Raw genomic sequence first — 72,089 nt, forward strand, 5'->3', positions numbered from 1 at the left:
AGAATGCAGAGTCAATGCTTCTAGTCAGTTCTACACCTTCTTCAGTAGCCTGGCCCCTTGTGATAACCAGATGGATTCTAGAAAATGGCATTAGACTATCGCAAACTCAACCAAGGTATAGCCCTAATTGCAGCCACCATGCCATGTGTAACATCTTATCTTGAGCGTATTAAAACAGCCCCAGGTACACAGAATACAGCCATTGATTCATCAAACGTATTCTTTCCCATAACTATCAGATTAGGGGATCAGAAATAGTTGAATTCAGACAACGGTAAGGCAACAGTATATATTTAGAGTTTAGTCTAACTTCTTGCAAAATACCATGCTGAATCACTATCTGTATCAATGAATGCATGCTAGTGAGAGTGAGAAGTGGCTAACATGTCAGAGCTCTTGTTAAGACCCCTGTGCTCCAGAGGATGAGAGATAAACCCTAAGGACTCAGGGATAGGTCACACTGGTAAAACTGTAGTGGCCACGGGCATTCTAGGGCATTCCGTGCCAAGTAAAAGATAAATTATTGCCTCTTGCACATCCCAGTACAAAGAAAGAGGTAGAATGACATATAGGCTTCTTCAGATTCTAAAGGAATCAACAACTAGGAACGCTGTATTGACGTGTACACCAAGTGACATGGAGGCTCTGAGTGGGACCCAAATAGGAAAAGCTGTGTAGGGAGACCAGGCTATGATGGAAATAGCCTTGCTATTTGAAACAAACCAGGCATACCCTGTGGCCTTACCAGCTGTGGGAAAAGATAGCATTTGGAGTGTATGCCAACCACCAATGGGACATCAACAACACAGAATCATGGAGCAAGGTCATACCATCTGCAGAGGCTTTAATAGTTTCTGAAAAACAACTCCCCATGTGCCTTTGCAGAAATGAACTACCTAACCACCGGGTACCAAGTGACCACACAGCCTCAAGGGTGCATTATTGGCTCAGTTCTCTCAGATTCTCTAAGTCATAAAGTCAAGTGGGCCCTGCAACAATCCTTTTTAAGATAAAAATGCTCTATCAAGATTCAAGTCGGTTGTTACACAAGTAGCACGTAGTCATAGTCCACCACCGTTACCTGGGGCCTCTCCCTCCGGCGCTTGCCTGCCGCATCTCAGGAAACCATGCAAAGTGGTTTCCCCACAACACCCTCCCCCTGACCCAAAGGCCAGAGCCACAACAGCAGCTGTCCTGTGAGCCTCCGCAGAGAGAGAAGGACAAGGCTTCGTCCCAGTGTAGGTCAAGGGCAGTAACATCTGCAACCTGGTCACGGCAAAGACAGCGCAGGCTGGGAGTCCATCACCTTCTAGGCAAACCCCAGGATATTGGCTATGGCATCACAGGCTTAGCTCTAGCAGGTCAAATGCTTTAGCAGTATAACAGCTCAGCACAGGGTTACAGTATTCTCAGGGCAGTTTTTCCTCCCAGCAGCTGCGAGGTGTCAGGAATTCTCCCAGGAGGCCGCCTGCTGCCGGAACCTCCCCCGGAACAGCCTCAGAGCCCCTCTCTTTCTTTTGACTCAGCCCTGCTGCCCATGCCCCTCTGTCAGGAAATGTTCCCTTCTTTTGAGTAGCCCAAGCGGTACCCGAGGACCGGGCCCAGGGCCTGGTGGGGGCGTGGAGTGTGGGGCTTCCCAGGAAGACAAACTGGAGCCTTCACACGTGCTCTTTGCTTCAGGGCGGGTGCAAAGAATGAGCAGGAGCCCCGTTGGAGGGGCAGGAAGAGGACGGGCTGGGCTTTGCTAGGTACCTGGGAGGCTCTGAGAACTGGAAAATCAGGCCTTAACTGCTGCCTCCGCCAGCTCACTCTTCCCAGAGGAAGCCGCGTCTTGCAGCATTTCAGGAGATATAATGGGGGGTCGGCATAGGAGTCCAGGATGAGAAACATCTGCGTGCTCTTGGTCCCAACAGCCCCTTTTCCCTGACTCCTTAAAGAGTCTGGCTCACAGGATCTGATGCAAGAGATGCATAGTGCAAATGGGTCTCTGCTTGTACCCAAGAATACGGATTTTTACTCACCATTGTTGATTGAGTTGATATTGTTACCAACCTGGCATCTAGAATGAAGAGCGTGGGTCCTCTGATGGGGAGACAATGAGGTCAGCTGTGCCTCTGAGACCGGCTGCAGTGTCTGCCGTTGGTTCCACTAATTTTCCTCCTCTGTAAAATCCATTTAAGACGACAGGTCTGCTAGAATCCATGAAGTCGCTCACAAATTGTTTATCAATAAATAGATCAATTTGCACACAGGGTGGACTTGGTGGACACCATGATGTGTCCCCCAGGCCTCCTTTCAGTGCAGGACTTATGGCCCCAACTGTTGGGAGTGCTGCTGGCTGAAAGCCTCCAGCTGTTAGCTCTTTCAGCAGCCTTGACCTCAGCTGCACAAGTGACCTTGTGCAAGGTTACCTCTCTGCCTTGGATCCACATCCAGTGAATGACTGATAAATCTGTATGAAGAACTGACCATCTTGGCCCAACTCAGGACAACTCTTAAGGGATATTCGAATTTCAGAGCAACTTTCGGAGTAGGCTGAGGCTGTCACTGGTCCTAACTCTTTGCTTAACTTTTCTCTCCCTCAATGCTATTTCCTATTTCTCCTGTCTACAGAAATTGTCCTCAGCCCAGATAAGCATTCAGCAAACTAAATTCAGTCTTACAGTCACCTTCTGGAGAAACCCAACCTATGACAAGACTTCACACTCAGTGTGGATTTTTCTCTTTTGCATTTGTTAATTTCTGTCATATTCTTTTAAAATTATTTTTGGGTAATTTCATGTCTGTGTCTTTTTAAGCTCTAGAACAGAGAAATTTAGCACTGAAGGAAACATTACTGGCCAGTCATCTACCTAGATTTTTTTCTTGTATACAATAATTTTTCCCTATAGTGTTCTCAACCTCAACTTATGTTTGGGTATTTCCAACGATATGCAGAGTGGACAGTCATGCACAGCTCTAATATTTACAAAGTCTCCTCCTATGATGAGTAGAAACTGGCTTCCTTGTGTCTTCTATTTGCCTTTGTTTTGTATATTAATCTACTTCCATATGACAGTTTTAAATAAATGAGAGCACCTAGGATGTCCTCTGCTGAATTTTCTTGAGGCTAAATAAATCCATTTTCCTCAACCATTTCCCATATGTTTCAAGATCCTTCACCATCATATTCCACCTCTCTTATAAACTTGGTAAATTACTCATCCCTTAGCATAGAGAACTCAATCTTTTAAAACTGTTCAGTCATTCCCCTTATGGAAAGCATCTTGTCCACAGTGGGTATTAAAATGCAAATGAACAATGTAGATTGACTGGAGAGATGATACATCAAGTTATTTAATCCTTTTCAAGTACTAATATATTTTAAAAGTATCCAAACCTTTTGATTTAATCTCTTCTTCCTCAAATATAATGGCTTGCTCATAAATGTTATGGTGAGAATTTTAATCCCTTTGTAGGACTAATATAGTTTATTTATGGTACTGTTACTCTGTGAAATGATTTGACAAATCAGAGGTGATTCAGTTTTTCATTCTTTTAGCTAAAAGTGGGTGACTGGTTTTTATTCTGATTGTCATCACTAATGACAGTATGGGATTCAGCATTTTGTGTGTTGTGTCAAGGACAGCAAAAGGGTGAACTAACTACCAATCTGACTGACATTTTATGCAAATGGCATGATCCAGTATAGCCCGTGTACATGGATCATCAAAAATTATAATTGTGCATTAAAAATTGTATACAAGCCATATTTTAAATTGGCAGCGTGTGTTTTGTGGAGCAGGTAACACATGACAAGAAGCAACATCCTTAAATTGCTAAGGAATTTAAGCTGCCAGCTATTTTAACACACCTTTTTTTTTTTTAGAATGAAAAGGTCCACTTCAATGAGAAATTCTAATTATTGAAATCTGTTTTTAACTCTGAGTTCCATAGATGCCTACAGTCCACATTTTTTGATAACTTAAATGGCAATTTGCTTTGGAAACTATGATGATATGAGGCTTATGTCATTAGGAAGAAAAGCTCATTAAATTAATTCCCAGTTCATAATTTACTTTAGGAAATTATTAATGTTGAAAAGATTAGTTGGGGGAAAGATTGATGAGTTTAGTTTTCTCATGGAACACTGAGGCTGTAAAAAAAAAGTTAACTGATTTATCATTTTTATATTGTGTGTACTTCCTATCTTAATGAGCAAGTTGACATTTGGTTCACTCAATTTTTATTATTTTATAGTTCCCTAAGAGAATAAGCTTTCTTAGTGTTTCCATCTTCGCCGAGGAGATGTATGGCATAGTGAATATCAGCATATTCTTTAGAGTCAGACAGAAGTTTCAATCCCAACTCTGTTGCCTATTAGCTATGTGACCTAGGTCCAGTTGTATTTTACCTTTATCAGCCAAATTTTCCTCATCTGAAAAATGAAAATGGCAGCAATAATCATGTAATAATATTGTAATCATTAAAGAAGATGGTACACCTATGCACTGCAAGTGTTCTCAAATGGTAGCTACTGTCATTATATTTTGGATGCAGCAAGGTTCAGGAGATTGGTGCAATTAATATTCTCCTCATATAAGAGAAAAATGACTCTAACACAGATGTTCATTACAACTTAGAGAATAGTGAAAGGGGAAAAAAATCAAGTGTTCTGCCTCCAAAGGCCATTTCCCCCACTTCTAGCCTAAAACACAACAGAGTATCTTTCTTAGAGAAGATTTTTAAAACTCCTTAGAGAAAAATACAGTATATTTTTCTTTGGGACATCAGGGAGAAAAACTATTGGTAGATTACACTGTAAATATTAGACATGAAGTAATCTCAAATGAGAAGGGAAGAAAAAGAAGTGATAATTTCTTACTGTGTGCCAAACCCTGTGATATTTGTTTAAAAATCACTGTTAGCACTAAGTTTTACCTAACAGCTTAGCCAGTGAACTGGAAGGTTAGTTGAGACATGTAGTGAATCAAACCCAACTAGTTCTCATCATTACCCTAATTGTAATTATAGCTGCCATTTATTAAGGACCTATTACATAGGAAGTATTTTATATATACTTTTGAATTTTATCCCCACAATGACCTTATAAGATATGCATTACTTTGTCTAATTTATTGATAAGAAAAGCAAGGCCTAGAAAGTTGAAGGAACTTGTCCCAAATCATATTGCTGGTGAATGTCAGCACTAGGATGGTTTTTCCAGTAGTCATGCATGGATGTGAGAGTTGGACCATAAATAAAGTAGAGCGCCAAAGAATTGATGCTTTTGAACTGTGGTGTTGGATAAGACTCTTGAGAGTCCCTTGGACTGCAAGAAGATCAAGCCAGTCAATATTAAAGGAAATCAGTCCTGAATATTCACTGGAAGGACTGATGCTGAAGCTGAAACTCCAATACTGTGGCCACCTGATGTGAAGAACTGACTCATTGGAAAAAACCCTGAAGCTGGGAAAGATTGAAGGCAGGAGGGGAAGGGGACAACAGAGGATGAGATGCTTGGATGGCATCACTGGCTCAATGGACACGAGTTTGAGCAAGCTCCAGGAGTTGGTGATGGACAGGGAGGCCTGGCATGCTACAGTCCATGGGGTCGCAAAGGTTTGGACATGACTGAGCAACTGAACTGAACTGAACTATCAAACAAAGATCAAGATTAAAGCCACAATTATTCCGTTTCAGTTTGCTTTACTTTGGTTTACATCAACACATAACATTCTGTATTGGTTCCTAAAGGTATGACCTTAGGTAGCACTGCAGAAACCACAGGGAGGGACTGGGTAAGCCCCTAGCTAACTTCCAACAGTTGTCAAGACCACCTCCATCATTTACAGCCTCCTTGAACTTTGTTCACTGTCTGCGGTACCTCACTTACCAACCACCTAAGTATGTGTTCCACAAAGGCCTGCACTTAATACCTTTGTTCCTATAGACCAGGGTTCCAAAGTTGTCTTAATCATTGCTACAACCTCAGCTACTTCCAGGGAACCACCACTCTTGTTGAACATTCTGGCATTCTTAAAATGTTTTGTTTGCTAGCAAGGGCTTTTGGCTAGACAGTACTTTCAGAAGCAATGTCTTATGATATTGGTGCCTGTTCCGCAAGTGGTAGTTCTACAACTGTCTTGGATATTTTTCTCTTAAATTCTAGGCAAGCTTTCCAAGAAATGAGACATTTCAAGCTGTTACATGTTTCATACAGGGGTTTCTTTTATGGAAACTCGCTAGAACTCACAGAATCAGATCCAACCTATAACTCAAAAGTCTAATAGGTCATTTCCTCTTTACCAAGGTGCCTTTTAAGTGAATTGTAGAAATTTTGCTATGAAGTAAATATTGAAAGTAAAATATTAGCTTAAAAATGAAAGGTAACAATTTGTAAATTTAGGTACCAGTTAAATTTGGTCCCCAAAGTAATACTGGCATGAACTCTCAGTATATATCTATTATATTAAGTCTAAAATACTGCTATTCAAAATCAGAAATAATCAGAGGCACCAAGAGATACACAGGGATCTCAGAGAGGAAATTTTGTTGAAAGAAAACAATAGATCATAGGAATAATACCTCTTCAAGATGCAGATAAATGACCTAAGATACCTTAACCGGTTTCTTTTCTGAGGCTCTGAGATCTCAGTTTTGAAAGATATTTTGTTGTGGATGATAAGAAGAAAACATTCCAGAAGCTTGCGTGAGTTAAAGGGAAAAAGCACTGACTGAGGCGATCAAGGTAAAGGATGCATATATGATGCCCAGGGCAAGAACTAGAGGGATCCAAGTTTTACCTAACAGCTTAGCCAGTGAACTGGAAGGTTAGTTGAGACGTGTAGTGAATCAAACCCAGCTAGTTCCCAACTCATAACTGTGACATGGAGGAAGAGAAAGATCTGTTTGCCAATGGCTCCACTGGAAGCAGTTCAAGCTGAAGTGCATCATGGCATTCTCAGAGCCTCTCTCTAAACCTCTATTACATTTTCACAGCTAAGCTGTGACTGGAATACTTACAGATACTTGGAGAGGGGTGCTGTTTAATGGGCAAAGAGAAACTAGAGAGGTTCAAGCTTGATTCATAATTTGTATCAAAAAAAAGGTGAAAAGATAAGATCATGCAATTCTGTAACTTCAGGATACCTTCACATAAATAGCTATCCTGCTTTGTGTAGTTAAGGTCATTGTAACCCAGAAAGCTTTATTCCATATCACAGGTTCACAGCTTGGATTGAAACCTAAGTCTTTTCATTCCTAAGGCTGTATTCTTTACCAGTACCTGACCTTACCAGTCAAGAAAATGCCAGAAGAAATAGAAAAAAGGCATTGTAAAGGAAAATGACAACCAGCTCACTGGACAAGCTGAAAACAATTTTCTGTGGTCAGTTACTATTTTTGCTAGCATATTCTTATTTTAATAAATATTTACCATGAGCCAGACCTTTCTTATCTAATCCTCACAATATACTTGAGAAGTAGGAATTATTCCATTTTGAATACACTGTAATGTATTTAATGTATTTAAAATGATGTAGTAATGACACTGTGGCCCCAAGAGGCCAAACAGCTTTGCACAATAAGTTAAGGTAATTGCTGAGCCCCAATGTCTTTTGATAACAAGTCCAGTGTACTTTCCCTGAATATTCAAAACTTAGGTTTTGTGGGTAAGCTATGACCTGGCTCTATCATATTGTTGCCCCAGGCAGTATTGTAGGGAACATTATTTGAAATATCAATTCAGGGATTTTTATAAATTGAGGTAAGGATTTCAGACATTTGTACCCTGTCATCAACCAGTCACTGGGTGTCAGCCATTCCCTTTGGACAGGTAATATTCCCAGGAACATTAACACGTGGAAACATTTCTGTATTTGCACTCTTTTTGGGGGGATTTTCAGTAATTCAAACTAAATCAGGGGGCTGATGATTTATAATAGAGCAAATATGGATTACTAACCTGAGTGGCTAAAGAAGGATTTTAGCAGATAGTTAAAGCTGGAAGTGACTTTTTCAAAGATCTGCTTGTTACAGCAGTTTGGATTAATGGCCCTTCTTCTACTTTAGAAGAACTCTTCTTAAATAAATGTTGGCTTGACAACACCCTTCTTCTGATTCTAGAGGAAAAATTTTACATAAAAAGTGAAGTTGTTTGAATCAGTCACTCAGTCCTGCTGTGGACAGTCCCGATTGCCTGTGGACAAGTCCTACCCTCAGGTTAGAAACTGGAATTCTTATGTCTGATTAGTTTTATTATAGGAACATTCAAATATATTTAAAAAACCTATTGAGAAGAAAACAAAAGATGTAATCATATTATGTTGAAATAAAAGCTGTTAATATTTTCTTCTAAAAACATAATTTTATAGAAACATTTTAAAGCAAACTTTGTACATATCCATGTCCACTATTATTTCCTTAGGACAAATAACCAGAAGTAAAATTGGGGGGACATAGTTTATGCAGAAGTTTAACACTTCATATTTATCACAAAACTGCCCTCCAGAATGCTGTGTCAGCCAAATATACTATCAGCTCTTTCCATCAATGTATTAATGATGTAGGCTTTTCCATTTCTTTTGGGAAAAGCCTGGTAGCCCCTTTGTGGGAGAAGTGAATTGACTCTCAGGAGTAATGGAAACAAAAGGGCCTGAACTAGAGAGTATAAAGACTTTATTTGGGATCAGTGACAATTATCTGTGATACTGTAAATACAGGAGAAACTGAGACTGGAGATTTGGGAGGACAAAATGAGGATCGTTTAGTGAGCCACTCAGCCTTACCTGGAGGACTGTGTGTGTGCATGTATGCACATAAATGTTGTCTACTCAAAACATGGAGGGTCTACTGACTTGAACAGAGATGCTCCTTTTCCTTTCCTAAGTTTAGACAGAGCAAGAGATTATTGCAATATGGTATGATTTCCTGATAGGTTGATTTTATAACCACTTATTGAATACCATGTGAAAAGATTACTGTTCCAGATGTTAGATCCACCGATATGAAAAAGAAACTCATATTCTTGTTCTCTCCACTTTGTTATTAAAGCGTTATATGAGGAGTTGAATGCCATACAGAGATGCCATTGCTTTGAATAGGGTAAGAGGATTGGGTGTGAATTTCTGGAAATGAATAGTATAGCTTGGATAAAAAGGCATAGAAAGAGTTTGAATGATTTTGGCTTTGAGCTAAGAGACTACAGATTGTATTAGATAGGCAGGGATGTTACATTACTTAGGATGAGAAGCTGGGGCATATCGGCTGAAGCAGGAGTATCTAGAAGTAAAGTAGGATTGGTCTTCTCTATGAACTTTGCCAGTGGGGATGCAGAGAGTTTTGTGTTATATAGTCCTATCCAGCTTATTTATAACAAGAGTTTCTGTCCTCAAAGAAGCTTTGAAAGACAGAGGTACAATAAATTCTGGAGAGAGTGCGGAGAAAAAGAAATCCTCTTATACTGTTGGTGGGAATGCAATCTAGTACAGCCACTATGGAGAACAGTGTGGAGATTCCTTAAAAAACTGGAAGTAGAATTGCAATATGACCCAGCAATCCCACTGCTGGGCATACACACCGAGGAAACCAGAATTGAAAGAGACATGTGTACCCCAATGTTCATTGCAGCACTGTTTACTATAGCTAGGACATGGAAGAAACCTAGATGTCCATTGGCAGACAAATGGATAAGAAAGCTGTGGTACATACATGCAATGGAATATTACTCAGCTATTAAAAAGAATGCATTTGAATCAGTTCTAATGAGGTGGATGAAACTGGAGTCTATTATACAGAGTGAAGTAAGTCAGAAAGAAAAACACCAATACAGCATATTAACACATATATATGGAATTTGGAAAGATGGTAATGATTACCCTGTATGCAAGACAGCAAAAGAGACACAGATATAAAGAACAGACTTTTGGACTCTGTGAGAGAAGGCAAGGGTGGGATGATTTGTGAGAATAGCATTGAAACATGTATATTACCATATGTGAACTAGATCACCAGTCCAGGTTTGATGCATGAAACAGGGCCCTCAAAGCCAGTGCACTGGGACAACCTTGAGGGAGGGGGTGGGAAGGGAAGTGAGTTCAGGATAGGGGTCACATGTACACCCATGGCTGATTCATGTCAATGTATGGCAAAAATCACTACAATGTTGTAAAGTAATTAGCCTCCAATTAAAATAAATAAATTTTAAAAAAGAAAGACAGTGGTGGTAAAGGGCATAATAAGTGGTAAGTATGATACCATATCTGTCTTTAAAGTTTATGACTATAGATGAGGAAGAAAGGGTGGATAGATAGCACTGAGAACCACCTGAATCAAAAGGCTAAAATGTTTGAATTTTATGTATTTAAAAATGTATTTCTCTGATTATAAAAATAATGTAGATAAATATTAATATTTTGAAAAAAGCAAAGTATAAAGAAGATAATAAAAATGACCCCTAATCTTACAAGTCTTTTGATTAAAATGCTTATATACACATATATTGTTAGTACATAACAATTATGCCTTTATATTCTAATTTGGAAATATGTAACTGGAGAGATAACAACTCAGATAATTACTGTCTTGGTTCCACCAAAAGTCTGGAGAATAAAGTTATTAATATCTTATTGACAGTCTCTGTGCTCTGTGATTCTCACAGAATTACTGGAGGTGTTATTCTCATTCTGAATTAAGAATTTTTTAATGTAAAATTCTTTGTTGTGGATTTGTTAACATGCAGTTGAGCACTGTCTAAAAAGAATGCTTTTAAAAGGAACTTATTAAAGATGCATGCACAAAGTGAGTGGTTTACTGCAACATCTGCCTTCTTTTGTTTAGAATCATTTGCTAATTGGAAATTCAAGGTTAACACCTCTAGAGATAGAAAGATAATTGATCTCATGTTAGACTAGGCTTGGCACAGTTGAGAGATTTCTCTGACTAACTCTCATAAAGACTCCTTTAATCATTCCAGAGTTAATGCTGCTATCCTCTATTTTCCTGATATATAGTACACACGTAAATAATGATAGTAAGAAGTTGATCTATTCAATATATATCCAGAATCTACAGCACTGTTATAAGTTGGTTTTCATTTTTTTTGGAGACTAAACTTTGCAAGAGATGGTGTTTTCCTTTTGCTGGGAACCCAAGGAAGTTCAAGTCAAGTGTTCATCTCACCAGCAGCCCAAGCTAAAAAGTTTTACCATCTGTAGCTGCACCGTCTGGAACATGCAGTCTCCTTGGTCATTATAGCAAGAGACGAGCCCCTGGAAAAATGCACGTGCTATTTTCACTGTTTCAGCCACCAAGGGACACAATTCTGTTCACCTTTTTGTTGCTTTACTGACCAGGCCTCACTGTAAGGTCCGTACCAGTAGCAAGGGAGTCAGGAAGTATACAGCTTCTAATGCAATACCTGGTGAGCATACTGTCTGTCTCAGTGTATTTTCAACAGGTTTTTTAGAGGTATTTTTAGAATGAGGTTGGGCATAAATAATACAAGTATTGTAATTTTTGTAGGTCAAAAAATGATTAAATATTAGCAGTTTTATATAGTTCAGTCTAAAAAATAAGTAAATGTGTAGAGTCACAAGCATTTTACTGAGTTAACACTGTCCATACCCTCAAGAAGAGACTGTCTAATAGTAGAGTGAGCCTGCAAATAACCACGATTCTATCAGACAAGAGCTACAATGGAGGTACATGCAAAATGCAACAGCATTAGAGAAGGGTGACTAGTTACGTGACCACTGGTTAAGGGAGGTATCAGGCGTTAATTGTTGGTGGTCATCGTGAAAAGCAAGTAATTTCTAAACAGAAGGAATGACAAACAGAGAGACACAGAAATGGAGGGGAAAAGCCTTGTTTAGAAAAGCCCAGTAACATAGGAAAAGTAAGAGAAAGGCCTGCCTGAATAAAATCATAAATGAAGATGGCATGAGGCTGAGAGTCTGGCGTTGTATGTCACGCTAAGGAAATTTACTTTTTGCTGATGGCAATTGAAGCCACTGAAGGCCTGATGTGATAAAATCAGAACTGTCTTTAGGGGATAAGGAAGGAATTAGACTGTACGAAATACTGGATGTTTTATAGTGGAGAGTTTTTAGTTACTTTTGTGTTCCTTATCAAGTGGACACATGCTTTAAACTTTATGCAATAAAATCTCCCAACCCTAAGGTAATCAACTATCATAAAAACTCGAGGCAAGAAAGGAGATTTATGGGTATAGTGTAGACCAGGTCTCTGGCTAATATTGAAGAGGAAAATGGCTGGTGAAAATATCTTCCATGGTCCTAGATTATAACCTGAACCTGGTACCTGGCATCTTCCACGATTCTAGCTATATTAAAAAAGAAATGATGGTTTTGGAACATTAAGAGCTAAAAAGGACCTTAGAGGTTTCAGTCTAGATTTGTTTTCTGTGTGAGAATTTTCTTTGTATTTAATAAACTTGATCATGGCCATTGAGTCTTATGTTTGGATAGGGCCTTGAGAAACTAATCTATTCTCAAGACAGATCATTTCATTAAATAAAAGGAAAAGCATTTTGCTGTTGTTTGCCATTTCAAGGAGCAATGCTTGAAAAATGGGAAGAAAAAACAAAAAGAGAATCTGGCCAGCAATCCCAAACAGAACCTTTTTAATTTCGTAAAATATCTATAATGATACATGACTTACCATAATGGAAAAAATGTTATTTAAAACTATAAAATAATAATAACCACTCCGACCTTTTAATCTCTGTGTATTTGGGAGACAGTTTATATTAGCAAGAAAATAAATCTCCACATTCACTTCTTCTATGAAAAAGTTTAATAGGAAAAGTGAGAATGAAAGTGATATTTCAAAGTCTTTGCCAGCTCAGAGTAACGACATTACTGAATCTTTATGAAGGTGCTTGAGATGCAAAATCAGGAAGGGCCAACTGTCCCACATAATAAAGGGAAAGTCTTCATCCTTCACTAAAGTCTGCAATACATTCGAAAGCCTGTGTGATAGGTGATTTAGAGCCTTTCAGGAAAGTTCCTTCAACCTTGTAAAAATGTGGGAATACTTCTCAGTATCTGCAATATTTTTGTTGTCATTTGTGATATGACTTACATGTCAACTAAGATAACCTAATACTTGAGACTGAAATTAAAATGTCTCAAAATTAAATTTGCCTGTCATAGGGATCACTTAATTATTGTCCAATCTCTGGAGCTTCAAAGTGGTATAGGGGATCTGGGTGTCTCCCCTCCAGCAGAACCCCTTACGTTATGGTCTGTAAAGATGTCTACTGTAATGGGAATGGATACTGTTTTCCCATCATGCATTCTCAGCACATTCTCATATCACTCCCAAGGAGGTGAAGATTTGTTCTTATTGATGAGAGGCGGGTAAAGGGGAAGAACAAAAAATCTTACTCTTTTAATTATGAAACACAGATATATGTACAGTACATAAAAGACACACAGTATATCTGTGGTATTAAAATTTCATCAGAAAGCAATAAGGGGAAAAATATCTAAAATGACTCTTGAAGGCTGCTGATGGTTTTTCATATACATAGACTATGACATGTATGGTGTCTCTTGATGTGCAATATGGTGGCTCAGGGTGGGAAGGGAAGAGATTTATGACTATCTTGAGTCACGTTAGTTTCTGAGCGTCTGCTTCCTTGAATTGAATAACTTTATAAATCATCCTCTATGGCATGCATTTTTGTCCCCGTTTCTTCCAGTGTCACTCTAAATTTGAATGCCATTCCCTTTATAATCCCTTTAAAAGAGGTAGGAAAAACCTTTATAATTCTTCTAGCTGCTCCTGGGCTCATAAACATAAAGTCTATGGCATTTTGAAAACTGGATAAAAATAAAAAGATGTTGTATTCTTCATGTAGCCCTTCCTATTCTCCTTTTTATAAGTGAGTTCTGCAGTATAGGGCAGGGAGCTCAGCTTGGTGTTCTGTGGAGACCTAGAGGGTTGAGATGGAAGAGAGTGGGAGGGAGGTTTAAGAGGGAGGGGATTTGTGTATACTATAGCTGATTCCCTGGTATTTTAGCTGGTTAAGAAACTGCTTGCAGTCCAGGAGACCCCAGTTCCATTCCTGGGTCAGGAAAATCTTCTGGAGAAGGGATAGGCTACCCATTCCAGTATTTCTGGGCTTCCCTGGTGGCTCAGCTGGTAAAGAATCTGCCTGCAATGTGGGAGACCTGGGTTCGATCCCAGAGTTGGGAAGATCCCCTGGAGAAGGGAACAGCTACCCACTCCAGTATTCTGGCCTACAGTCGATGGGGTTGCAAAGAGTTGGACATGACTGAGCAACTTTCATTTTCGTAGCTGATTCACTTTGTTGTATAGCAGAAACCAACACAAAATTATAAAACATCTATACCCCAATAAAAAAAAAAGAAGTGAGTTCTCTCATCTCTTTACACTCTAGCAATTATTTTTGCAACTCAAAAATTATATTCTTTAGATCAATTACTACATATCTTTTCTTATTCTTCCTGCTATAGCCCAAAATTTCTAGTGTCAGAAACCACATTTTATTCATCATAGCCTCTTCCATGCCTTGTATGATGCTTAACTAACACAGCAGTCAACTCCATATAAATCTGGGTACAGGGAGGGTGGGTGGAATGGGGAGTAAAAGAAGCTTTTAATAATGGATTATAAGACTAGTCAAAATTGAGATGAATAATGACTCATAAAAAGGTTATATTAAAATGAAGCCATTCTATTAGGGATGGAATCGTGTATATTTATGATCAAAATGATTCAGGTCAACTTTAGCTATCAACTATAAGAGAGAAGATAACATGTATAATGAGAAAAGTAAAAAAACACGTGTGCATAATTCTTCATAGAGTAAGAGACATACGCAGGGAGACTTTGGGTGGCAGACTCTGAGCAGATATCCACGTGGTGTTGTGCCAAACAAAGTCCACCTCTGTGCTGTGTAGGAAATTAGCTTTATTGACGGCTTTTTGTTCTGTATCAATTTGGTCTACCTTTTGAATACCTATCTCTCATTTCAGTCCTATGTCTATGTTGCTTCCCCCAAAGTCTGCAAGCTTCAGAACTCAATTCTCCTTCCTCCTTAGTTTAATTAATTTAAGCACATTCACAGAGTGTCTTACATGTTTCAGGCTATTTGTAAAGCATGAGGAGTACATACAAGTATAAGACACATCCCTGATCTTAAGGATGATCTCATACAGGAAATGGCTTTGAACATGGCTTTGAAAAACAAATTGGATAATTAGATCTGGAAAAGAAAGGGAAGAAATGTATCTCAGGCCCAGGCAACAGCACATGGAAGTGCTCAGAGTTAGGCATGAATCACGTGCTCAGACACTAGATTGACACGGTTGGTCTGAATCACAACAGACATGAGGAAGAAAGATGTTTAGAACTCAGCGAGGACTCGGTTCTGCTGGCTTCCTAAGAACCTGCCTTTTGTGTTCTTTATTTCTTGTGAATCTCTGTTTCCTCTGCCTTTCAGCTCTAATCTGTATGTGCCTTCATTTGTTTCCTAATCCTAATTAAGTGACATTTGGTACCTCAGGGGATAAAAGTCATCTCTTTTTTATAGACCGATAATTACTATGGTTAATTAGCTTATATTTATAAAGAAAATGCATGCCTAATTACATCAAATATAGATCCTATTTAATCAATTAATTATTGAAGTAAACATTTTTGGGGACATATACTTTTCATCTAGAATAGTTTAGTTGTTCAGCCTGTGGGCTCTAATGGAACAGTTTATTTATCACCTCTAAATCTCACTTTTTAAAAAACAAAGAATGAGAGTAACTGTATTTATCTCACAAGATAGTTTTAAAAATTAAGTAATTTATATCACTCATTTGTGTTGACTGCTTTTCATTTTCTGTCATCCTTCCTTGCTCTGACCAACTCATTCTCTGTCCTTCTCTACCCTCTTCTGTGCTCTAAGGCTGATCCCTACACACTGCATCACCCAGACTCTCTAACTGGCTTATTTCTGATTGCTTCTGGCACTGATAAGAGACGGGAAAAAAGAAGTAGCTGGTTTGTCTTCAGCGCTTTCTCTCTGCTTAAATATCCTGGTTCTGGCACATTATGGCAGTAGATTTGACCCTTCTCCTTCTGCCCCACAGCCCGGGCTGCGCTCCTACTGGGCCCTGGCAACACTATTTTTCTTCTTGTGCTTCAGGCTGAAGCATCATAATTAATGGCTTTTGCCCATTTCTACTCCTGGATGCTTCAGCATCCTTTGTTGGTTCTCTTAACTTTGTCCAGTCCTCTGTAAACAGTCCCTTCATTAAAGGTCCTGGAGTTGAAATCGTCTGAGTGGAACTTTGTTTCTGGAAAGGAGCCTGATTGATAAGGTATGTTACCAATTGTGTGTACCTCTGGCACCTAGTTTGTGTTCACTAAGTTCTTTTTATCTTCATTCATTCATTAGTTTTGTTTGTGGTCTTTCCTTGCTAAATTCAGTAAATGTTACTTAAATGTATTGTTACCTCATTCTCTCTCAAGCATCCACATTACTTGGTACTTTGTGGATCAGAGACAGACATCCATCAATCTGAGACTTAAGCCATGAAGGCAATGAACATTTCCATGGAGACCTTTCTCCTTCATCTTTCTGAACATGTTGAGAAATAGAATTTGGAAAGGGCAAAATATCAGATTTTTTTTTTTTTTTTTGGTAAATAATAACTACCAGGCTTGCCACAGGGAGAAGCCAGGAGAGGGGAAGGGAATGAATATATGTAACGTGTAGAGCAAGTGGTTCCTTACAGAAGCCAGTGACTCTGATGACCTTCTCCCATTCAGCCAAGTCCTTCCTTCTATGGGGTGCATGAGCGAGGGGTAGAGGACAGAATATTTTCTCCTAATGGGTTCAAGAGGATAAGCATTTCTATTTCATAGTCAGATGCAGGGATCATGGAGTGAGGAAGACGACTATTCTTCCTATAATCTGGAATTGAAGGAAAATACTTTTAATATTAAATATTCAAAACGTCTCAGTAAGAGAAAATGCCTTCTCAAAATCTATGTTCATGGAACTGTATACCAGTGAGCTGGCAGCCATCCAGACTGAGCTGGAAATTGCCCACTGCCACTGATGGAGATTTAAAATTTTATACCCTAGTGTTATGCCACAATCCTTCCTAGACACACAGGATGGGCTTCCCCACCACTCCTGCTCTGCCTGTGACTCTGAGGCATTGTTGCTCAGCTACTTCATGCCCAAGTACTTCATACATTCCTTTCAGAGTATCAAAGAAAGCAGATTCTTGGAGACTGTGTTCCACTCTGTGGCCACGGTGGGAAAAGAAGCACAACTGTTGGTGATCGCAGTGTTAGTGTTGTAGGAAGAGACTCTTATCTCTGAGGCAAAGAAGATGAAAGCATAACTTGGAAAAAGAAGTGGCCTCAAGCTCAAAACTGGAAAGTCTACAAGGCCATCTGATGCTCCTCCTTGAGAGCCTGAAGCTAGCTCACACTCTTGCCTCCTCTAGGTGAGAAAGCACATATGTCCAAATGCTAGAAGTGAGTTGGAATTCTTGAGGTTCCCTCTGACCTATATTTTATGATAATTCTTTCCAGAATCAATCCATGAATTGCATTTCTACAATTATCTTTTATGTTTGAATTGGTGGTTATATACAGAACATATGAGGCCTTATAACATTGATCCAACAGCCTACAAAAATAGACCAAGCTCTTTTGTTTGTTTGTTTACTTTTTTGGAAGTTGAGTAAATGTGACAGAGCTGTTGAAATGTGCAAATGTAATGGACACAACTCTCCTTGGTTGTAAAATCTGATGTCTTACCCCTATGTTCATTATGATTGAAGCACTGCTGAATAAAATGTAAAACTCTCAAATATATTTATTCTTTATTAGTATAAAAATCAATATTTCAGCCCTGAAAACTCATGACAATAGCAAACAACTTATCTTCTTGAATAAGTAAAAATGTGTAATTTTTGTCCCTCGTGTTTCCAATATTGAAAATTTATTCTCACAGTTTCAGTTTAAAGACTTGAAATTAGTTAATCTCTATATATAACATCCCATTTGAACCCCATACTGATTCTGGTAATCTTCACTCCTATTAGTTAAATAACTAATTAATTTCTTCTAATTAACTTCTCAAATTAATTTGAATGTAGTAAATAAGGGCATCAGCAAACAACCTATTAATTTTTAAATTACACAAAATACATGAATATACTCAGAGAAGTAAAAAGTTCACTTTCTAGCAAAGTAAAACAAAACAAAACTAAAACAAAAAACTAAAGTCTCTCATTATCCAGTTCCCACCTTCTACAGTATTACTTCCTTCTTCAGCTGTAACTATTGTTAAGTTTCCTCTGTAGGTGCTTTGGGTTACACAGATACATGCACGTATACACATATACATGTATATATACTCACATGTAAATATACATTTTTATTAAATATATTACTGCAAGAGTGCACTGTTATCTACCTGCTTTTTCATTTAACAATATTATATAGGAGTCTCTCATTCTTTTAAACAACAGAATGGCATTTTGTAGAAAACCTACTCCTCTATTGATGGTATTTAGGTTGTATTTAACTTTTGTTTTTATTGACTCAATCAGTCAATAAATTTTTATTGATTTGCTATTAAGTGCTTAATTTCTGCTAGGTACTCTGGCTAATAACAAACAAAACAAATGAAAGTTCCAGCACTTCAAGAGCTGAGATTCATGTCGGGGCAACAGAAAAATAAAGTGAGTCAATAACTAATGACATAATTACAAATTGTGTTAAATGTCATAAAGTTAACAAAGAGGGAAAGAGATAGAGAATAGTATATGGACCCATGTTAAATAAGGTACTCACAAGAGACTTTTGTGAAGAAGTAATATTTGCGATCCAAAGGACAAGGAAGAATCCATTTGAAAAGTAGAGGAAAGAGCCTTTCAAGCAATGTGGTAGCATGTGCAAATGACCTGTGGCAGGAGCTTGACATGTTTAAAAAAAGAATGTCAGTGGTCTAGGGGCTGCTGAGAGAGGCAGAGTGCTACAAGTAGCTCCAAAAGGACCAGATACTGAGGATCAGATGACACGGCACCTTATATGTCACATTGAGATGTTTAGATATTATCTACATGAAATAGGAAGTCTTTAGGAATTGACAACATGAAATGATGTATTTTTTCAGCTTTATTGAGATGTAATTTACATATAACATTGTGTAAGTTTAAGGTGTACAATATGATGATTTAATATTCATGTATATTATGAAATGATTACAACAATAAGGTTAGTTAATTACCATACTGTGCATGTATGTGTGTGTGTGTTGAGAACATTTAAGATCTACTTTCTTGGCAACTTTCAAGTATATAAAATAGTACTGTTAACCACAGTCACTATTCTTTACATTAGATCCCCAGAACTTATTCATCGTACAAATAAAAATTTTTTCCTATTTGACAAATATCTCCCCATTTCGACCAGCACCAGCCCCTGGCAATCACCATTCTATTCTCTACTTCTCTGTATTCAACTATTTTAGAATCCACATATGAGTGAGATCACCCAGTGTTTGTATTTCTCTGAATTATTTCACTTAGCATAATGCCATAATTATTTTAAAGTTCTTTGGCTACTATGTAGAGAATGAACTAGAAGCAATCAAGAGGGTGACTGCTGCTAAAAATTGTGGTAGAACTGACCAAGTACAGAAGTCGACTTTTCCCAGTTCTTTAAGGTTCCAAATCATGGGATTTCCAGTCAGCTTGCAGGCCTGAGGCAGAGAACATTTCATACGCTTTATTTCATTCCCTTTCTGTATAGGGATAGGCTCACTGTAGCCTGGCTTTGCTAGCAGGTAATAACATGTCTCAGCAGTGTGTGTTGAGAACATCAACAAAGTAAATAATTGACACTTTGTTGTTGTTGCTGTTGTTTTTGTAATAAGCCCACACAAGCTTCCTAGGTTTCCACGTTTCCAAATATATATAAAGAGTATGTTGAAAACCTCATGTCAAAATTTTGTTTAAGCTGTAGTAAAATACACATGACATTAAATTTATTATCTAACTATTGTTAAGTGTACAGTTCATGGCACTGGGTACATTCACATTACTGTGCAACTATCACTAACATCCATCTCCAGAACTCTTTGCATTTTACAAAGTTGAAACTCTGTTCACATTAAATAATGCCTTATTCTCCCTTCCTTGCAGTCCCTGGAAAACACCATTCTATTTTCTGTTTTCTATGAATCTGACTGTTCTAGGTATGTTATATAAATTAAATTTTACAATGGTTTTCCCTCTGTGACTGGCTTATTTCACTTCTCATAAAGTTGTTAAGGATCATCCATGATATAGCATGTGTCAGAATTTCCTTCCTTTTTGAAGGCTGAATAATATTCTCCAGATCTGTATAATGCTTAATGCAACATCAAGTTAGAGACCATGAAAATGAGGGATCAAAAGTGTAACTGGTGAGAGGGAGTCAATGCAATGTCATAGAAAACTGCACAGAATGGAAAGTTAGCGCAGCATAGGCAATTCTTTCATTCTCAATTCTTTGTAGCTTTTTGATCATGGGCAAGTTAACTTTTCTGAGTCTCAATTTTCTCAGCTGTAAAATGGGATTAAAATGCTTGGCCAGCATACCCAGCAAAACTATTGTGAGGATTAAGTGGGAACATGTAATTAAAGTTCTTAATAAATTTAAAAGCAAAATGTAAATATGTAATATTAGGTTGCAATTCAGTAATTATGTGTATTTGAAAGCCGTGTCTGTGTCTGTGTCCATTATTAATACTTTTCTGTAATATTTTTGACAAATTTATCAATAATTGTCAATATAATTGACATGCAATAACTGCACATTTTAAGGTGTCCAATTTATTTTGTTTTGTCATTTGTATACTCTTATGAAACTGTCATTACAATCAAGAGTATGAACAGATCCATCACCTCCAAAATCTTCCTCATCTCCTTTGTAATCTCCCTGCCCTGCTCCTCCCATCCTGTACCATCACCAGCAACTGGTGACTGGGTTTCTGTCTCTATAGATTTGTTTTCATTTCCTAGAACTTCATATAAAAGGAAGTATTCATTGTGTACCCATTTGTCTCACAGGATAGGGTTGTAATGACCTATTTCCCTTCTTAAACATTAGATGATACTTTATGACTCCATCTGACCCTGCTGACTTCCTCATAAAAGAAAACCAAGGGGAGCTATAAGAGTCCAGAACACCCAGAGACAGACCGTTAACATTGTATATATTTATAGCCATATCATTTCAATGGCAAAAACACTTGAGTTACATTTTAAGAGAATACTTCTTTGAGATTAAGGATAGAAAAGGAGATGCACTGACAAGAGTTCAAATGAGAAGGCACAAGAATGTTCATCGCAATTCAAAATAGTAAAAAATAACTGAAAAGAAGAATTTAAGTGCTCCTTAATAAATGATTGATTAAATAAATTACAACCACATAAGGACATACTCTGAATTCATTTCCATTAAAAGATATAATGACTTTATTTTTTTTAATAAAGCAAGCTGTAAAATATATGCATGGTATGATTTAATCTATACAAAATTATCTACAGTAAACTCTCTATTAATGTAAACTAACTACAAATGTAAAATGTATTCTGGACGGATAACCACCCAAATGTTAGTATTGGCTCTTTTTTTATTTGGGTGATAAGATTAGTGGCAGTGATGGTAAAGGGGTTTCTTATTACTCTGAAGCACTAAACATTCTACAAAAACAAATATTTTCTTTGAAAACAGAAAAAAACATCAATTAAACAAAAGTAGTCCCTGAAAAATACAAAAGAGTATTGGTATACCAGCAAGACCTATTCTCAGGGATTAAATTTAGACACAAGCATAGAAAAATATTTACAAGGGATTATATATATATATATATATATATATATAAATATTAACAATAATTATTTCATGGGTTTCTTTTACTTTTAAAATTTCAGTATGATAGACACTGAAATAAATCCTAACCCTATATCAGTGATAATAATAAACATCTTTCATTTTGAAAGTAAAATAGTATGAAAGAGCAATCTAATCTGTATCTCAAGTCAGTAAAGTAGAAGAACAGTTCTGCATCTTTGGATGGTGGTAGAGAAAAAAAAATTAACTACTTTTGATACAATAATGGATGTATCTGTGCTTCAAACTCCTATTTCTATTCAGTATTTAAAGGAGTCTCTAAATATAATGGTTATTTTTGTCACAGAAATGCCAGCAATTGTCACAGCATAGAAAATCAATATCAAGCTCTCTAATTACTGCAGTAAGAAACTCATTCATTGTAATGAATTCTCTGCTGTTATTGAAGAACTAGTGAATTTAATAAGAGAATCTATTCATAGTTATTGACCCCAAACTGCCAAGTCATTTAGGACAAGAATTTAGGGCAAATAAAGATAACTTGTTAAAGAAGTTATGAGTATGAATAGCCATCCTCTACTTCATTTAAACCCATAAAAGGATTTTTTAATATACTGAACATAAAAAGACATTATAAAATGAATGGAAACACTTGCCAGAGTGAAGAATTTGAAAAGGTGTATGACTAAATCAAGCCTTATCTTAATTTTCCTGAAAAAAGCATCAGAGAGTTATAACATTTTAAATCAGCTTTTGGCAGGTACAAAATTGAACAGCTATATTAGAAAATTTTCCAGAACTTCATGATATATTCCTGGGAATTCTAAGCTATCTAAAAGATAATACCTTCAAGGATATGGTCCATCCCTTAACTACCTGGAAACCTTAGCTTCTCGCTAGGGAGAACTATTAAATGACTGAATAAACGAATTAGATGTTTATTGACTAAATATCTAATCTGCTGAATAGGCATTAGAGTGGAGTGATGATATTGCCGATATTATTAAGGTGTTCTCTTTTCAGTCTACTCTATTTGAGCTATTATTCTTTCTATTCCATTGAAGCGATTCCTACCATTATTACCAATGGTCTCCAGCTTGCCAGATCCAATGGTCCTTACTTTGCTCAACTGTTCTAATAAATTTTGATAATTAATGGCTCTTTCTTTCCTGAAACTATTTTCTTTGTTTCTATGACACAACATTTTCCTGGTGTTGCTCTCAATCTCCTTTGTTGGAATCTCCTCTTCCAATTAACCTGTAAATGTTAGTGGGCTTGGCAACCAACCTTGGCCCTTTCTATTTTTCTCTTCTCATACTTCCTTGATCTCAGCTAAATACTGACTCCTGCCTTATGTATCTTTACACCCTAACCACTTTCCTGTATTCTAACCTCAGCTACCCAACTTCTACCTGACATCTCCAGCTATATTTCTAATAAGCATTATAAATTTAACATGCCTAAAGAAAACTTTTGATTTCTAGCTCTGTCTCCAACCGAAACTACCCTTATTCCCAAGAAAACATACCACCTTCCACTCACTTTACCAAACTGAAAATGTAGCATTCATCTTTGATTCTTTTCTTTCCCTCATTATCTCACAACCAGCTCACTTTCAACTCATGTTAGAATTAAAAACTTTTACTAAGTCCTCTCTTGACTCTCTGCCTCCAAACTATCACTTGAAGCCATCATATTTCTCCCACACTGAAACAACAGTCTACTAATCGGTGTCCTTGTTTCCACTCCTTCCACCCACTTTTATTCTCTTTATTTTCCATAAAGGAAGAACAGCATTTTAAAGATTTGAATTAGGTGTTGTTGCTCTCCTTAAAACTTAGTATGATTCTCCACTTCATTTACAATAAAGTAAAAGAATCTTACCAAAACTCACAAGGTCCTAAACAAACTTGTTTCTGCCTACCTTCCTAGCCTCATCTTCTATAACTACCTACTTATTATATTCTTTAAACATATTGGATACCTGTTCATCATATTTGGCAAACCTGATTCCACCATAGAATTTTTGCTACCATCTCTATACATAAATGTTCTCTTCCCTATTGTCCTTTTGCAGGATAGGCCTTTATCTAAAAATAAGAATCAGCTTAGATTTTATGTTTTCAAAAAGTCCCCATGACTAGAATGAAAGCTCCATGAGAGTCAGAATTATAACAAGTTCATATTCTATTTCCATTAAACTGATGACCCTTATCATATTTATTTATAAGAAAGCTTCATACATAAAAGAAAAATCATTGAGCTTTCATTCATTCATTCATTCAATAGTTACTTATTGCCAGGCACTGTGCTAGATACTGAGCATATGGCAGTGAACAAAACTGACTTGATGGTCGTGGTTTTCATGATGCTTAGATATAGAGACAGATACAGAAGGGTATAGATATAAAACAAACACACACAAGTATAATTACCAAGTGCGATTATTATTATGAAAGAAAATAACTCAACTCTGGACGAATTGAAGATGGGGTTGTTCAAATTGGGAGGGTCAGAGCAGTCGTCTATGATTAACTGTCATTTCAATTTAGATTTGAGAAGTAAGAGTCAGAGGAATAAGTAGACATGTAGACTGGGGGGTCCAGTAAGGCAATTATTGGGGCTTTACAAAATCTTATGATGAAATATCATATTAAAGACTATGGTACAATTTTGTGGTGATAATTCAGTCTAATTACTTTCTTATTCTTAGTTTAAGTGTTCCTGTTCCCAAGGTGCCTCATTGTGCTTCTTCTACTGGACTTTGCCACAAACTCTACATGTATCTTTGTGGTCTACCATAGAGCCTGCCAGACTGTACTGCCTTCATGGCAGGACTTCTTGAATCATCATTTGGTTCTGTTGCAGACTTTCTATTCTGGATCCCACTGAAAGACAATAATTTTTACTTTGTTTTCACATTTATAGTATATGGGCCTGTGTACTATTCCTGGGTGTCAGAATGCTATCTCCAGAACCCAAAGTGGCTTGTCAGACATTGAGCTTCCTTCTTTGTGGCAGAAAATGCACCATGTAGTCATTTATTTTTACTTCTGGAAGAGATGCCCTCTGTACCACTGACAATTGCCCTTCATTTTTTTTCAGATGTGAAAAGCCATTAAGTATTTGTATGCCTGTCTCCTACTCAGTGGAGAAATATAAAATAAGAATAAATAAAAGTATTAAGATGAGGAGAATATAATAACTTTTAAAACTACTTAGTCATATGGAAAAATTGCTATGTTAGCACAGTAATTGAACTGTCAGTATAAAATGGCATTTATACTGATTATAACTCTAAGGTATGATGTATGAAAACAAGCACTAGATGGTAAAATATTACAAATAGGTTATTTAGAGAGGATAATTGTGGTTTATTTCCCCCTAATATTTCTTTAATTTTTTCTAAAACCAACGAACAAAGTACCTTCCTATATTAGTCTTTGTCAAAACAGCAGCAAGGGCCTCATATGTTGTTTTGTGAATTATATTCTTGCTAGGCTAGTCTATATTTACTTTTTTTTATCTCTTTCTTTACCAACTCACAATACTTGTGCTTCCTTTATTAACTTTCAGTGGTATAATAACACTTTACAGTCTTTTGACTATTCTGATTGGCTGTCGGTGTGTTTTGTTACATGTTCTTTTTGGGAGTTGGTCAGGATTTGGAGGGGCCAAAGAGGCAATGATTCCTTTGTTTTCAGTTTTTTTTCTGTTCAGTTCAGTCGCTCAGTTGTGTCCGACTCTTTGTGATCCTATGGACTGCAGCACGCCAGGCCTCCCTGTCCATCCCCAACTCCCAGAGTTTACTCAGATTCGTGTCCGTTGAGTTGGTGATGCCATCCAACCATCTCATCCTCTGTCATCCCCTTCTCCTCCTGCCCTCAATCTTTCCCAGCATCAGGGTCTTTTCAAATGAGTCAGCTCTTTGCATCAGGTGGCCAAAGTATTGGAGTCTCAGCTTCAACATCAGTCCTTCTAATGAACACCCAAGACTGATCTCCTTTACGATGGACTGGTTGGATCTCCTTGCAGTCCAAGGGACTCTCAAGAGTCTTCTCCAACACCACAGTTCAAAAGCATCAATTCTTTGGCGCTCTGCCTTCATCATGGTCCAACTCTCATATCTTCATGACTACTGGAAAAAGCATAGCTTTGCCTATACAGACTTTGTCAGCAGAGTAATACCTCTGCTTTTTAATACGCTGTCTAGGTTTGTCATAGCTTTTCTTCCGAGGAGCAAGTGTCTTCTAATTTCATGGCTGCAGTCACCATCTGCAATGAGTCTGGAGCCCAAGAAAATAAAGTCTCTTACTGTTTCCATTGTTTCCCCATCTATTTGTCATGAAATGATGGACTAGATGCCATGTTCTTACTTTTTTTAATGTTGAGTTGTAAGCCAACTTTTTCACTTCCTCTTTCACTTTCATCAGGAGACTCTTTAGTTCTTTCGCTTTCTGCCATAAGGGTGGTGTCATCTGCATATCTGAGGTTATTGATATTCCTCCTGGCAATCTTGATTTCAGCTTGTGAGTCATCCAGGCTGGCATTCCACATGATGTGCTCTGCATATAAGTTAAATAAGCAGGGTGACAATATACAGCCTTGATGTCCTCCTTTCCCAATTTTTAACCAGATTGTTCCATGTCCCTTTTGTTTCTTCTTGACCTGCACACAGATTTCTCAGTAGGCAGGTCAGGTGGTCTGGTATTCTCATCTCTTGAAGAATTTTCCACAGTTTATTGTGATCCACACAGTCAAAGACTTTGGCGTAGTCAATGAAGCAGAAGTAGAAGTTCTTCTGGAACTCTCTTGCTTTTTCAATGATCCAACAGATGTTGGCAATTTGATCTTTGGTTCCTCTGCCTTTTCTAAAACCAGCTTGAACATCTGGAAGTTCATGGTTCACATACTGTTGAAACCTTGCTTGGAGAATTTTGAGCATTACTTTGCTAGCATGTGAGATGAGTGCAATTGTGTGGTAGTTTGAACATTCTTTGGCATTGCTTTTCTTTGGGATTGGAATGAAAACTGACATTTTCCTTTGCTCTGGCCACTGCTGAGTTTTCCAGATTTGCTGGCATATTGACTGCAACACTTTAACAGCATCATCTTTTAGGATTTGAACTAGTTCAACTGGAATTCCGTCTCCTCCACTAGCTTTGTTCATAGTGATGCTTCCTAAGGCCCAGTTGACTTTGCATTCCAGGATGTCTGGCTCTAGGTGAGTGATCACACTATCCTGCCTTAAATCTCCATAAAATACCTGCACCTAAGTGTCAAAGTCATTTCTTTATCTCTGATTTGCTAGAGTTTTCTTTCTGTACCTTACACCACTAGTCTAGTGAATCACCTAAACTCTATCTTCAGGTGCTAAAGATACTAGTTTTGTGAACTGACCCTGTGCCATCTGCCCTGAGATCATCCTCCCAGAGAATCTGGGACCATAAGTCCAGGTTGAGACAGAGGTTGAAGAAATTAATTCTTATAGATAACCTTTAAATGACCCCATTGATGTTCATCCATGAAATAAATCCTTTAGTCAGGTGCTAGAAATCTTGCTCACCACCTGTGATTATATGACAGTGTTTTGTGAGGAATATGGAATTTACCTTTATGTTTACAAGCTCAAAATGTGATTCAATGAATTTCACAAATGCTAAGAAATTTCAAATTCCCAGATTATCCCAGAATCAAGTCCTTTCATTGGCTCAGAAATGACCTTAGTCAAATGGAAAGGGAGGCCAGAGGAGATTGTTCTAATGTTTGTATCTCTGAGTTGAGACTACTTATTGTTGATTCTGCCCTTGACCTAGGTAACTTAGTTTCCCAAAACTCATCTTAATTCCCCATAAATGAAAAGGAAAAGTTAAGAAAGCTATCAAACATCTACCATGTAATAATGACTGAAATTAAACTGAAAGTCACTCAGTCGTGTCTGACTCTGCGACCCCATGGACTATAGCCTGCCAGGGTCCTCTATCCATGGGATTTCCCAGGCAAGAATACTGAAGTGGGTAACCATTTCCCTCTCCAGGGGATCTTCCCGACTCAAGGATCGAATCCAGGTCTCCTGCATTTTAACCATCTAAGCCACCAGGGAAGTCATGTGACAATGACTATTAAGTATCTACTTTATATAATGTTATCTCATTTTCGACACATCCCTATCTGTTTGGCTTTATAACATCCATGCTGTTGATTAAAATGAAAGACTTCACATCAGTGAATGCTTTCTAAGAAAGTGCAGAGCTTGGGTTTGAACTCAGAGCTCTCTGACTCCAAAATTGAACACTCGACATGTCATGTCTTTTTCTATAGGAAGAACTATACTCTTGCTAGGAGTCTTTGAGCAGAGGTCTCTGGTCAATCTGAATGTTCTCTGCTGCAGGATGCTTGTAAAGTTGGTACAAGGATTTTGGCTCACATGTCTGCATTGGGCCCGTTTTACTGCCAGATACAAAATTCTCTATCAGCCTTCTTTTGGAGGAACAGGATGTGTAACCAAGGAAGTGGAGATTTCAGACCTTGCCTCATAGGGGTAGTGTTTCTTACTTGGGTCTCTGGTGCTCCAAGTGTGAAAGGAATATGCTGAGTCAACAAGGGACCAGCAATGGTGGGGATCAGGTCAACGAGCAGTACATCAGAAAGGGCAGCAAAACAAGGGGAAGAGCTTGGATCACTTGGAGTTGTAGGACAGAGCCAAGAAATCATAGAAATTTGGCACCAGGAACACAGAGGCCCAAGTTCAGTGCGTAAAGGAAGTTACCTTAAAGGACATACCTGAGACAGACATCTTTGCTGGCAGCTTACTTTTGCCTTCTCTGTACATGAGATATAAAAGAGCTAACCACATTAAAAAAAAAAAAGTTTGTGATTTAAAAATCACATAAAATGTAACACCTTACTCATTTTTACTTATACAGTTCAATCCAGTTAAGTATGTTCAGCTTGTTTTGCAACAGATCTCTAGAACTAACTTTTATGTTGCAAAACTAAAACTATACACCTATTGAACAGTAACTCTCCATTTTCCCTGCCCCCAACCCATCATTCTACTTTTCATTTCTATGAGTTTTATGCTTTTAGATACCTCGTAAAAGTGAAATTTTACAATATTTGTCTTTTGGTGACTGGTTTATTTCACTTAGCATAATGTCCATTATATGTATATACCAATTTTCCTTATCCGTTATTGGACATTTCCAACTTTTGGCTATTGTGAATAATGTTGCAGTTAACATGGGTGTGCAAAAATGTGCTAAATTTTAAAGGCAAAGAAGGGGGGCATCTAATTTCAAAATACCAAACAGCAGGACTCATGTTCACTGCTGCTGACACAGGATAAATACAGAATTTACCTTCAAGAATCTGAAGAAAGAGAAGCCATTATCCCTACAAAACTAGGCAGATAGGTGAACACATTGATTAGCCAGTATATATTCTATACTTATTGACTGGCTATGCCTCAGACCCTATGCTAGGCATTATATATAGAGAGAGAAACAAACTAGGTTCATAAATTCTTTGACTTCAGGTTTCTTAAAGTCTGGGAATGGACTCAGAGGGACTTCTGCAGCTAGGACTAAAGTAGTTCTCTTTTCCCTCTGCCTTTAACACATGCATAACTATTTGATAGGATATGCTAAATTATTACATAGCTGATTATATATTATAGTTGACAATTGGTCCATTATGTAAAATTTTACTGAGGTAAACTTGGTAGAAAATGAAGTTCACAGATCTTAACTGCAGAATATGATGAATATAAATAAATATGTACACCCATTTAATTATCACTCCAATTAAGATACATTGCATTTATTATTTTAATGTCTTCCTGAGAACTGACCCCACTATGCTTATTAAATATGCTGTTTATTTCAGGTAATACTCCTTGTCTTAAAGCTTGGTATGACAAGTTTGTTTAATTATAACTTATGTAGGATGGCTAGGATTAGTTCAGTACAGTTCAGTTCAGTCGCTCAGTCGTGTCCGACTCTTTGCGACCCCATGAACTGCAGCACGCCAGGCCTCCCTGTCCATCACCAACTCCCGGAATCCACCCAAAACCCATGTCCATTGAGTTGGTGATGCCATCCAACCATCTCATCTTCTGTCATCCCCTTCTCCTCTTGCCCCTAATCTTTCCCAGCATCAGGGTCTTTTCAAATGAGTCAGCTCTTTGCATCAGGTGGCCAAAGTATTGGAGTTTCAGCTTCAACATCAGTCCTTCCAATGAACACCCAGGACTGATCTCCTTGAGGATGGACTGGTTGGATCTCTTTGCAGTCCAAGGGACTCTCAAGAGTCTCCTCTATCACCACAGTTCAAAAGCGTCAATTCTTTGGCACTCAGCTTTCTTTACAGTCCAACTCTCACATCCATACATGACCACTGGAAAAACCACAGCCTTGACTAGATGGACCTTTGTTGACAAAGTGATGTCTCTGCTTTTTAATATGCTGTCTAGGTTGGTCATAACTTTCCTTCCAAGGAGTAAGCGTCTTTTAATTTCATGGCTGCAATCACCATCTGCAGTGATTTTGGAGCCCCAAAAAATAAAGTCTGACACTGTTTCCCCATCTATTTGCCATGAAGTGATGGGACCAGATGCCATGATCTTAGTTTTCTGAATGTTGAGCTTTAAGCCAACTTTTTCACTCTCCTCTTTCACTTTCATCAAGAGGCTCTTTAGTTCTTCTTCACTTTCTGCCATAAGAGTGGTGTCATCCGCATATCTGAGGTTATTGATATTTCTCCCAGCAATCTTGATTCCAGCTTGTGTTTCTTCCAGCCCAGCATTTCTCATGATGTACTCTGCATATAAGTTAAATAAGCAGGGTGACAATATACAGCCTTGACGTACTCCTTTTCCTATTTGGAACCAGTCTGCTGTTCCATGTCCAGTTCTAACTGTTGCTTCCTGACCTGCATACAGGTTTCTCAAGAGGCAGGTCAGGTGGTCTTGTATTCCCATCTCTTTCAGAATTTTCCACAGTTTATTGTGATCCACATGGTCAAAGTCTTCGGCATAGTCAATAAAGCAGAAATAGATGTTTTTCTGGAACTCTCTTGCTTTTTCAATGATCCAGCAGGTGTTGGCAATTTGATCTCTTGTTCCTCTGCCTTTTCTAAAACCAGCTTGAACATCTGGAAGTTCACGGTTCATGTATTGCTGAAGCCTGGCTTGGAGAATTTTGAGCATTACTTTACTAGCATGTGAGATGAGTGCAACTGTGCAGTAGTTTGAGCATTCTTTGGCTAGGATAGTTTCTCAGTATTCATCTCACATCTCAGTATTGAACTCAGGCCTACTGACTTAAGCACAGCCGACTCAATACCCAGGAGGAGAGTGATTTGGGAAACTTAAAACTAAGCATCTTCCTGTGCCTTCTCCAATTCCTCCTTCAGTTCTTCAATCTCACTTTCCACCCTGTGCCTTTATGGCTTCAAGATGCCTGCTTCCCTTTGTGCATTCAACCCCTTACTAGATTTGGTAGCTGAAATGGTGTCTTTGACTTTGTTTTCATCCTTAAACATGATCATTTGTACCTTTTAAGCTCAGACAGCTTCAGGTTTCTCTAGGTATTTGCTCTGCCAGATTCAGCCTTGACTTGTGATATCAAACTAATATTGATAAATTGACAGTGCAGCTTCAATAGGACCCCTGGGAGGAAGGACAGCTACTGGAGACATTTAGCCCTCAGTTTTGGTGAAGAAGCACAAGGACAATATATATCCCAGGCTTTATTTAATCACAGTCCAAATTTAAGCACACATCCTGCTTTCCATGAATGGCTTTGAGTGTTTCCCAAGCTTTTCTTGGAAACACATCTATAAACATTCTTTTAGACTTGATCACTTCTGTTCCTGCCTCTGTTACCCAATTAGGTGTTGATTCTTAGTAAACTCTTGCAGAGGGTGATTTTATGTCTAAGTTTTTAGGGTAATTTATCTCATTTCACAATAAAGAAGTATTTCAGGGACTTCTACTCTGCTAACCATTCTGCTAATCATAAAGTTTCAACAGTTAAAAGATACACACACACATGTATATATATGTAAACATGTAAACAAGTCACTAAAGTGAACTTTGAAAAATCCTTTATGAGATAAACATTAAAACAGACTAATCTAGATAAGCATTGAAGCTTTTAAGTGATGTAATTTGAAGCTTCCCAAGGAGCCCAATATGGCATGTAATCAATATAAAAAGCCAATGCTCTCTATGAGGGTGTTCTGGGTACCAGAGAACACTTTGGGAACAGAATACTGCCCAGATCTCTCTCTCCCCTCTTGATTCCTCCCTTTCTACTCATGATCACCTCTATTACCTTCCTGCCCCCTCTCTATGTATCTCTGTGAACCGCTCTGAGGGTTCCAGATTGTGGAGAGCACAGAGGGAAGTGCTTACTGGCTAGACTGCTCTCTCCACGTTTGAGTCCCCCTCTTCCCCTCCTGGTCACCTCAACCCCCCACCCTCCACTTCATCTCTCCATGTAACTCAGTGAACCTTTCTGAGTATCCCTCACTGTGGAGAATCTTTTCACCATTAACCTAAAAGTTTTATTATTGATGCTGTATGGATGGAGAAGTCTTGAAGCTACTGCAAGAATAAGACTGAAAGCCAGGGGAAACATTAATTAATAAGAGATCATCCAATAGCCTCCACATATACACTGAAACCAAGCTCCACCCAAGAGCCAATAAGTTCCAGAGCAAGACATACCATGCAAATTCTCCAGCAACACAGGAACATAGCCCTGAGCATCAATATACAGGCTGCCCGGAGGCACACCAAATCCACAGACATCTCAAAACTCAATACTGGACACTCCATTGCACTCTAGAGAGAAGAAATCCAGCTCCACCCACCAGAACACCGACACAAGCTCCCCCAACCAGGAAGCCTTGACAAGCCACCCGTCCAACCCCACCCACAGTGAGGAACCTCCATAATAAAGAGGAACTTCAAACTACCAGAATACAGAAAGGCCACGCCTAACACGGCAATCTAAACAAGATGAAAAGGCAGAGAAATACTCAGCAAGTAAAGGAAAATGAGAGATGCCCACCAAACCAAACCAAAGAGGAAGAGATAGGGAATCTATCTGAAAAAGAATTTAGAATAATGATAATAAAAATGATCCAAAATCTTGAAAGCAAAATGGAGTTACAGATAAATAGCCTGGAGAAAAGGATTGAGAAGATGCAAGAAATGTTTATCAAGGACCTAGAAGAAATAAAAAGGAGTCAATATATAATGCATAATGAAATAAAGGAGATAAAAGACACTCTGGAGGGAACCAACAGTAGAATAACGGAGGCAGAAGATAGGATAAGTGAGGTAGAAGATAGAATGGTGGAAATAAACAAAGCAGAGAGGAAAAAAGAAAAAAGAATCAAAAGAAATGAGGAAAACCTCAGGGACCTCTGGGACAATATGAAACGCCCCAACATTCGAATCATAGGAGTCCCAGAAGAAGAAGATAAAAGGAAAGGCCATGAAAAAATACTCGAGGAGATAATAGTTGAAAATTTCCCTAAAATGAGGAAGGAAATAGTCACAGAAGTCCAAGAAACCCAGAGAGTCCCAAACAGGATAAACCCAAGGCAAAACACCCCAAGACATATATTAATCAAATTAACAAAGATCAAACACAAAGAACAAATATTAAAAGCAGCAAGGGAAAAACAACAAATAACACAAGACACATATTAATCAAATTAACAAAGATCAAACACAAAGAACAAATATTAAAAGCAGCAAGGGAAAAACAACAAATAACACACAAGGGGATCCCCATAAGGATAACAGCTGATCTTTCAATAGAAACTCTTCAGGCTAGAAGGGAATGGCAGGACATACTTAAAGTAATGAAAGAGAATAATCTACAACCCAGATTACTGTACCCAGCAAGGATCTCATTCAGATATGAAGGAGAATTCAAAAGCTTTACAGATAAGCAAGAGCTGAGGGAATTCAGCACCACCAAACCAGCTCTCCAACAAATGCTAAAGGATCTTCTCTAAACAGGAAACACAGAAAGGATGTTTGAACATGAACTCAAAACAACAAAGTAAATGGCAACGGGATCATACTTATCAATAATTACCTTAAATGTAAATGGGTTGAATGCCCCAACCAAAAGACAAAGGCTTGCTGAATGGATACAAAAACAATACCCCTATATATGCTGTCTACAAGTGACCCACCTCAAAACTAGGGACACATACAGACTGAAAGTGAAGGGATGGAAAAACATATTTCATGCAAACGGAGACCAAAAGAAAGCAGGAGTCGCAATACTCATTTCAGATAAAATAGACTTTAAAATAAAGGATGTGAAAAGGGACAAAGAAGGACACTACATAATGATCAAAGGATCAATCCAAGAAGATGTAACAATTATAAATATATATGCACCCAACATAGGAGCACCACAATATATAAGGCAAATACTAACAAGTATGAAAGGGGAAATTAACAATAACACAATAATAGTGGGAGACTTTAATACTCCACTCACACATATGGATAGATCAACTAAACAGAAAATTAACAAGGAAACACAAACTTTAAATGATACAATAGACAAATTAGATTTAATTGATATTTACAGGACTTTCCACCCCAAAACAATCAATTTCACCTTTTTCTCAAGTGCACATGGAACTTTCTCCAGGATAGATCACATCCTGGGCCATAAATCTAGCCTTGGTAAATTCAAAAAAATTGAAATCATCCCAGCCATCTTCTCTGACCACAATGCAGTAAGATTAGACTTCAATTACAGGAAAAAAACTATGAAAAATTCCAACATATGGAGGCTAAACAACACGCTTCTGAATAACCAACAAATCACAGAAGAAATCAAAAAAGAAATCAAATTATGCATAGAAACGAATGAAAATGAAAACACAACAACCCAAAACCTATGGGACACTGTAAAAGCAATGCTAAGGGGAAGGTTCATAGCAATACAGGCGTACCTCAAGAAACAAGAAAAAAATCAAATAAATCAACTAACTCTACACCTAAAGCAACTAGAGAAGGAAGAAATGAAGAACCCCAGGGTCAGTAGAAGGAAAGAAATCTTAAAAATTAGGGCAGAAATAAATGCAAAAGAAACAAAAGAGACCATAGCAAAAATCAACAAAACTAAAAGCTGGTTTTTCGAGAAGATAAACAAAATTGACAAGCCATTAGCCAGACTCATCAAGAAACAAAGGGAGAAGAATCAGATCAACAAAATTAGAAATGAAACTGGAGAGATCACAACACACTCCACAGAAATACAAAGGATCATAAGAGACTACTACCAACAGCTATATGCCAATAAAATGGACAACTTGGAGGAAATGGACAAATTCTTAGAAAAGTATAACTTTCCAAAACTGAACCAGGAAGAAATAGAAGATCTTAACAGACCCATCACAAGCACAGAAATTGAAACCGTAATCAGAAATCTTCCAGCAAACAAAAGCCCAGGACCAGACGGCTTCACAGCGGAATTCTACCAAAAATTTAGAGAAGAGCTAACACCTGTCCTACTCAAACTCTTCCAGAAAATTGCAGAAGATGGAGAAGATGGTAAACTTCCAAACTCATTCTATGAGGCCACCATCACCCTAATTCCAAAACCAGACAAAGATGCCACAAAAAAAGAAAACTACAGGCCAATATCACTGATGAACATAGATGTAAAAATCCTTAATAAAATTCTAGCAAACAAAATCCAACATCATATTAAAAAGATCATACATCATGACCAAGTGGGCTTTATCCCAGGAATGCAAGGTTTCTTTAACATCCGCAAATCAATGTAATACACCACATTAACAAATTGAAAGATAAAAATCATATGATTATCTCAATAGATGCAGAAAAAGCCTTTGACAAAATTCAACATCCATTTATGATAAAAACCCTCCAGAAAGCAGGAATAGAAGGAACATACCTCAACATAATAAAAGCTATATATGACAAACCCACAGCAAACATTATCCTCAATGGTGAAAAATTGAAAGCATTTGCCCTAAAGTCAGGAATAAGGCAAGGATGCCCACTTTCACCACTACTATTCAACATAGTTTTGGAAGTTTTGGCCACAGCAATCAGAGCAGAAAAAGAAATAAAAGGAATACAGATAGGAAAAGAAGAAGTAAAACTCTCACTGTTTGCAGATGACATGATCCTCTACATAGAAAACCCTAAAGATTCTACCAGAAAATTACTAGAGCTAATCAATGAATATAGTAAAGTTGCAGGATATAAAATTAACACACAGAAATCCCTTGCATTCCTATACTCCAATAATGAGAAAACAGAAAGAGAAATTAAGGAAACAATACCATTCACCATTGCAACAAAAAGAATAAAATACTTAGGAATATATCTACCTAAAGAAACAAAAGACTTATATATAGAAAACTATAAAGCACTGGTGAAAGAAATCAAAGAGGACAGAAACAGATGGAGAAATATACCGTGTTCATGGATTGGAAGAATTAATATAGTGAAAACGAGTATACTACCCAAAGCAGTCTATAGATTCAATGCAATCCCTATCAAGCTACCAATGGTATTTTTCACAGAACTAGAACAAATCATTTCACAATTTTTATGGAAATATAAGAAACCTCGAATAGCCAAAGCAATCTTGAGAAAGAAGAATGGAACTGGAGGAATCAACCTGCCTGACTTCAGGCTCTACTACAAAGCCACAGTCATCAAGACAGTATGGTACTGACACAAAGATAGAAATATAGATCAATGGAACAAAATAGAAAGCCCAGAGACAAACCCACGCACCTATGGACACCTTATCTTCGACAAAGGAGGCAAGAATATACAATGGAGAAAAGACAATCTCTTTAACAAGTGGTGCTGGGAAAACTGGTCAACCACTTGTAAAAGAATGAAACTAGAACACTTCCTCCTAACACCGTACACAAAAATAAACTCAAAATGGATTAAAGATCTAAACGTAAGACCAGAAACTATAAAACTCCTAGAGGAAAACATAGGCAAAACACTCTCCGACATAAATCACAGCAGGATCCTCCATGACCCACCTCCCAGAATATTGGAAATAAAAGCAAAAATAAACAAATGGGACCTAATTAAAATTAAAAGCTTTTGCACAACAAAGGAAACTATAAGCAAGGTGAAAAGAGCCTTCAGAATGGGAGAAAATAATAGCAAATGAAGCAACAGACAAACAATTAATCTCAAAAATATACAAGCAACTCCTGCAGCTGAATTCCAGAAAAATAAATGACCCGATCAAAAAATGGGCCAAAGAACTAAACAGACATTTCTCCAAAGAAGACATACAGATGGCTAACAAACACATGAAAAGATGCTCAACATCACTCATTATTAGAGAAATGTAAATCAAAACCACAATGAGGTACCATTTCACACCAGTCAGAATGGCTGCTATCCAAAAGTCTACAAGCAATATATGCTGGAGAGGGTGTGGAGAAAAGGGAACCCTCTTACACTGTTGGTGGGAATGCAAACTAGTACAGCCACTATGGAGAACAGTGTGGAGATTCCTTAAAAAACTGGGAATAGAACTGCCATATGACGCAGCAATGCCACTGCTGGGCATACACACTGAAGAAACCAGAATTGAAAGAGACACGTGTACCCCAGTGTTCATCGCAGCACTGTTTACAATAGCCAGGACATGGAAGCAACCTAGATGTCCTTCAGCAGACGAATGGATAAGGAAGCTGTGGTATATATACACAATGGAATATTACTCAGCCATTAAAAAAAATACATTTGAATCGGTTCTACTGAGATGGATGAAACTGGAGCCCATTATACAGAGTGAAGTAAGCCAGAAAGAAAAACAACAATACAATATACTAATGCATATATATGGAATTTGAAAGATGGTAACGATAACCCTATATGCCAGACAGAATAAGAGACACAGATGCATAGAACAGTCTTATGGACTCTGAGGGAGAAGGTGAGGGTGGGACGTTCTGGGAGAATAGCATTGAAACATGTATATTATCATATGTGAAACAGAACACCATTCCATGTTCGATGCATGAGAAAAATGCTCAGGGCTGGGGCAATGGGATGACCCAGAGGGATGGGATGAGGAGGGAGGTGGGAGGGGGATCCAGGAAGGGGAACACATGTAAACCCATGGCTGATTCATGTCAATGTATGGCAAAAACTACTACAATATTGTAAAGTAATTAGCCCCCAACTAAAATAAATAAATTTATTAAAAAAAAAAAAAAAGCCAATGCTAGAGGTTCCTAGAAAATATACAAAGGTGATCTAAGAAGTACATAATTCAAAATTTCCACAAGACTCTTCAGCATTCTATGAGGGTGAAATACATCACTAATAGATAGAAATAAACACAGCTAAACCTATTTGTGTCATTTTTCCTTGGGCATCCAAAATTGAAAGACAGAAACTGTACATACAAAGAATGGTTTTAGAACACTTTCTCAAACCATATACAAAAGTAAATTCAAAATGATTTAAGAACTAAAGGTAAAAACTGAAACTATAAAACTCCTAGAAGTGCACACATAGGCAATACAATGTTTGACATCAGTCTTAGCAATATTTTTTTTTTTTTTGGATATTTTTCCTCAGGCAAGGGAAACAAAAGCAAAAATAAACAAATAGGACCTAATCAAATTTCAAAGCTTTGCATGGTGAAGGAAACCACCAAAAAATGAAAGACAATCTACTGACCAGGAGAAGATATTTGTAAATACTATATCTGATTAAAAGATTAATATTCAAAATAAAGAACTCATACAACTCAGTATTAAAAAAAAAAAAAACCAAACGACTTGATTTAAAAATACACAGAAGACCTGAATAGACATTTTTTTCCAAATTAGACATATAGATGCTCAAGAGATACTTGAAAAGATACTCAACATCATGATCGTGTTTGCATGCTAAGTCACTTCAGTCCCATCCAACTCTTTGTGACCCCTTGGACTGTGGCCTACAAGGCTCCTCTGTCCATGGAATTCTCCAGGCAAGAATACTGGAGTGGGTTGCCATTTCCTCCTCCAATCATGATCATGAGGGAAATGCAAATCAAAACTACTATGAGGCGTCACCTCACAGCTGTCAGAATGGCTGTCGTCAAAAAGACAAGAAATAACAAGTATTGGTAAGAATGTTGAAAAAAGGCACATTGTTGATGGAAATGTGAATAGGTGGAGCCATTGTGGAAATCAGTATGGCTGCTTGTGGACTGGAATATTCAGTATTAAGATGTAACTCACTCCCAATTGATCTGCAGCTCAGATGCAATCACAACAAAATTCCCAGTAGAATTTTTTGTACAAGTTGACATCGGTTCTTCTTACATTGAGTTTCATATTGTGTAGTTTTTCTAGATTCTTAAGGTGACCTCTTAGATCATTAAATAGAGATCTTAAAGTGCTATAACTTATCCATAAATACTGCTTAAGTGGCACATCACACATTTTGATATGTTGTGCTTTCACTTTCATTTAATGCAAAATGTATTCTAATTCTCCTTTTGATTTTTTATTTCAATGATGGGCTACTTATAAGCGTATTATTTCATTTTCAAATATTAGGAGATTTTCCAGAGATCTTTTGGGCAACTGTTTTTAATTAAATTACACTGTGGTCAGAGAACATACTTTGTATGATTTGAATACAATTAGAAATACTGAAACCTGTTTTATATCCAAGAACATAATCAATGTGAGTATATGTCCTGTATGCACTTGAGAAGAATATGGGTCATGCCTAGTTAGTACTTAGATGGGAGAAAAATATGTATTTTGCTATTGTTGAGTACACTGTTTTACAATTTTGAATTAGGTAAAACTGATTGATACTATTCAAGTCTTTTATATCCTTACTGATCTTACCTTTATTTACTCTATGAATTATTGAAAATGAACTACTGAATTCCCCGATTATAAATGTGGATTTGTCTGGTCTTTCAGTTTTTGCTTCATGTATTTCAAGGCTCTGTTCTTTGGTGCATAAGTGGTATATTTTGACTTTTGTGTATTTATAATGCATTAGTTAATAATTGTATTATACATTTTCCTTTCTTTCTTCTCCTCCAGTTGTTAAGTTGTGTTATTTTCTCTTCATCCAAACTTATTCACATAGTATTATTCCTCTCCTGGTCCTGCATATTGTATCTGTCTTGGGTATAAAAATATATTTAAAGCTGACAATCTGACTATAAGCCCGTTTGACAGATTTCCCAGTCTTTTTTTATTGTTTGATTGGATGTAGCTCCTTCCTTATAAAGGGCTCATAAGTGTTATTCTTTGAGTGCTTGTATATTTTTAAATATTTTTCTAAATCTTAATACTTCAAGAACAGTTGGTTGGATACAAGTGGCTCACAATTTCTTTCCTAGAGATTTTTTAAAATAAAGTTTCAGTTTTGCTTTGCTTTGTATGCTGCTGTAAATCCAATGCTAAGCTTATTTGCTTTCTCTGATGATTTTTTTCCTTTTATCTTTAAGATCCACTTTTTTAGCAGGATGTTTTAGAGCCAACTGTTTCTGGTAAATTTTCTCAGATTACACACTGGGCTGTGTATGCATAGAGATTCAGATTTTGCTTTATTGTTGGAATATTTTCTTGGACTATAAACATTAGTTTTATTGTATTTCATTTTTCTTTAAGAGTTCAATTTTAAATATGTTGGAACTTATTTTTCTCTTTTTTATTACTAACCTCTATTTAATTTTGGGCTTCCCAGGTGGTGCTAGTGGTAAAGAAACTGTCTCCCAATGCAGGAGACATTAGAGATGCAGATTAGATGCCTGAGTCAGGAAGATCTCCTGGAGAAGGAAATGACAACCCACTCAGCCACTCCAGTATTCTTGTCTGGAAAATCCTATGGACAGAGGAGCCTGGAGGGCTATAGTCTATGGGGTTGCAAAGAGTTGGACTTGACTAAAGCGACTTAGCATGCTATTTAATTTTAGATCTGAAATCCTCTTATTATATATTTAATAAAATCTACTGTCTATTGTACTCTCTCTCTCTCATAATTTATCCTTAACTTCTTAGAGATAAACTTTCTTTTTCAACTTTGTGTGGCACTCAACAATCTTTCTTTTTGCTCTTTTCTGTAAAATTTTTGGTTATGAATTCCTTATTTGTACAGATTTGTTTCAGAATATTTAATTTAGTTGAAATGTTATGCCTTTCTCTGATTTGTGGTTTCTTGGGGAAGATTTCCATAAGCTGAAATGTTTTGATTTGAAACTTTTTCTCCTTATGTTAAGTTTGTATGTATGTAGTCTGCTATTTTCTGCTAATTTTTAATTAACTTTATTCCCCAGAAGTGTCATATGTAAGATTTGGATGGTTTACTTTGTTCAGGAAGTTCTTCTTCTTTTGGTGCAGTGAATTTTTTTAAATAGTTGGCTCCCTTATAGCAGAGAATGGTTGATGCTTCTGCATTTTGATATATGTTTCTTTCTGTAGGGCTCTTAATTTCTAACACTTGCTTGATTCTTTCCCTCTACTACTTAACCTCCAAGAACTGCTCTTTTCCCTAGCAATGGTGCTTCCCCAAGACTGCGGTCTCCAGTCTTAAACACTTCTCAGGTCCTTTCTTTTTGATACCTGGACAGGGATCTGATTTAAGGGGTCTTGAGTGTATACAGTATTTTCTATTTTTCTTCCCAGTCTTCTCCTTACTCTCGGCTTGAAGATGAACTATGAAGAAGACCCTGAGATTTTCAAATGTATGTTTATATTACTTGCTTAGTTGCTAAGTTGTGTCTGATTCTTGTGTAACCCCATGGATTATAGCCTGCCAGGCTTCTCTGTCCATGGGATTTTCCAGGCAAGAATACTGGAGCAGGTTGCCACTTCCTTCTCCAGGGCATCTTCCCAACCCAGGGATTGAGCCTGTATCTCCTGCATTACGGGCAGATTCTTTACCACTGTGCCACCTGGGAAGCTTATATACTTACATAAAAATTGTATTTTTATAGAATTCTTAGTTAAGCTATACATGTAGGCCAGGGGTAGTTTTGTTCTTCTTGTTGATTTTTTGGAAACCATGGAGAGATCCATATTCATATAACTATCATTATTTTATGTAAACCTAAAAGCTCTAAAGCATTATTATTTTTACTATGAAATTCAGATTTAAAGATATGACCAAGCAATTTCAAAAGTAACATTGTTTACTGATCTTTATGTTGAAAAAATAATGTATTTTTGGAGCTCATCACAACTGTATTAATATCTTGGTTATATTGGTTACTGTCTATGTCAGCTTAACCTTCATGTCTTCATCTATAAAAAGCACATAATTATCTCCAAGGCTATTGTTAAAGCTAAATTATATAATAAATATAATGCACTTAAACAGTAGAAGACATTATAGGATATTCCCTTCTCATAAAGGGAAAAAATTTGCTTCTTTTTATGAGAGCATAAAAATATTCTCTTATAAAGGAGCATAAATTTAATAATAAATGCACCTGCTAAGTAGAATCAGAAAAGGATAACTTATAATGGGTTGGGGATATGATTTTAAAAGGTATTATCAATATCTGTCACTAAACACATTTACTATTATTCATGAAGAGAGCTTGTCACTTTAGCTACACTTGTAACAGAGGTCATTCTATTGATGTATCCAGTGGCTACCAGGTGGATTAAGATATTTATTAATTTGCTTTTGATAGAAGAACAATCATGATGGCAGATGAGAATACTGTGGGAAAATACATCCTTGCTCCAGTGAATGGTCTCATTGAAATTGCTTTTTGAATTTGTTGTTCAAATACATTAGTTCTGTTCTAAAAGCCTGACATGAGATATGTTATCAAAAAATAAATAATTTCTTAACCACCTTCACTCACAAGTGCATAGATAGATAATAAGATGGTAGGAAGTGTAGAGGAAACCATGTTTTGTCCTTTGGGATTCTTCATGAGTCAATGCTTTTCTAGCAGTGTAAGTTTTAAGAATTAACTTTTTATACTTATTGCACTAACAACATTAACCCAAATTAGAAAGGAAGAAAATCAACCAATAAGCCTGGTAAGCCCAATAGACCAGGCAGTTTACCTGTTTCCTTCATGCTTTGGAACTAGGTATATATAATACATTTTAATGTAAAGATTATAATGTAGACTCATTTTTGTAGTCTGCCTTTACAAAATGGCTCATAAGCACACTTAAATTAGAATTATGTTAACAATTTGAGTATACATGGAGAAAGACAGATAAAATAGCAAAAATGTTTAGGAAGATGTAATAATGACTGATTTTTCCCTCATTTTTTTTTCAAATATGCTCTAATAATGTTACATTTAATTTCCAATAACTATATACTAACAGCTAACATATGTTTAGTCTATCATAGCGCTAGACAATATTTTTAATGTTTTACATAAAATATCTTATTTAATTCTTACATTTTTGAAGATGCAGAAAGTGAGTCACAAAGAAGCAAAGTAATTTGATTGAGTTCATACATCTAAGAGCAATTTTCCTTAAGTGGGATAAATAATATAATGTATTAAGTTAATCAATTGCATGTTAATAGTTGCATTTTAATAAGTCATGATATATACAGTATTTCCCTCCTGTGGATATTAGATGGTCTTCTACTCTAAATTATGATGAGATAGGCACCTGTTGTGTCAAGGTCTGCGTATCATTTGATGAGTAGTTTTTCTGCAAGTCACGGACAGTAATCTCCGAAATGAATTCATCTGAAGATTGGCAGAACCTGTATAGGGTTAAACGCGGGTTTAATCCTTGGGTCGGGAGAGATAGGCACCTGTTGTGTCAAGGTCTGCGTATCATTTGATGAGTAGTTTTTCTGCAAGTCACGGACAGTAATCTCCGAAATGAATTCATCTGAAGATTGGCAGAACCTGTATAGGGTTAAACGCGGGTTTAATCCTTGGGTCGGGAAGATTCCCTGGAGAAGGAAATGGTGACCCGCTCCAGTGTTCTTCCCTGGAGAATCCCATGGGCAGAGGAGATCTGTAGGCTACAGTGTGTGGGAGTGTAGAGAGAGTCAGACACGACTGAACTGACTGAGTGCGAGCATGTATAGGGTTAATAATAATAAGGAATAGGATTTATAGAGTCTTTACACTGTTGCAGCCACTGAAACACAATGGCATAGGTACTTTTACTACTTTTATTTAGCTGAGAAGGGACATGAAGCTCAGAGAATTTAAATAACTTGCCCAAGGTCATACAGCTAGTTAGTGATGCAACCAAGCAATGAATCATGACAGAGGAAAATCTTTTAAGATTTTCTTTTTTTATTTGAACCATTTTTAAAGTCTTTATTGAATTTTTTTACAATATTGCTTCTGTTTTATGTTTTCTTTTTCTTTTTTTGGCCACAAGCCATATGAGATCTTAGCTCCCCAACCAGGGATTGAACCTATATCCCGGTGTTGGAAGGCGAGGTCTTAAACACTGGACGGCCAGGGAAGTCCCAAGAGGAAAACCTCTGAACAATTAAGATCTACTACCTACTTTTCAGGTCAGAAAAAAGCTATTTTATACAAATGGAGCTATTTAATCTAGAAGCTTGACCATGTCAACTATGTTTTGTAATGCTAACCAGGACAACAGACTGGTTCAAAATTGGGAAAGGAGTACAACAATGTTGTATATTGTTACCCTACTTACCTAACTTAAATGCAGAGTACATCATGTTAAATGCTGGACTGGATGACTCACAAGCTGGAATTAAGGTTGCCGGGAGAAATATCAACAACCTCAGATAGGCAGATGATACCACTTTAATGGCAGAAAGCGAAGAGGAACTAAAGAGCCTCTTGATGAAGGTGAAAGAGAGTGAAAAAGCTGGCTTAAAACTCAACATTCCTAAGATCATGTCATCTGGTCCCATCACTTCACTGCAAATAGATGGGGAAAAAGTGGAACAGTGGCATATTTATTTTCCTCGGCTCCAAAATCACTGTGGATGGTGATGACAGCCACGAAATTAAAAGACACTTGCTCCTTGGAAGAAAAGCTATGATAAACCTAGACAGCATATTAAAAAGCAGAGACATCACTTTGGTGACAGAGGTCGGCAAAGAGTATAGCCAAAGCTATGATTTTTGCAATAATCACGTACAGATGTGAGAGTTAGACCATAAAGAAGGCGGAAAGAAAGTGAAAGGGAAGTCACTCAGTCGTGTCCGACTCTTTGTGACCCCATGGACTGTAGCCTACCAGGCTCCTCTGTCCATGGGATTCTCCAGGCAAGAATACTGGAGTGGTTTGCCATTTCCTTCTCCAGGGGATCTTCCCAACCCAGGGATTGAACCCAGGTCTCCTGCATTGGAGGCAGACGCTTTAACCTCTAAGTCACCAGGGAAGTCAAAAAAGGCTGAGTGCTGAAGAATTAATGCTTTCAAAATGTGGTGCTGGAGAAGACTCTTGCGAGTCCCTTGGACAGCAAGGAAATCGAACCAGTCAGTCCTAAAGGAGATCAACCCTGAATATTTATTGGAAGGACTGACGCTGAAGCTGAAGCTCCAAAACTTTGGCCACCTGATGCTTAGAGCTGACTCATTGGAAAAGACCCTAATGCTGGGAAAGATTGAGGGCAGGAAGAGAAGATTGCAACAGAGGATGAGATGGTTGGCTGGCATCACTGATTCAATGGACATGAGTTTGAGCAAACTCAGGGAGATAGTGAAGCACAGGGTAGCCTGGTATGCTGCAGTTTATGGAATCACAAAGAATGAGACACAACTTTTTGCATTGCCTTGCAACTGAAAAACAACAGCAGTGCTAACCTTACATATAAGGCAAACCTCAAAAAAAAAAATTAAATTTTCTAGTAGATTCACTAAGGTTTAGAAAACGGTAAATTAATTTTACTAATGCCTTTTTTAAAGCTAATCTTTCCAAAATATTATCATTCCAACAAATGATCAACATAAAAATAAGTCATATTTTACAGTCATTTTTGTGTGTGTGGGTGCTGTCTTCAAAAACCCAGTGTGTATTTTATATTTACAGAATCTCTTAATTCAGACCAGCCATCTGGGGCTGTTGTTTGTGATGGGGGTAGTTCTAGATGGTAGATACTGACTCACTATTTGATGCAGCTTATTAATCAACGACCAAAACTTCCAAGTCTTGTTATTTCTTTGCTACTCTGTGAAACATAAACATGCTCAGTTTCCTTAATGTGATACAAACAGTGACATCTCATTTATATGACTCTATTAGAGAACAAAGTAGGGGGAATATAACATTTTAGGCATCTAGAGTATTATTTTTACAATTTGAAAGATTCACTTCTTGAATCTTAGAATCAAATTTGTCTTTATTGCTTTAAAATTTAAGGTTAAATTCTCAAAGCAACTTCACACAAATCATAGATCATAACTGCATCAAAACTTACTAAACATAGGCAAAGAATATAAGCACAAAGCAGCCACAAACTCCATAGGAGGCTCTAGAAAGTCCTGAATTTACCAGATAAGGCTCCGTGAAGTCTCCTTTCCTACAGCAACACGTGCTCTGGTTCACAGGGATAAGCACCAACTGTATGTAGTTCCTATTGGCACAGAGGAGGGCCATTCAAGTTTGGGGTTTCTTAGTTTCTATATTCTATTTGGTAGGTAGAGAGCCTCTGTTCCCACATTGCATTATTCCATAAAACTATAGGCTTAATTTAAATAAGCTATCCCCAAAGATCAGGTATATATTTTGCAAAAACATTTTTAGGTAAGAACTTATCTTCTTGTAAGTGGATCTCTCAGATTGTTTACAAGAAGCATATTGGGTAAGAACAACAAAGACTTCATGATCCAGAGATGGGATGGGAAGAATGAAAACTTTTGTTAACTCTTTATTCCTAGTGTCCATTATTGGTGAGGCTGATGGCACCAAATATCTGCAAAATATCTAATCTTGGTCAAGACCAACTCTGAGTTTGGGCAGAACTAAAGCTTTACCCTTTTATCTTTCCTGCATCTTGATTAACGTGGCCATTCTTGACTTCAGTTTTGGTTACTTGAGATAAAATGTGTGTGTGTGTGTATGAGAAACTGAATAGACCAAGAACTTCTTAAAAATCAAACAGAAGGGCATTTGTCATGAAAGATTTTATTTTCTATTAGGATGAACATTTTTCTTACAGACACAATCATAAAATATATTTCTGACAAAAAAAGGAAAATGAAAACAGACAACGTTATTATAGTTTTTCTAGTTGAAAAGAACCACTGAGTTTTCCTGATGCAAATCTTTATTTCAGCAATATTCCAAGAACTGGCCATGGAACTTTCACTTAATACTCCATTCATGGTAAATTTATTATTTTATTAGGCAGCCCATTCTCCCTTAGACCAACTAACTATATATTATACATTAAACACAAATCATTTCTCTTTCACTTTAGCCACCTGATTCTCATTTTGCCTTCCAGAGTTACACCATACTAAATCAAATCTCCAGACCACATGCCTCTACTTTAATTTCTGTGAAGATGTGTAGTATGTATGGTGGAAAGAACAACACTGAACTAGAAGTCAAGAGACTTGGGTTACTGTCGCAGCTCTACCACTAACTAGCTTTTTAATTTCAATATCCCTTTCTTTTTTTCTGGCAGCTAAAATTATAGGGTGGTGGTGATAAACTAAATGAATGCTGAACATCTTTGCATCTTTTTTGTGTGGTTTTAGCATTGCCAAGTATCCCAAGAAATGTTGAGGGGAGTCTTTCATGTGTTTTAATGGTGACTTTGTGGTACAGCAGGTTGTTGCTCACCAGTATTTCTGATTCTGAACAGATGGACAGACTATCTTTTCCTGTCCCTTGCACTTAATAAGGGTTTGTGACTGAATTCTGGCCAAGGAAATGTAGATGGACAAATGTGAGGTACCACTCCAAATCCTGGTGGTCATTTCTAAATCTTGAATGCTTCCCTTTCTCTCTCTGTCTCTCTCTCACACACACATACATTTTCTTTATCTCTTGACTATTTATTGAGAACTTTAGAAAGGACATCAAGGCCCTAGGAGAAGAAGAACCTGAAGTAGAACATATTCACCTGGGGACCGAAATGACCACAGAGAACAGAATTCTCCATCTGATGTGCTCTAGATTATGATATAAGTAAGAAATAAATCTTAATTAAGCCTCTGAAATAATGAAGTTGTTTGCTATAGCAGTTAGTCTAGACTTTATCTAAAAAGAGTATATAAAGAGACCTAAAAAGCCCATTTTTTCCTTACCCTGAAGGCAATATAGAGTTAATAATTTATATACCACTTACTCATTTTCAGAGAGCCCCTCAATTATAATTAAGAAATTGTCATAATCCCTCATGAGGAAAGATGTACATTCCTTCTCATTTTAGGATACAGAATTTTGGGCAATGAAAAATGAATTGCAGCATAAACCAAAAGCATTAACTATTCCACCAGGGTACGGAATTCATCTGTTACAAATCAGAAGATGAAGCTACTATGTTTTATTTGTATAATGCCCAAAAGTTCATTAGAAATGCACAAATCACAGTTTTCTCTGCTTAATGTATTTTTTTTAAATTTACTAAGATGCCCTTCTTAATTAATGTCACTTCTCTTTCTATTGTGCCATGTTCTAAGATGAAGCATGTCTCTATAGAAATAGCACAGGCAAGTTAAAAATATTAAACTGCACAATGTTTTCTAACTTTACAATTCTTAATGCATTTTCATTTCCAAAATAAAATTGGAATGATAATTTTACATTTATGAAATGCAATGTCTTCTAATTAAGCTTTTCTGTCTATAATACACATTGGAAATTAAAAACTAAAAACGTCATATAGATTGATTATAAGCACATATACAGAGTATCCAATGCCAATGAGAAAGGAAAAAATATATTATTCAATTCTCCAATGCCTTCCTAGATGAGTGGATTCTGATACCTGGAGGGCCTTGTGTTTGCTAAGTGGAGTGATGCCTGAGAGTATGCAAGGTTGCTTATTTCAGCGGCAACCAGGCTAACTTTTCCTAAGAACAGGAAATTATACAGAGATGGGGAAAAGATATGGGAACAAAGAAAAGAAGGGCTTAACAGGTTAAATATTGAGTGGAGAAAAGATGAAGATGGAAAATCCCCTAGCTACTAGAGAAGCTAAGAATCTTAAAAAGACTTGTAAATAGTGTGCTATTGAATGTGTGATTTAAAAAATGCTCTTTCTCCTTCCCTATGAAAGCTTCAGCAGTATCTATTGCTCACTTTGTTTCTTTGGTAATGGGAAAAGTTCTAAGTCCTGACTCTAGGAGTGGGTGAAGACAAGAAATAAAAGATCTGAACAATAGCTGGGTGAATTCGACAAAGACCAAATGTTGATTGACAATGGGCCTCCTAGTCAAGGATTCAAGAAAGTTGTTACCAAACACCACCCCACTGGTCTGTCTCCAACAACAATCTCTCATCTCCCTCTACCCAACCCAGAACTCTCTTCTCAAGGTTCTGATCTCTCTCTCTGCCTTTGGCACAACATCAAGAGTAAGGAAGGTGAAGTCAGTGCTTATTTCCTGGAGACTCTACCTTCACCCAGACTTTTACTGAGGGCAACTGGGTTTAGAAAAAGCAAAGGAACCAGAGATCAAATTACCAACATTCACTAGATCATAGAGAAAGCAAGGGAATTCCAGGAAAACATCTACCTCTGTTTCATTGACTATGCTAAAGCCTTTGACTCTGTGGATCATAACAAACTGTGGAAAACTCTTATAGAGATGTGAATGAAGTGAAGTGAAAGTCACTCAGTCGTGTCTGACTCTTTGTGAATCCATGGACTATACAGTCCACGGAATTCTACAGGCTAGAATACTGGAGTGGGTGGCCTTTCCCTTCTCCAGGGGATCTGTCCAACCCAAGGATTGAACCAAGATCTCCTGCATTGCAGGTGGATTCTTTACCAGCTGAGCCACAAGGGAAGCCCAAGAATACTGAAGTGGGTAGCCTATCCCTTCTCCAGGGGATCTTCCTGACCCAGGAATTGAACCAGGGTCTCCTGCATTGCAGGCAGATTCTTTACCAGCTGAACTACCAGAGAAATCCAAATTTTACCCTATTTTACCTTACCTTTGTCTCTTGAGAAAACTATATACAGGTCAAGAGCAACAGTTGGAATCCTGTATGGAACTGATTGCTACAGGATTGAGAAAGGAGTATGTCTGGGCTGTCTGTTGCCACCCTGTTTGTTTAATTTACACACTGAGCATATCATGAGAAATGTCAGGCTGGATGAGTTTACAAGCTGGAATCAAGATAGGCAAGAGAAATATAAACAAACTCAGATATGGGCACAATACCACTCTAATGGCAGAAAGCAAAGAGGAACTAGGAATACTTCACTCTGATGTGAGGAACTAGAGAGTCATTCACTCTTGGTGAGAGTGAAGGAGGAGAGTGAAAAAGCCAGTTTAAAACTAAATATTAAAAAAATCTAAGATTATGGCATCTGGCTCCATTACTTCTTGGCAAATTGAAGGGGAAAATGTGGAAGCAGGGACAGATTTCCTCTTCTTAGGCTCTAAAATCACTGTGGATGGTGACTGCAGCCATGAAATCAGAAGACGACTGCTTCTTGGCAGGAAAGCTATGACAAACCTGGACAGTGTGTTGAAGGGCAGAGACATCACTCTGTCAACAAAGGTCCATATAGTCAAGGCTATGGTCTTCCCAGTGGTCATGTACAGTCGTGAGATCTGGACCATAAAGAGGGCAGAGCACCAAAGAATTGATGCCTTCAAACTGTGGTGTTGGAGAAGACTCCTGAGAGTCCCTTGGACACTGAGGAGATCAAACCAGTCAATCTTATAGGAAATCAATCTGGAATACTCATTGGAAGGACTGATATTGAAGTTGAAGCTCCAGTATTTTGGTCACCTGATGCAAACAGCTGACTCATTGGAAAAGTCCCTGATGCTGGGAAAGATTGAGGGAAATAGGAGAAGAGGGCATCAGAGGATGAGATGGCTGGATGGCATCACCAGTACAATGGACATGAACTTGTGCAAACTCCAGGAGATGTTGAGGAACAAGGAGGCCTGGTGTGCCACAATCCATGAGGCTGCAGAGTCGGACACGAATGAGAGACTGAACAACAACAAGCTCTCTGATAGACTAGCACCTCACTCAGCCTTCCTTTAGTCCTATAGACTCTTACTTCTTAATTTTCTATTTACTGCCCAATTATACAACCGAAAGAAAACTGAAAAAGAAAACAATTCTACCATCTTAATCTACTAGCTGTTTCATTCTTTTCTGGTCTTGCTTATTTCTTATCCTCATAAAATCAACATTTTATATAGTTGGAACTATTATTGACTATGCCAAAGCCTTTGACTGGGTGGATCACAATAAACTGTGGAAAATTCTAATACCAGACCACCTGACCTGCCTCTTGAGAAACCTGTATGCAGGTCAGGAAGCAACCGTTAGAACTGGACATGGAACAACAGACTTGTTCCAAATAGGAAAAGGAGTATGTCAAGGCTGTATATTGTCACCCTGCTTATTTAACTTATATGCAGAGTACATCATGAGAAATGCTGGGCTGGAGGAAGCACAAGCTGGAATCAAGATTGCCGGGAGAAATATCAATAACCTCAGTTATGCAGATGACACCACCCTTATGGCAGAAAGTGAAGAACTAAAGAGCCTCTTGATGAAAGTGAAAGAGGAGAGTGAAAAAGTTGGCTTAAAGCTCAGCATTCAGAAAACTAAGATCATGGCTTCTGGTCCCATCACTTCATGGGAAATAGATGGGGAAACAGTGGAAACAGTGGCTGACTTTATTTTGGGGGGGCTCTAAAACCACTGCAGATGGTGACTGCAGCCATGAAATTAAAAGATGCTTACTCCTTGGAAGGAAGGTTATGGCCAACCTAGATAGCATATTAAAAAGCAGAGACATTACTTTACCAACAAAAGTCCATCTAGTCAAGGCTACTGTTTTTCCAGTAGTCATGTATGGATGTGAGAGTTGGACTATAAAGAAAGCTGAGCGCCGAAGAATTGATGCTTTTGAACTGTGGTGTTGGAGAAGACTCTTGAGAGTCCCTTGGACTGCAAGGAGATCCAACCAGTCCATCCTAAAGGAGATCAGTCCTGGGTGTTCATTGGAAGGACTGATGTTGAAGCTGAAACTCCAATACTTTGGCCACCTGTTGCGAAGAGCTAACTCATTGGAAAAGACCCTGATGCTGGGAAGGATTGAGGGCAGGAGGAGAAGGGGACGACAGAGGATGAGATGGTTGGATGGCATCACTGACTCGATGGACATGGGTTTGGGTGGACTCTGGGAGTTGGTGTTGGACAGGGAGGCTTGGTGCGCTGCGGTTCACGGGGCCGCAAAGAGTCAGACACGACTGAGCGACTGAACTGAACTGATAGTGTGCTGCTTTGTGTTCCGCTTTTTAAATTTTAATATGCATCATACAAATATTTTTGTTTAAATGTTGCTGTGGAGTCTTTATAACCACAATATTAAGTGTTGCAGATATTCTAACAAATTGACATAAACCTCAGAGTCTCTTCATTTAAAAAAATAAAGACTACAGTTTTTCCCTTAGAACTAGAGCTGAAAGCTCTTCTCAGTTTGTTGTGGGAAAAAAAAAAAAGTACTTCAGCGGCTGTCTTCTGTTAGTCTAGTTTGGAGCCTGACACCTGTTTGATGCTTCCACATTAAATCTCTCTTGGCTGGATTATCTCCAGACCTCTGCGCTCAGCAGTCTCCTTCACATTCCTTCATATTGGATTTGACAACTTACACTCGAAACCTGACCACAGCCTCTCTATTTTTTTAAAAAGTAAAATTGTTTAAAAATCTTTGGTCTAAGTTATTTTACATTCTTAACTAGAAGTTCATAATGAACAGGTGAATTCTAGAAATCTAAAGAATTTTGGATAGGGAAGACAATTTACTAAACATAATGAAGGTACTGAATAAAGCAAAGAATTATGAAATATCATTTGATACCAAAGAAAATTAACTTTAAGAAATAGATATTATTTTCAGATTTTTTTAAGGAAGAAAACACTCCCACAACATCAACATGCCCAAGAACACATTACTAGAAATTTGAACCCGTTTACTTTAAATTTCCATTACACTCCCTTGCACTACTCAGGTATCCCCATGGATTCTAGATGTACAAATATCTCATTTAACTCTTATCTCCCGTGATACTGAACAGATATTGATGAATGATGGGAGGAATGAACTTGACTCTGTTAGCTGGATGAGACTTATAGCAGCCATTGAGAACTTTCAGAAGTATATTCCTGTGAATGCTGCTGAGAGAAATCTTAATTGTCAGTTATTTGATCTTGACATGCTAATCTCCTTTAAAGAGGTGTTCTAAATTATCTTATTGGTAGTTGAAACTAGGAGATGAGAACAAGAGAGGTTCATTAAAATGTTTTCTCTACTTCTGTTTATATTTGAAGATTTCCTTAGTAAGAGGGTTAAAAAATAAGTTAAGACTTGGGTATTCAGGATATATTTAATGTTTTTAACTACTTAAATCCCATTAGATATTCAGACAATGTATAGTTATGACAGGTTACTTTGTGCCAAGTATGGTGTTGACTCTTATTTGTGTTGCTGTGGGAAGATAACTTTTTTTCCAGGGTTTGGGCTGCTTCACTGTTGTCCCTGAACTCTTGACGAGCAGGAGTCAGAGCCTCAGGGAAAGAGAACAGAATGAGGTCAGGTCAGACCCTCAGGGGAAGAGAGGTGGGGTCAGAATCTCAGGGGAAGAGAACAGAATGAAAATTAGCTAGCAGGCAGCAGAGACAAGGATGCTGCTGGCATTTCTAATCAAATTTTTTGTTCATGGGATATCTCAGGGGATTGGGAGGTCTGTCAAGATGTTGAACAAGTATCTAAATACTGAGAAATAAAATAACTACTTTGTGACTATTGGCATTTGGGCATGAAGTTCCTAAATACAGGAATTTGTGTGAGCCCAGTTGGTGAAATTTGAATACAAAGTATGAGAAATAGAATATTACTCAGCCATAAAAGGAATGAAGTAGTGCCATTTGCAGAGACATGGATGGACCTAGAGACTGTCATACAGAGTGAAGCAAGTCAGAAAAAGAGAAACAAATATCACACATCGCTCATATGCAGAATCTAGAAAAATGGTAGAGATGAACTTATTTGCAAAGCAGAAACACAGCTACAGATGTTGAGAACAAACTTACAATTACCAAGGGAAGAAGAGACAGTGGGATGAATTGGGAGATTGGGATGGACATATATACACTATGTATAAAATAGATAACCGATGAGAACCCACCGTATAGCACAGGAAACACTGCTCAGTGCTCTGTGGTGACCTAAATGGGGAAGAAACCTGAAAAAAGAGTGGGTATATGTTTATGTATGACTGATGGGCTTCCCTGATAGCTCAGTTGGTAAAGAATCCACCTACAATGCAGGAGACCCCAGTTCTATTCCTGGGTCAGGAAGATCCGCTGGAGAAGGGATAGGCTACCCACTCCAGTATTCTTGGACTTCCCTTGTGGCTCAGCTGGTAAAGAATCTGCCTGCAATGCGGGAGACCTGGGTTCGATCCCTGGGTTGGGAAGATCCCCTGGAGAAGGGAAAGGCTACCCACTGCAGTATTCTGGCCTGGAGAAATCCATGGACAGTCCATGGGGTCACAAAGAGTCGGACACGACTGAGTGACTTTCACTTTCACTTTACATGACTGATTCACTTTGCTGTACAGCAAGAAACTGACACAACACTGTAAAGCAACTATATTCCGAAACAAATTAATTTAAAAAGAATGCAAGGTACGGGAAGAACTAGCAGCAAAGAGTAAACCATAGGGGAAAAGGAGCAAAAAAATAATAAAGTGCAAGAAAATACATACAAGTAAAAAGATAAAGCCCCAGGACAGTAGCTAGGATAATAAATTTAAAAAGATTTTGGGGCTAGGAATAACATTCTAAACACAATAGTGAGGGAAGAAATGACAACATAACCTACTAACTTACTATATAAAAGTTTAAAATGTTTACAAATAAGTTCCCATACTACATTCAAAATTTTAATGCAAAATTAAACTAGGAAGAAAAAAATATTTACAGTAAATATGAAAAATATGGGATACATGTTCTTAATATATTAAAAAAAAAACCCACTATAACAATAAGAAAAGGACAAATATAGTGGCTGAGAAAGTCAAGGGCATGCAGAGAAGCAGTTCACCTAAAGAAGTGCCAACAGCCAACAAACATATGGGGATATATTTTTCTTTACTAGTGAAGTTGTCTTTTGTTTTTGTCTATTATATCCTTTTGGAGAAACATGCCTCCTCTACTCCACAGGGTCTTGCCCCAGCTATGGTCCTGTTCACACAAACTATGGAGCATCACATTCTTTCCAGGGAAAATTTAAGGTTGAGTTGTTCAAACAGCAACACCTTCAAGAAACTTCATTAGTTCATGCTTCCAATATTACCAAGTTTCATTTGAGATCAGATTGTTCCAATCTGTATTTTCAATGTGCAATTACCCAGTATTCTTTTTTAAAAAATCCCTTTTTGTTTGAGTTAACCAGGACCTATATAAGATGCTTGGAATGAAATAAATCTAATATAGAAAACAAGAAAAGAAATGAAAAGGCAAGAAGATACTACTTCTCTATAAATGTTCAAATTAAATAACAGCCAGGAGTTACTATAATCAAGAAGACAGGAAAATGTACTCACAAACTTATAGAAACTGCTACAATTTTTCTGGAGATTAATTTTTTATGATTTCTTCCAGATAGTATTTCTATTAATTTAGTAATGAAGCTTATAAATGATTTTATATAAATATTATATTATACATAAAGATTTATAAATTTGAAAAGTCACAAATTAGCTGAATGCTTAACACTACAGAAATGATTAAAAGACCATTATGTACGTAGCTATATTTTTAATATATCATAATCATTAAAATGCATGTTTCAGAAAAACATTTACCAATGTGAGAAATTGCTTGTGACATACAGTTGGGGAAAACAAATATCCAGTCTTTATGCCTAGTATCTAGTAAGTTCTCAAAAAATTGTAGCTGCTTTTATTATGGTGACTTTATCATCTTTAGATAATTAGAACTATTTGGTATGTTGAATATTCAATCTTTATTTCTCAATTCCCTGGCTACAGTTTTTAGTTAATTTCAGTGCACTGTTTTGAAAATGTGTCAGTTCTCTGATAATAAATCTTGTGATAGCATTTAGCATGAGCACAAACAAAGGCATCAGCTTCCCCTGTGGGTACAGCACAGTAATCGTAGCATCAACAACAACATGCTTCTTGATTAGATCAATTAATTCAGGCAGACAATATTTATTTTGTATTGTTCAAATTTTATGCTCCCTGGTGACTTCCTGTTGTTAAGTACTTGCCATTACTCTTAAGTTTTATTAAATCTGGACTACTGAATGGTGCGATTAACTTAATATTACACATATGAGAATAATTTACCCAACACCAACTCACAATTAAAAATCATGATCTATAAGAGATGAAAGAATGAGGCAGTAAAAAAGGTGAAAGAGCACTGTAGCTCTACATGACTTTTCAAAACTGCCTTTAATAGCTAAAATTATTATCCAGTTATAAATTAGAGATTTGAAAGGTCAAAGAGTTTTTCATAATAATTGAGTTCAGTTCAGTCAGTCGCTCAGTCATGTCCGACTCTTTGCAACCCCATGGACTGCAGCATGAGAGGCCTCCCTGTCCATCACCAACTCCTGGAGTTCACCCAAACTCATGTCCATTGAGTCAGTGATGCCATCCAACCATCTCATCCTCTGTCGTCCCCTTCTCCTCCTGCCTTCCATCTTTCCTAGCATCAGGGTCTTTTCAAATGCATCAGCTCTTTGCATCAAGTGGCCAAAGTACTGGAGTTTCAAATTCAACATCAGTCCTTCCAATGAACACACAGGACTGATCTCCTTTAGGATGGACTGGTTGGATCTCCTTTCAGTCCAAGGGGCTCTCAAGAGTCTTCTGCAACACCACAGTTCAAAAGCATCAATTCTTCGGCACTCAGCTTTCTTTATAGTCCAACTCTCACATCCATACATGACCACTGGAAAAACCATAGCCTTGACTAGACAGACTTTTGTTGGCAAAGTCATGTCTCTGCTTTTTAATATGCTATCTAGGTTGGTCATAACTTTCCTTCCAAGGAGTAAGCGTCTTTTAATTTCATGGCTGCAGTCACCATCAGCAGTGATTTTGGAGCCCAGAAAAATAAAGTCTGACACTGTTTCCACTGTTTCCCCATCTATTTCCCATGAAGTGATGGGACCAGATGCCATGATCTTAGTTTTCTGGATGTTGAGCTTTAAGCCAACTTTTTCACCCTCCTCTTTCACTTTCATCAAGAGGCTCTTTAGTTCTTCATTTTCTGCCATAAGGGTGGTGTCAACTGCATATCTGAGGTTATTGGTATTCCTCCTGGCAATCTTGATTCTAGTTTGTGCTTCTTGCATCCCAGCATTTCTCATGATGTACTCTGCCTATAAGTTAAATAAGCAGGGTGACAATATACAGCCTTGACATACTCCTTTTCCTGTTTGGAACCAGTCTGTTGTTCCATGTCCAGTTCTAACTATTGCTTCCTGACCTGCATACAGATTTCTCAAGAGTCAGGGGAGGTGGTCTGGTATTCCCATCTCTTTCAGAATTTTCCACAGTTTATTGTGATCCACAGTCAAAGGCTTTGGCATAGTCAATAAAGCGGAAATAGATGTTTTCCTGGAAGTCTCTTGCTTTTTCCATGATCCAGTGGATGTTGGCAATTTGATCTCTGGTTCCTCTGCCTTTTCTAAAACCAGCTTGAACATTTGGAAGTTCAAGGTTCACATATTGCTGAAGCCTGGCTTGGAGAATTTTAAGCATTACTTTGCTAGCATGTGAGATGAGTGCAATTGTGCGGTAGTTTGAGCATTCTTTGGCATTGCCTTTCTTTGGGATTGGAATGAAAACTGACCTTTTCCAGTCCTGTGGCCACCGCTGAGTTTTCCAAATTTGCTGGCACATTGAGTGCAGCACTTTCACAGCATCATCTTTTAGGATTTGAAATAGCTCAATTGTAATTCAATCACCTTCACTAGCTTTGTTCATAGTGATGCTTCCTAAGGCCCACTTGACTTCACATTCCAGGATGTCTGGCTCTAGGTGAGTGATCACACCATCGTGATTATCTGGGTCGTGAAGATCTTTTTTGTACAATTCTTCTGTGTATTCTTGCCACCTCTTCTTAATATCCTCTGCGTCTGTTAGCTCCCTACCATTTCTGCCCTTTATCAAGCCCATCTTTGCATGAAATGTTCCCTTGGTATCTCTAATTTTCTTGAAGAGATCTCTAGTCTTTCCCATTCTATTGTTTTTCTCTATTTCTTTGCACTGATCTTTGAGGAAGGCTTTCTTATCTCTCCTTGCTATTCTTTGGAACTCTGCATTCAAATAGGTATATCTTTCCTTTTCTCCTTTGCCTTTGGCTTCTCTTCTTTTCTCGGCTATTTGTAAGCCCTCCTTAGGCAGTCAGTTTGCTTTTATGCATTTCTTTTTCTTGGGGATGGTCTTGCTCCCTGTCTCCTGTACAGTGTCACAAACCTCCATCCACAGTTCATCAGGCACTCTGTCACATCTAGTCCCTTAAACATACTTCTCACTTTCACTGTAGAATCATAAGGGATTTGATTTAGGTCTTACCTGAATGGTCTAGTGGTTTCCTTACTTTCTTCAATTTAAGTCTGAATTTGGCAGTAAGGAGTTTATGATCTGAGCCACAGTCTGCTCCCAGTCTTGTTTTTGCTGACTGTATAGAGCTTCTCCATCTTTGGCTGCAAAGAATATAATCAATGTGATTTCGGTGTTGGCCATCTGGTGATGTCCATATGTAGAATCTTCTCTTGTGTTGTCATACTAATTAGCCATTTTAATTTTTCTTCTTTAATTTTTATTCATGTCATTGCTTGTTTTTCTTGTCCCTCCTCTCCCCTTTACCCTTCTTCCTCAACCCTCCTTGCAAAAGGGAGAGTGATCATATGAACACAGAAGTATCTCTCACAATTCAACAGCAAATAAACACCTAAGTATCACAAAGTGTTGGAACAGGAACCAGCCAGAGAGAACAAATTTTAAATGTCAATAGAGGAGTACAACAATATCAACCACAAAAGTCTTTGCAACAGGTCAGGACATGTGGAAAGAGAAAATTCCACAGCTGTAATTTAAGATCAAACCCTAACCACTGAAATCTGGAAGATGGATTTTTAGCAAGTTGTGCTGGCATGGAACTGTAGTCACTTCTCTGCCACCCAATGAGTGTGCCCTCTCCAACAAATCTGCCTCACTACTTGGGGAAACTTCTCCTTTGGGTGTAATTTCACCTCCAGGGATAGTGACTGCTCCTAATAACCGATATCCCTAGATTCCTTAGAGTTTTCTTTACTTCTTATAGGCCAATTCCTCATTTCTACAACCACCCCCTCCATTATACATAATTCAAAAAGTTATTTCCTATTCAAATCACTGGGTGTTTTCTGTTTCTAGATTAGACACTAACTGATATAACCCATTCTCTGTTCTAGCATCAATAAGCCCAGACTCTTACATCTTTCCATACCAGAAAAGCACTAAAATCATTAACTTGAGATGTCTGTTTGTTTTGTGGTTAGCAGTAATCTTTTGAACTACATGTGTTTGTGTGTGGGGTTTTTTGTTTATTTTTTCCAACAAAAACTCCTATATATCTTGACTCCTCCCTTACTTCTTTGGAACAGCTCCTCAGAGCTATCTTAAGAGGCTGTCTCAAACAAAGGTCCATCTAGTCAAAGCTATGTTTTTCCAGTGGTCATGTACGGATGTGAGAGTTGAACTGCAAAGAAGACTGAGTGTCAAAGAATTGATGCTTTTGAACTGTGGTGTTGGAGAAGACTCTTGAGAGTCCCTTGGACTGCAAGGAGATCAAACCAGTCCACCCTAAAGGAAACCAATCCTGAATATTCACTGAAAGGAATGATGCTGAAGCTCCAATACTTCAGCCACTTGATGCGAAGACCTGACTTATTAGAAAAGACTCTGATGCTCGGAGAGATTGAAGATAGGAGGAGAAGGGGACGACAGAGTTGGAGAAGGGGATGACAGAGGTCGAGATGGTGGATGGCATCACTGACGCAATGGACATAAGTTCGAGCAAGCTCTGGGAGATTAAAGGACAGGGAAGCCTGATGTCCTGCAAAGAGTCAGACACGAAGAGTAGGACACGACTGAGCAACAACAACAACAACAACAACTCAGGCTATCGTCCTCAGTAAGGTCGCCAAATAAAACATAACTCACAAATTTTAGGCTGTGTATTTTTTCTCAGTGAGCAATTAACCACTATGATTTTTACCTTTTTGACCAGATCAGGATTTTTCGCTGGCATTACTGGAATTTTGATCTGGATAATTCTTCATTCTAAGGGGCTTCCCTGTGCATTGTAGCTTGTTTACCAGCTTCTCTGGCTAGATGCTGGGCCACTAGATGACATAGCATCTCCTTCCTAAGATGTAACAATCAAAAATGTCTCTGGACATTATCAAGTGTCCCCTGGGTGAGGGTGGGAGGCAAAATCACTCTTAGTTGAGAACTTTTGAAATAGATAATATCCACCATTAAAAAAAATACAACCTTTTCATATTTTTGGAATATATTTAAGATTTTGGGATTAAGGCAGATTATTTCATTTTTTCCTGCATACAGACACCACTGACCCAGTATAAATTATTGAGCAATGCTTCCTTCTCCAGTGACTTAAAATGCTGCCTTTATCTTTTATTTTGTATACATATTAGTTTATGCTTTAGAACTACTTTTTATATTCCATTAGCCTTTCATTCATTTCTAAAATCCTTTAATTATTTTAACTCTATAATACACTTCAAAATATCTGAGAAGATTGGGTCCCTATGACAACACTTGTTTTTCAAAATTTACATACCTATACTTACCCACTTATTCTTCCAAGTAAGCATTTAAATGATTTTGTGAAGGTCTTTAAAAGTTTTCTTTAGATTTTGAATGAGTTGCATTAAACTTATTAATCATAATAAAAAGAATCGACATTATCTTTTAAAAGTCACTCCTTTTATTACAGGAAGGTGGTCATTTATTCATGTCTCCTTATCAACCTCAGTGAATCTTCCATAATTTTCTTCATGAAAATCTTGTATGTTTCTTGTTCAGTTTATTTCCAGGCATTTTTCTTGAGATTAAGAATAATATTCTTTGTTTCAGTATGTTTTCTGTTTGTTGCTAGTTTAAAGAAAAGTTGTATTGATAAACTGTCATTTATTTACTGAGTATCTGACAACTTGACCGAATTCTTATACAGCATATATTTTTCAGATAATCTTCTTCAGTGATGAAATCTATTTCAGTGTAGAAATTCCATGAAATTATTATCTCATAACAAAAGTTATTATCTCCTTTGTAATTTTATGAGAGCTTAACTTTTTCATCTCATTCAAGTCTTCTCAGAAAGAAGCACTAGAAGGCACATCTTAGAAGGAGATGAGATAATAGTTCTTCCTGGACATAAAATACAAGGCAGTATAACTTCCTATCTTTTCTCCTTTCTTGATATCATAGGACCTAGTCCCAGGATATAATTTTTGGAAGATAGGAAGGCATTACCACTTCAGTTTGATTTAGCAAACATTGTCAAATGTATTTTATGCCTCAAACTTGATCTTAGGTTTGGAAAGGAAAGAAAACAAGTCAGTCCTAGTTTTCATGTTAAAGGAATTTCTTGCCCAAGAATAAAGAGGACACATAGATTATTTCCAAATTATGCGTGCTTACTATGAAAGTGAAATGCCCAAGATGTGGTTGGTGAAAGAGCTTAAGAGAGGCAGCATTAAGCCAGCCCAAGGGGAGGAATGGATGGAGATCAGTGAAAGATTTTCCAGCTAAAATTGCATCAAAAATTGCTGGTTAAGAATGATTTAGCCTAGCTAACTATGTATGGAGTAAGGATTCGATGGGGGAGTGGTTGCAATAGAAGGTGAAGGATACCAGTTCATACATGATTAGGGAGTAAAGAATAAATATGATCTGAAATTGCCAAAGTTTAAGGCAAGGAGCAATGAATTTGAGACTTAAAGAGGTGGGTAGGGACCAGATTTTAAAGGTTTTTTTACATCAGACTAAAGTGGTTGGACTTAATTTGGTGGGAAATATGGAAATTACATGTGAGTTAGTACTGTCAGATTTGATTTTTATAGGTTAAACAAAGTAGTGATGCTATGAAGAATGGATTCATGGATGTGAGGTGGTCTAGATGAAAAATAACAGAAGGCTATTACATTAAGAAGGAGATTATTACATATTGAACTGGGTCATACCATCAAAAGGTATGGATAAAGGGAGAGATTTAAGAAACTGACAATATTTGACTAATTGGATATTGTGTTAATAATAGGGTTCCAGCATATCAGCATAGCTAATCTGGAATGGTGTGTCTCATAATTCCCTTCCCTGAATAGTTTCAGGTTAGCATGAACTATGTGAAACATTTCATGTGAGATCCGAAACGCAGACAAGAAACAGGAGTAATATTGTTTTCATGCTGGGAATACCAATGGGAGTCCTTGGCACAGTTGCAGCTTGATACACTATTACTGATATACTGGCTTGCCTTACTGGCTTGAGCAGCTGCTGGGCTCAGAGCCCTTCCAATTCCCACTGGATCTCCTTCAGCTCTTCAGGAGCCAGAATAAGCTCCAGAAACAGAAGGAACAGCTATACATAAACTGTTGAAACATCTCCCACAATTCCTAGGGTCAAATTTTATTACAATTCATATTTTCTATCATTCCTAGCTGTTCTATTTTTCTGATCAAATCCTGACTGATAGAGAAATAGTGAGCGATGGAGTAGAAAGAGTAGACACATTAACCAAGTTCCTGTTTGAAGTTATTCAGTGATAATGCAGGATGCAATGTCATAGAAGATACAGAGAAGGAATAAATCTGGACTTAGTATATAAACAAAAGCAATCAGCTTTGAAACGTTAGGTTTGATTTGTATGAAACACCTATGTGGTGACGTCTAGTTGATATAGTAGACAGTTAAATGAAGCTCAGAGGAGGGATCAAAAATAGTGACAATACACTTAAGTCCTTATTATATTGGGCAGCAGTCCCAAACCTTTTTGGCACCAGGGTTTTTTGGAAGACAATTTTTGCATGGAAGAGGGTGGGGAGATGGTTCAGGCAGTAATGCAAGCAATGGGAAGTTTTTCTGGCTTGCCACTCACCTCCTGCTGTGTGGTCCGATCCCATAGGTGATTGGGGACCCCTGGTAAGGGGAGGAGTAAAAACATGATAATTTATGAGGTCACCTGGAGAAAGGAAATAAAAGGGAAAGTGGAGAGGGCACAGCAGAATTCTTGGTAAAACACCAATATTTAAGATATGAACTGGGGAGAAGTAGACCAACAAGAAGATCAAGAATCAATGGTTAAAAAAGGTAAGAGAAGAATGGGGCAAGGCGTAGCCATTAGCTATAATGGAAGCTAACAATTTTTAAAGATTTAAGAAGGTCCACTGTATCAATTGTGACAAAGAGGTTCTTTGGATGTGTTAACATGGAGATGACTGTCAGTGTCCCTGGAATAGCAGGAGTACGAGTCAAATCAATATGAATTAAGCCCTGAAGAATGAGTATGTAAGTGAAACAATGGTTGAGAGGGGAGCAGAAAGCTTGATTAGTATCTGGAGGTAGATCTGAATCAAGGGAAGCCTCTCTTTGGGGAGGAGAGGTACATATAGCCCAAGAGGAATGGTCAGTGGAAAGAAGACTGTGAAACTGCAGGGAGTTACATTTGATAAAGCAAACAACCTTGGAAACACAAGAGAACTGAAGTCAAGAGCCCTAGGAAAGGGCTGATCTAAAGAGAAAAAAGATGTTTGTAAAACTAGAGGGAATGATATCATAATACTTGCAATTGCAGATTGTAAGTGGTGACGGGGACGGTGGGGGGGGGGGGTCTCTATTCTCTTGATCAGTACAAAGCTGTCTCCTGAAGGTGAATGGGAAAGGGGCATGGTGGGACAAGAGAGAACTGAAGTTCTGGAATAGTCACTTGGGGAAATGGGGAGATCAACCTGGTGTGAAGAGTTTGGGTTTTGGTGGATCATCTAAAGAAACTATGTTAGGAAAGAAAAGCTGAGAGGGTTCACAAACTTTTTTAAAAGAATAAAGTACCTTTAAAAGTAAAAAAAAAAAACCTGGGAGGGTCCTTGCTTTGTGAAGGCATTGACTCTGAAGAGCAAAGAAGGCTAATGCTAAGTCACTTTAGTCGTGTCCGACTCTGTGCGACCCCATAGACGGCAGCCCACCAGGCTCCCCCGTCCCTGGGATTCTCCAGGCAAGAGTACTGGAGTGGGTTGCCATTTCCTTCTCCAATGCATGAAAGTGAAAAGTGAAAGTGAAATCGCTCAGCCGTGTCCGACTCTTAGCGACCCCATGGACTGCAGCCTACCTGGCTCCTCCATCCATGGGATTTTCCAGGCAAGAGTACTGGAGTGGGGTGCCATTGCCTTCTCCAAAGAAGGCTATGATAGGGTAATTGGAGAAGTAGGCAGTCTAAAATCATGCCTACCTTGACAGAGAGTTTTGGACTGACATAGACACACTGCTATATTTAAAATGAATAACCAACAACGACCTATTGTATAGCAAAGGGAACTCTGCTCAATACTCTGTAATAACTTAAATGGGAAAAGAATTTGAAAAATAATTGATACATGTATATGTATAACTGAACCACTCTGCCGTACATCTGAAACTAACACAACTGTACTCCAATATAAAATCAATCTTTTTTAATTGAAAAATAAAATGATGTCCACCCCAATAGAAAGGGAGGCAAGGACTCTGCTGTCAGGAGGTGGGGTTTTTTTGGCCACACTGTATGGCTTGAGGGATCTTAGTTCCCTAACCCAGGGATGGAACCCATACCTCCTGCAGTGGAAGTGTTGAGTCCTAACCACTGCCCCACTAGGGAGTTCCTAGGAATAATTTTTAAAAGTGGGAATCATAAAAATGGGCCGAGAAAAGGTTGTGAGGCAGATGGCAGAAAAATAGATGTTTTTGCAGTAAAGCCTTGTGAAATGCAAAGCAAATTGTGGCATACTGTATTTGGCACTCAGAATTTTCTCCTGTGTGCTAGCGTATTCCTATGTAGTTAAGTAGAGCACAACTATAGCCATTTATTCTTTGAAATCACAGAAAATCCACAATGTGCCCAGTCTGGGTTAGGCACAGAGGATATAACAGTGACAGATGTGGACCCCTTTCCTTAGGAAGATGTAGGCTAGTGTGGAATACAAAAAGGAAATCAGAAGAAATTGAGAACATATGGATGCTTGTGGGTGCCTCACTTGGCTATGTCTGAATAAGTAGTTTAGACATTTATACAAATCTTTATCAGTCACATTCTCAAATTAACCTGTATCTCTGGCATCATGGTAAAACTAGGGAATGGAAGTCAATATAGGAGAAGAAAAAGCAAAATCAACATTGTCATTTTCAGAAAATTTTGCATAAATCATGCATTCTAAGAGTTTACCTGTAACCCCAGACACACTCCTAGAATATGTATTTCATGAACTTGCAGTGTTACAGGTGTATTTCTATGGCCAGTGACAGACAATGTTAAAAAAAAAATCACCTTTTATTTATTATGGTCAGCTTTCCTTGATCATAATTTTTGTTCCGGAGTTAAAAAAAAAATTCCAACCAATCCAAAATTAATAATTGTGTTTTCCTGTTGGAAACATTGACCCAAATGCCTGCACTTCTGAGCTGTAGCCCAGTCTCTTAAGACCTAGTCAGTTAAATGGATTCTCAATTAAGATTCCCTCTGGGATTTATCACCACAGTCTAGTTAATTACTAAATGCAGAGCCCATATATTAGATGTAGCAAGTTGCTAAATAGTTTACTCTAATTAGAAATCTTAGGAGAGGCCAGAACTGTCTTATAATGGGATGCCTTAATGAACGGCATGTTACTTCAACCTGGAATATCTTTCTCCCTTTCTTTACCTGTCCTCCAAGATTCACCTCAGAGTTTATATCCTTCAAAACTCCTTGCCAGAAACTCCTCCCTGGCTAGGCTAAATCCTTCAATTACTTATTTCTATCTTTCCATATTACATAGAAATAATCTACTACATGTGAAAAATTGTCACATCCAATTTTTCAGGGTTAAGATTCTGTATCTCTAGGAAAAATCATAGTCCTTGACTCCTAGTAGGTTTAGCATATGTTTATTATATTATTGTATTCTATTGTATTTAGGTAATCAACAGTGAACTGCAGTGAAAACTTCCTTGCACCTAATTATCCTTATTCATGTAGGAGACATTTTACCATTCACTCGACAACTATTTATTCATCAACTACCATGTGCCAAGCATAAGTTGTTAGGAATTCACAGTGAGTTCGCAGATATAATCCCTGCCCTCTCAGAATTCACAGTGTAAGATGCTAGGGGCTAGATGTTTCTATGTAATATAGGTGTAAGAGTTACCATATGGTCCTGTTACCCTTCTGTTACCTCTCCTATATAATCTGTCTACCTCTATATTTACTGAAAACCAGAGAACATCAAAGATCACTTAAAGTGGGGTGACAAAATATTCTAGTTATAGTTGTGCAGATATGCAGATGACACCACCCTTATGGCAGAGAGTGAAGAAGAACTAAAGAGCCTCTTGATGAAAGTGAAAGAGGAGAGTGAAAAAGTTGGCTTCAAGCTCAACATTCAGAAAACAAAGATCACAGCGTCCGGTCCCATCACTTCATGGCAGATAGATGGGGAAACAGTGGAAACAGTGGCTGACTTTATTTTGGGGGGCTCCAAAATCACTGCAGATGGTGATTGCAGCCATGAAATTAAAAGACGCTTACTCCTTGGAAGGAAAGTTATGACCAACCTAGACAGCATATTAAAAAGCAGAGACATTACTTTGTCAACAAAGGTCCATCTTGTCAAGGCTATGGTTTTTCCAGTGGTCATGTATGGATGTGAGAGTTGGACTATAAAGAAAGCTGAGCACGGAAGAATTGATGCTTTTGAACTGTGGTGTTGGAGAAGACTCTTGAGAGTCCCTTGGACTGCAAGGAGATCCAACCAGTCCATTCTGAAGGATATCAGTCCTGTGTGTTCATTGGAAGGACTGATGTTGAAGCTGAAACTCCAATACTTTGGCCACCTCATGCGAAGAGCTGACTCATTGGAAAAGACCCTGATACTGTGAAAGATTGAGGGCAGGAGAAGAAGGGGACGACAGAGGATGAGATGGTTGGATAGCATCACCGAGTCAATGGACATGGGTTTGGGTGGACTCCGGGAGTTGGTGATGGACAGGGAGGCCTGGCGTGCTGCGGTTCAAGAGTCCAACACAACTGAGCGACTGAACTAAACTGAACTGATAGTTGTGATTATGTGTTGTTTGCTTCACATGGGAAATAAATGTAAAGAAATTGGGCACATATTGGTAAATTCTAGAAAGCATGAGTCCTAACTCCTACTTTTACACATTTTTGAACTGAGACCTGGGAATGAGATATAACGTGGTCTAAGATCACAAGATGGGTTAGTGATGGAGCCAGAGAATATTCCAGTTCTAATTCTTTTTGGTGCTTTTTAATTTTTGGAATGTTGCTTATGATCATATTTTCAGCTTGCTTTTGTAAGTATAACTGCTGTGAAAAATATTATTTTTCTACCAAGATGAAACATGAACATCTTAGAACATTACAAAATGTTCATTCAATAAATACATGTTGAGTATTAGCCAATAGTCTATTATATGAGTCCATACATTATACTTCCTGCCCAGGTTGTGCTTAGCATTTCCAAATTTCATGTTAAAATTCATGTACCAATTATTATAATTAATAGTATTTTAATTCCAAATGCTCTCAAGAATAATTTTATAAACCCACAAAACTTAAATAATGAATTAATCTTTCAGCTCTACACCTTGAATTAAAATGAGAAAAAAAGAAGAACCTTTGAACAGCCTGAGTTTGAATTATATGGGTTCACTTATATATGGATTGTTTCTTTCCACTAAACATGGACTGGACTACAGTATTGCACAATCCATGGTTGACTCAATCTGTGAATTCAAGAATCACATACCAGTGGCCAGCTATAGTTATACTCGAATTTTTTACTGCACAGAGTGGGCGCCCACCCCTGTGTTGTTCACTTGTCTACGGTACTATAAAAATGTAAATTCAGCCTCCAATGATGAACAAGTTAATAAATACAAGAGACAAAACATAAAGCTGAGAAATATACTGAAACAAAACCTCATCAGTTTAATCTTATATGAAACCTGAAGCTTTAGCTTCAAAGAGAATAACTTATTATAATTTTGGCTTCAAAGAGAACTTATTTTATGGCAAGCACTGAGATAAACACCTTATTATACCTCACTTAATCCTCACAATATCAATATAGGGTTAACATTTTTATTGCTGCATACTGTCACATAGTTTAGAGATTCATAAGGGCTCAAAGAAATTGCCTAACTTATTAAGCTTACAGCTATCCAGAACCAGGATTCAAACGAGGCTTGCTTGTCTCTAAAGCCTACCTGCTCAATTTGAATCCTTATATTTCTCATTAGAGAGACTGACATTTTGAAAAGTGGTATTTTAAAAAAAAATTTTATTTCATATTGGGGTATTGCTGTTTAACAGGACTTTTCAGGTGATGCTAGTGGTAAAGAACCTGCCTGCCAATGCAGGAGTCCCGAGGCTGGTTTCAATCCCTGGGTGGGGAAGATCCCCTGGAGGAGGTCAAGGCAACCCACTCCAGTATTCTTGCCTGGAGAATTCCACAGACAGAGGAGCCTGGTGGGCTATAGTCCATGGGGTTACAGATTCGGACATGACTGAAACGACTTAGCATGCACACACGCTTAACTGATTAACAATGTTGTGATAGTTTCGAGTGAACTGTGAAGGGACTCAGCCATACATATGCATGTATAAAAATGGTATGATCTGAATATGTCAAATTATCAAAATTCTTTGGGTAGAAGAAATACATGGTACACAAAATAATGAAAATAAAAATTTCACTTGGACAAACACACACACGTATGTGAGTGTTCACATTATAATCTTGAATCCTGATAACCCCAAAATTTCCTGCAATAAGGAAATATTTTACAACAGTAAAATTTATCAAGTGAAATGACTCCTATATAATTGTATCTTGGGCAGTTATTGAGAATAACAGCTTTATGAAATACAGTGACTTGGTGTTACAAAATGGCACTCAAAGCTGGTGCACTGGGACAAGCCCGAGGGATGGGATGGGGAGGGAGGAGGGAGGGGGGTTCGGGATGGGGGACACATGTGCACCCATGGCTGATTCATGTCAATGTATGGCAAAAACCACTACAATACTGTAAAGTAATTAGCCTCCAATTAAAATATATAAATTAATTTTTTAAAAAAAGAGGGGGAGGGAGAAAAATGTATAATATCCAGAGAAGCAGCAGAAATTATACCAATAGAAAACCTTAACAACATCAGGAACTTCCAGAGGAGGACATCCCTGACATGATCTTCCCCTAGGAGCTCTAATGTTGTGATTTGCAAATCACAGCCCTAGACCAGCATTGGCAGAAGGTGGTGCAGTTTGCTGAAACAAGTCTGGGCAATGATGAGTGACATGAGCATGTACAAAGAAAAGTAACCAAATAAAATTATTTCTTTTTCAATCTATGTCATCTATACACTGCTTAAAACTCTCCTATAAATAGTTAGGAATAAGTTTTTCCTCAAAAATACTAAAAATTGCGTTATCATTATGATCCAACAATCCTACTCCTGGGCATATATCCAGAAAAGAGGAAAACTATTTCAAAAAGTTACATGCACCCCAATGTTCATAGCAGCACAATTTACAATAGCCAAGATATGGAAGCGACCTGAATGTTCACTGATAGATGAATGGATAAAGAAAATGTGGTAAATATGCATAATGGAATATACTCAGCCGTAAAAAAGAATGAAATAATGCCATTCGCAGCAATATGGACAGACCTAAAGATTATCGTACTAAGTGAAGTAAGTCCGAGAAAGATCAATATCTTAGGATATCACTTATATGAGGAATATAAAAAAAATGTGATACAAAACAATTTACAAAACAGCAGTAGCTCACAGACATAGAAGACAAGCTATGGTTACCAAATGAAAAGGGGGAAGGATAAATCAGGAGTTTGAGATTAACATATACACACTACTATATAGAAAATAAATCAACAACAAAGACCTACTGTATAGCACAGGAAACTGTATTCAATATCTTGTAATAACCTATAATGGAAATGAATCTAAAAAAGCATATATATATATACATATACACACACACACACACACACATACACACATATATATATATATATCTGAATCACTTTGCTGTATACCAGCCCCTAACACAACATTGTAAATCACCTATACCTCTGTAAAAAAAAAAAAAAGTAAGAGTAGGATATTAAAACAGTGTATAAACACAGATATTTACTCACACCAGCTTGGATGTTCCAAAGACTATTTTTATCTTTTTCCATAACTTAACTCATCTTTAACTGTAGCCACTATTAATCCTGGTAATTTTAGGTCCAGAGTATAAGACCCAGTAGGAGGCAAGAATCTCACCAACAAAAGACCTTAGAACCATGAAGCATTTCTGCAGTTAAGGTTTAAACAATCTCTTTTCTTGAAGAGGGTAACTATTAAGCCAATCCAAAGTACAAACTTCCTACTGTGATTACTCCCACTTCTACAATAGGAGCAGAGGAGGAGGCATGACTACAAGTGTTGTGATGAAGGTGTTTGTTTCTGTTGTGTCTGGGCTTCTAGTTGTTTTGCTTTATCCTCTTTATCTCTGGCGCTGGCTTTTTTTTTTTTTACTATGATATTTGAAGATAATGAAACTGGCAATTCCTAGCATATGGATCTGTGCCAGTAGCATTGCCCAGACCTGCCTTTGCTTTGGTTTAAAGGGTCCACATAGCTGCACCTGACCATCTCAGCCACAGGATTCCAGATCCATCTGCTTTTCAGCATTTCTGTACCTCCCTCGTGATGCTTGGATTTTCCTCTTGGATATTCTAACTCCTCTTATAATCTACGAGTTATAATGCTAACTCAGTCCATGAATCTAAACAACTCTCTGCCCTTACTGTCTACTACTATCTTACAGTATTGGATGAGTTGCAATATGGGATGAAAGGCTTTTCTGAAAGGTCAACAATCCCTTTCCCAGGATATGTCTCAGGGAAGCTGATCCCTTTCCCCAGCCACTCCATCACCTATCCCACCTGGGCCAAGGTCTTGTGTAGTAAGGAGTTGAATTACTTAATGTTTCTTCATTTCCTTTTATCGTAAACATAAATTTTTAAAATGTTACATCATAATAAAGATTATAAGACTATAACTACCAGATTTTATTAGCAATCATTTCTATACCTCCTCGTTATCATTTGAATTTGCACATGCTATATTTGTATTTCTTGTATATGAAATAGATAAGAAAAGCAAATATAGCATCAGCACCAAAGAACTGATGCTTTTGAATTGTGGTGTTGGAAAAGACTCTTGAGAGTCCCTTGGACTGCAAGGAGATCAAACCAGTCCATCCTAAAGGAAATCAGTCCTGAATATTCATTGGGAGGACTGATGCTGAAGCTCCAATACTTTGGCCACCTAATACTAAAGAGCCGACTCATTAGAAAAGACCCTGATGCTGGGAAAGATTGAAGACAGGAGAAGAGGATGACAGAGGATGAGATGGTTGGATGGCATCACTGACTCAATGAACCTGAGTTTGAGCAAGCTTTGGGAAATGGTGAAGGTCAGGGAGGCCTGGCATGCTACAGTCCATGGGGTTGCAAAGAGTCGGACACAACTGAGTGACCGAACAACAACAATACAAGATAGTATACGAGCTAATTTATATCAAATATTACATTTAAAATAATATTTATACTTCATAAAATATACATGATATCTGAACATCCACTTATAAGAGGGACATTATAAGAAAA

Source organism: Giraffa tippelskirchi, chromosome 1, assembly GCF_054371585.1.
Source record: "Giraffa tippelskirchi isolate mGirTip1 chromosome 1, T2T-mGirTip1v1.2.pri, whole genome shotgun sequence".
Classification (NCBI taxonomy): Eukaryota; Metazoa; Chordata; class Mammalia; order Artiodactyla; family Giraffidae; genus Giraffa; species Giraffa tippelskirchi.